This window comes from Salvia miltiorrhiza, chromosome 6 (assembly GCF_028751815.1).
Source record: "Salvia miltiorrhiza cultivar Shanhuang (shh) chromosome 6, IMPLAD_Smil_shh, whole genome shotgun sequence".
Taxonomy (NCBI): Eukaryota; Viridiplantae; Streptophyta; class Magnoliopsida; order Lamiales; family Lamiaceae; genus Salvia; species Salvia miltiorrhiza.
Genome location: NC_080392.1, coordinates 35,458,235 through 35,529,538, shown reverse-complemented (window position 1 = coordinate 35,529,538; position 71,304 = coordinate 35,458,235). Strand labels below are relative to the sequence as shown.

The window sequence follows — 71,304 nt, the reverse complement described above, 5'->3', positions numbered from 1 at the left end:
AATGGCTAAAAGCCTAAAAGTAAATGAGCCAGAAAACATAATAATCAGACAGATGATAAGATCAAACTTACCGATTTTGACAGGAATTCTTCTCTATAAGGCCTTTGATCTCCTGTTACTCGCAAATAGTTCGCATATAGGGGTTCGTCAAGAACTTCTGTGTCATCTTCAATACAGGTTTCCACTTATAATCATCACTAAACAATCAACATTTCGTAAATAACGCCGTCATTGACAATACTCATAGAGATGAACAATCAGGCAAAAAATCCACTTAATTCCTAAACTCACACTATCCTCAAAGAAAATTACGCTTAGCTTCAGTTAATTCAGCAAGATTCTCTCTAAACCATTTCACTGCAAAAACAATAAATAATACATGGCAAAAATAAAAACAATAAATCTAAAACTGCAAGAAATGTCCTGAGCAAAAAATACAAATTGTGCTGACACCGCGAGTACCACAAGTGTATCACTTACTTCATTTTCCACCATTTTCGACTCCACTGTCTCAATCAGACACTGAATTCTCCAAAATCTTGATTGAACTTTTTTGAATTTCAGAAGTCAACAAGGCTATGATCTTCTCAAACTTATCTTAATCCTCGAACGAATAAACCGCTGGCAGTAATAATTGAACACTATCGAGACAATCAACGGCAATGAGCAAATCTAAAGCTCCCTCTTCCTAGTGTGCGCCAACAAATTCGTTGCCGCAAATTCCTTCAATGGAGTTCCAGATAGAAATGTAGAACCATTTTTAAGAGTGATGATCATGCGGTAAACTTGGTCATTCTAATTGAAAATTGAAAAGCATGACTGGCATTATTGGAAAAAATAAAAATCAAACGCTGTCACGTTTTCTCGTATTTCGGATTCCCTTTGTTTTTATGAAGTAAACGATTATAAAGTGTTAATTAAAGTTTCCACATGGATCATTTTACTAAACTTTACCATTTAAATATATTTGAAACTAGTACATTCGCCCGTGCATCGGCGAACATAGTTTTGCATTAAAATTAAATGATGTAGTGTGTGTATCGGTTAAGCTATTAGGGGGTTAATGTCTAAAACCGAAGGTCTTAGATTCGAGCCCCCTATGGCGCGGCCTTTAAATTTCTTTATTTAATCATGTTAATTTATAAAAAATAAATAAATTAAATGATGTATCAAATAAATAAAAAATAAATATTAAATATAGTTAGAATATAAGTAAATGTAAATTATTTTTTCTTAAAAAATAAAATAATCTACATCAATTACTCAGTAAAGATCCTTAATTTTATTTTATAATTTTGAAAAGTATCGTTTTTAATTTTCCATCTATTTGATGGAAAACTTTATTTTCTTCCCTAAAATTATAGAATAAACACATCATTCAAATTAAAAGAAACGAAGAAATAATAAAAAAAAATAGTTTTCACATCACAATATATATTTTTAAAACATGAGCTAATCATGCATAAAATTATTTTTTCTAAGTTAGATCATTACCTATGCCATCTTATTAGAAAAACTTCAATTGATAAGTAGGAAAATAAATTATATTATTAGAATTTATTAGAATACTAATAAAAGAGTTGAATAATTATTTGATACCAAATCAAAGATCTTGCATTTATCTTTAATTTAAGATATATATAGAATATTTTTTATAAATAAAATTTGATTTTTTTTAAAAATCATCAAAATATGAAAAAGAGAATAGGAGATAGAGAGAGTATAGAAAATTGAAGAATGCGTATGATGAAAAATAGGAGAGAGAAAATATATGAGATTTGTTGAGTTTTATAAATACCCTTTAATTGATTCTTTAATTATAATTTTGCCACAAACTGTGTTTTCATATAATAACGCAAATTCTTGGGTCAGGCGGGTCTGAGGGTCAGACCGGGTCTGACCCGCCGCCTGACCCGCACCCAAACCCGGAAGCCCTGACCCGCGCCTCCCTCCCCACCTAAATCCTAAAAAGTAACTATTGTTATACTAAAAAGTAATTATTATTATGAAGAAATGTAATGTTTTTAAATTATTACATTTGTTCACAATAATTGTTACTTTTATTCATTAGAATTTGTACTTTTTGTTATTTGATCAAATAAATGTATATTTAGGGTTTAATATTCAAGGTTTAGGGTTTAGTATTCATTATTTAGGGTTTAATATTCCCATTAGGGTTTAGTATTCATTATTTAGGGTTTAATATTCCCATTAGGGTTTAATATTCAAGGTTTAGGGTTTAGTATTCAGTGTTTAGGGTTTAATATTGATTATTTAGGGTTTAGTATTCATGATTTAGGCTGTAGAAAAATATTGAATGATAGGAAATATTTATATTGACATAAGTATACATTTGTGCATACAAATGTATATCTTAGGATAAATAAAAGTAAATATTTCCATTAAGGTTTAGTATTTATTATTTAATTGGAGAAAAAATAATCATTTATATGAATAAATGTAATATTTAAAAAAACATAAATAAATGAAAAAAATAGAAAAAAAAGTAATTATTCATATGAAGAAATGTAATGTTTTGAAACATTACATTTGTTCAGATTGATTATTACTTTTCTTCATAACAATGATTACTTTATATATGCGCCCAGCCCAGCCCATGCCCAAGCCCGTAAGCCCGCGCCCGACCCGCGCCCCGACCCGATCTGATGATTAGACCCGCCTGACCCAAGACTAACTCTATGATAAATAGATTAGTGAGTAATTTCGATGAATAATCACTTTATTATAGTCCAAATTATGAGTATGAAAAAAATTATGTTAATCTTTTACTATTTCTAAGCAATAACATTTCGACAACTCATAAGTGTTAAAGGATAAATAAAATTAAAATAAAAAAATAGGTCAAAGATGGTGCTTCTTTCATATTTTTTTCACTTTATATATCTGCAATAAGAAGAAGAAGAATCTATAGAAATTAAACTATGCATATTGTTTAGCCCTATTTTGTGATGATTTTGTGAGTTTTCCTGCTGCGCATTCGAGCTCGTTTCGTACCTTTGTGCTCTATTTTTCACGTGCTCGATGACCTTTTGGGTGTGCTACTGTCGTATGCAGGAATCGGGAGTTACCGCGCGTTTTGGCGTCGTTTGGAGCAGTTTCGGAGGCAGAGCTCACGGCCGCCGCCGTCCCACGGCCGCCGCCGTCCACGGCGCCGCTGGCTCACGGCGCGGGCCGTGCAATTTTTGGAGGATTCTGCGAAGGCCCCTCACGGCGGCGCCGTCCTACGGCGGCAGCCGTCCACGGCGCCGCCGCCTCACGGCGGCCGCCGCCCCTGAGCAGATCCGACAGTTACGAAAATTGCTATAAAATCCGCTTTTTAGGGTTTTATTTGGCATCTCCGACCCCAGCAGCCTCCACCTGCGATTTTATGCCTTTTCCCTTAGTTTAGGTAGACAGAAACATTTTAGATACTTGTGGATTCCGCTAGATCGTTGTTTTCATTGAATCGATTGTAAGTTCTTCATTTTGATTAGTTAATCTTTACAAGCTTCCTTGTTATTGCATTGCCTAGACAATTGAGTACTTAGACAATTGAGTCACATATATCTAAAAATATAATAATAAAAAAAATTCTCAATATAGAAAATGAAAATTAGTTTAAATAAAATATTTCTCTAAAATATAGAAAATTTTAAAACTAAATTCGAAGTATAAATTTGAAAGTATACAATCTATAAAATCTAATTAGAATGTATATATATGTATTTGTCCCAAATTTCATTAAAAAGATGTTCTACTATTCATTTTGTACCCATTTTGTTTAATACTACCATATAAATGATCTTAGTTAAGATCATACATTCACATAGAAAAAATATTTTTAGGCACTTGGACGCATCTAGAATATATATGGATGTACCATTCCCAAATTCAATTTAAAAGTGTGTGTCAAATATTAGAAATTGAATTCAAAGTATAAATTTAAAATTATACGATCTATGAATTTCGTTTATAAAAGTGATTTTAGATTTAAAGGGTCATATACACTAATATTTCAATTAAGATCCAAATGAACTCTTAGTTGATTTTCAAGCTAACATGGGGGTGCATATAATGGAATTTTAGAAGATTTATACTTTTAAGTTATATATAGAGAGAAAGGTTCAATAGAGAATGACAAATTGTTAGGTCCGGAAGGTCTCGAATAGGTGTAGGGGGGAATACACCTATAGGCTATTTTTTACTTTAACAGAGTCAAAACGAAACGTCAAACACAAACTCACACAACCTGTTTTACTTAAAAGAGTTTTGATCAAAACAGGGCTGACGACTGATACTGAATACTCTTCAGTAAGAAGTTATCAGTTAAGTCAAAAGACCTTAATTGATACACATAAGGCTTCAGTCGAGTTTGATAAAAAGAGATGTTATGAATCTTACTGACTATCAGAAGATAGATCAGTCAGACTGATAACACACGCAGCGGAAAACTTTTGTTTCATAAAAGCCTGTGAGTTAAGCACGTTGTTAGTCTTTAGGTTTCTCTTTGCAATTAATCAGTTTTCAGTTTACGAAGAGAATAACACAAGTAAGAAAGTAAATACTGAAAGCTGTAAATAACACAGAGATTTTTACGTGGTTCGGAAAACACTTCCTACATCCACGGTCGGTTGATCAGACCAACAACTTCATTGGGCAAGTGCTTACGAGTGCACTGCAAACTTGAACGTGTGCTTGCGGGTGCACACAACCGAAACAACCGAAGATCCAATCTTCAGTACCAACACACCTTATTGGATTTCTCACTCCTAGCACGTACTGGGCACTAGGATCTCTCGGAGACAGAATACTTTTCTAAACTCCTTAGCAACACAAACACTCAATTCAGTAGGTGTTAGGTCCGGAGGGTCTCGAATAGGTGTATGGGGGGAATACACCTATAGGCTATTTTTGTCAAGAGATCTCAATATAGAGATCAAAATGAAACTTTAAACATAAACTCAAACACCTGTTTACTGAAAAGAGATTTGACCAAAACAGGGTTGACGACTGATACTGAAAGACTCTTCAGTAAGGAGTTATCAGTTAAGTCACAAGAACTTAACTGATGCACGTAAGGCTTCCGTCGAGTTTGATAAATAGAGATGTTATAAATCTTACTGACTATCAGAAGATAGATCAGTCAGACTGATAACACACGCAGCGGAAATCTTTTGTTTCGCAATAGCCTTATAAGTTGAGCACGTTGTTAGTCTTAAGTTTCTCTTTGCAATTAATCAGTTTTCAGTTTAAGAAATGAAAAGCACAAGTAAGAATTAAATACTGAAAGCTGTAAATAACACAGAGATTTTTACGTGGTTCGGAAAACACATCCTACATCCACGATCGGTTGATCAGACCAACAACTTCACTCTGCAAGTGCTTATGAGTGCATTGCAAACCGATGCTCGTGCTTACGGGTGCACAGCAAACCGAACCGTGTGCTTGCGGGTGCACACAACCCTCAGTACCAACACACCTTGTTGGATTTCTCACTCCTAGCACGAACTGGCACTAGGATCTCACGGAGACAGAGTACCTTCCTGAACTTCTTTGCAACTCAAACACTCGATTCTATCGGTCGAAGGGAGGTTTGAAATCTTGCCAACTAAACTTCAAAGAACAAGTTATTTGGAGTTAGTTTGACCTAGGCTTTGGATAACCAAGGTTTGCCTAAGGTCTAAGAGAATTTATGTAATCAGTAGTGACTGATTTTTGGCTTTGAGATTCTCTTCTTCGATTCAAACTTTGGAGAGTTTAAGCTTTTGGCTGAGAAACAATTTTGGCAGAGTTTCAGCTTATGTCGTTGAATCGGTGAAGATTGAAGTGATCCTCGAGCGCTATTTATAGGAGAGGTCTTGAATAGATTTGTTGGCGGAGAAGGTCTTCAAGATATCTTCCGTTAGAGAGTAATTTGAACTTGGGTTGAGGCTTCAATCTTCGAGGTTCCTTGTTTGGTGAGAACGACTATGTTGAAGAGTAAGAGATGTGACGTCTCTGATAAAGTAGTCACCAAATAGGAATGACCTCTGCAGAGAAAGGATGATCCTGAGATCTCTGCATTTAATGCGGCTGTACTTTTGGAGTACGTGGCTTCCTTTGAACGTTGGAGGTTCAGTCCGAGGAAGAATAATGTTTAACTGATACTTGACTTTAGTATCAGTCCGTTGATTCCACGTGGCATGCATTAAGTAATCAGTTCAAGACTGATTCTTCGACTGATACTTCAGTCGGCAACTTCAGTCTTCAGTCTTCAGTCTTCAACTTCAGTCTTCAGTCTTCAGTCTTTCGTTCTTCAGTCTTCAGTCTTCAGAATAGCAACTAAACTAGAAAAGAACTCTAACACTTGAGTTCAAACAGTTCTAGTCTATTACAAACAAAGCCTAAGGATTTTGGTATCATCAAAACAAGGATTAGGATATTCCATTAAGTTCCCAACAGTAGGTTGAAGAGAGGTTTGAAAACTTGCCAACTAAACTTCAAAGAACAAGTTCTTTGCAGTTAGTTTGACCTAGGCTTTGGATAAACAAGGTTTGCCTAAGGTCGAAGAGAATGTATGTAATCAGCAGTGACTGATTTTTAGCTTTGGGATTCTCTTCTTCGATTCAAACTTCGGAGAGTCTGGGCTTTAGCTGAGTAAAGATTTTGGCAGCGCTTCAGCTTATGTTGTTGAATCGGTAAAGATTGAAGTGATCATCGAGCACTATTTATAGGAGAAGTCTTGAATAGATCCGTTGGTGGAGAAGGTCTTCAAGATTTTTTCCGTTACAGAGTAATTTGAACTTGGGCTGAGGCTTCCATCTTCGAGGTTCCTTGTTTGGTGAGAACGGCTATGTTGAAGAGCAAGAGATGCGACATTTCTGAAAAGGTAATCACCAAAGAGGAATGACCTCTGCAAAGAAAGGACGATCCTGAGGTCTCTGAATTTAATGCGGCTGTACTTCTGGAATGCGTGGCTTCCTTTGAACGTTGGAGGTTCAGTCCGAGGAAGAATGTTTAACTGATACTTGACTTTAGTATCAGTCCGCTGATTCCACGTGGCTCGCATTAAGTAATCAGTCAAAACTGATTCTTCGACTGATGCTTCAATCGGCAACTTCAGTCTTCAGTTTTCAGTCATACGTTCTTCAGTCTTCAGTCTTCAGAACTGCAACTAAATTGTAAAAAGAACTCTAACACTTGAGTTCAACCAGTCCTAGTCTGTTACGACAGAAACCTATTGATTTTGGTATCATCAAAACAAAAATTAGGATATTTCACTAAGTTCCCAACACAAATATTTAGAGAATAAAGAATTAATACTAATCCTTAATCAAATCTAATCTAACGATTTTAATGAAGGCTGATTTTATGTATTTATCTTATAGGAAAATGTTAGTTTTGTAAACTGCATTTTATTTATAATCGAAAATTAAAATGGAAATATACCCCATATCACTTTAATTACATTAAAAGATTTGTTTCAATCTTAATTCTAATAATTCACGCCATTCTTGCCAATAATAAAAAGATATTTTTCTCTTTATTTATTTTTACTTTGTTTCACCGGTGAGTCAATAATTTATTTTCTTTTTAATTATTTTACAACAATTTCGTGGTTAATGTGCCAATGAAATATATTCTTTTTTTTCTTGGATGACTTTTTGCTGAAGATTTATTATTATGTATGTTATTTTGGATCGAGTTGAATATGAAAAAATTGCTTTCACACTTTCACTGATTTATCATAATATTTTCTATATTTTAAGAGCATTCATAATGGAATCTTGGATGACTTTTTGCTGAAGATTTATTATTATGTATGTTATTTAGGATCGAGTTGAATATGAAAAAATTGCTTTCACACTTCCACTGATTTATCATAATATTTTCTATATTTTAAGAGCATTCATAATGGAATGACTTGATAGTTGACTTGATTTTTTTAATTTTGATTTTTATATTTTTCATTTAAATTTAATTGCACCAATTTAAATAACACAATTACTTAAAATGAAAATTGCATTAATATTAATTACTAAAATTTAAAATTGAAAAAATTGAAAAAAAATTACAATAAAAAAATACAAGCCTAAATATTTTCAGTTTTTCTTTACCACTCATTTAAAATAGAAGCCCAAATATTTTTAGCCCAATTATAATTTTAATTTAAAACTAATAAAAAATAAAAGCCCAAATATTGAAAGCCCAATTCTAATTTTAAAACCCTAAACTACTTCTTCTCTTCATCTGCGCCTGATGTGTGTATTTTAGTTACCTAGTTTAGTGTGCGTTTGCTATGGTTTTATATGCTTTTACATGATTTGTGGTATTTTGGATATAGGGATTGGGCGAAGAATGGAGATGGATCTTATGGATGGAAGAAGTTGAAAGAAATCGAATTTTGCATGAATTTGAGACGAAGTTGGTGGATTTTGAAGAGAAGATTGAGATTGGGCTTGAAGACAATTGTTTTAATTTTAATTATGTCTAAAACTCATGTTTTTAATTATTTTGGACTTAAGTTTTGTAAGGGCCGAAAATTACCCATTTAATGGGCTAGGCTTGGTCACTTAAGGGTTTTAATCCCTTGATTTAGTTTTATGGTTAGCCGCCACTTTAGTAGTATATACTATTAGATAATTAGGTTGACTTTTAAAAAACACTTTTTTCCTTATTTGTGCCCTGCACGTTATTTACAATTAGTCTAGTTAGGTTTAATTAATTGTTTAGCTTTTTGATCAAGGTGGTCAGTGGCGGCTGTAGACGAAACTTGGCAGAAGATCTTTGTTTCAATTGTGGTGATATTTATTTCAATTCAATTTAGTTTACTTAGTTTAATTTTTCGGTTTTGAAGTGTGGTGATTAGTTTCTTTTAATTGCAATTTATTTCGTTATTTTTGTGTTTGATTATTTTATGTTTGCTTCTATTTATTTATTTGTTTCTAGTTTAATCATGAGTAGCTAAATTCTTAATTCGGCGAGAATAATCAAACCCTAATTTATTAATCTGTGAGACCTAATTGGTTTTAAAATTGGTTCCTATTGATTTCGATTTATTCCTAGGGTTTAAAGATAATTCTGATTTTATTTAAGCCTGATCAACTTAGATTTAATTGAATTACAGTCAATTAGATTTAATGGAATATGGCTGATTAGTGATAAAACTACCGTGTTTGTAGTAAGAATAAATTGGTGGATTAATTATTACTGACGTATCTAGGATAATTGGTCTAAACTGGGTTCATTCTTCTTAATGCTATTAGAATATTAAATCTATGACTGGCGTATCCAGCTAGGTTATATTTTAATAAGGAAAATAGGCAGGACTGACGTATGTAATTTGTTATGCTTGTTCGAAAAGTTCTATGTTAAATATTTTATGTCAATAAAAAAATGCAAATATTTTATTTAGATGTTCGTAATTTTTGTACGTTTGTTCGAAATGTTTTATGTTAAATATTTTATGTCAGCAAGTAAAATTCAAAAATTTTATTTAGATGTTCGTAACTTTTTTACGCTTGTTCGAAATGTTTTATGTTAAATATTTTTATATTTCTCAATCAGATATTAATAATATTATTCAAGAATATAATGTGTAACAAACCATCACAATTTTAAATGAACGAAACACAATTTCTAGATGAATCTTGAATGAAATATATTAATTTTATAAAGTTATTTTATTGAAGACGAAGTTGGTTGTTTACATTTTTTTAAGTAGTTCCTAAGAGCATCAGCAGTGGGGGTGACCTAATAGCTGACCTGATAGAGGGGGGACCACATTGGGTCAGTGAGGCTACAGTGGGATGACATGATAGCTGGCCTAAACTTTTTAGTTTTGATTATTGTATTTTTTATTTAATTTTAATTGCAGAAATTTAAATAACACAATTGACTTCAAATTAAACTTCATTAATTTTAAAAAATCCTAAAGATTACATTAAAAATAAAAACCTAAAGACATAATTTAAAATTACTTAATTAAAAACTAAAAACATCAAATTCTAAAGATCTCCAGTTTCTCTCATCCTGGCGATGATCTTCGCGCAACGCTGCTTGTGGAGGGCGAGGGTTTCTGGATTCATGTCGTCGGTCTTCATGAATAAAATCCGGTCATCGTGCATCTTCTTCTTGAGTTCGTTCGACTTGGCGACCTCGGCCATCATTTATTTGATGTTCTCGTCTGACCTGTCCATCCTCTCCACGTATTCGGGAGGAGGCCCGGAGCTTTGCGACGCCTTTCCTTTCCCCTTCGCTGCTCTCGCCACCGCCTTCGCCGCCTTGTTTCCAATCGGTCGGGAAGACGTGATCTCCTCGCCCGACGCTGATTACTATAAACTTCCATGCATAATTTTGAGGGACGGGAGAGTATTATTTTTGTATAAATAATTTTGTATATTTACTACTAGCATATAATAATACTATATATCAATGATTGAAGTTCTCTTTTTAATTTGTGATCCTACATGGCATCCTCGTTTTATTTCACATTTATTTTTCTAAAATCTCCATTTATGCCTTCTTAATTTTATATTTTATTTATAATAATTATTAGGGGTACAAATGCATAAATACACGAACTTTCACATATTTTTTTATTTTACACAAAGACTATAAATCATGTCTCCAAAAACACATGAACTTTCTCACATTTAAGGTTTTGCAAATAAACAGTAAATCATGTGTCCAAATACATGAACTTTCAATTTTATTACTCCCTCTGTCTCATTATTGTTGGCCTATTTTTCTTATTGGGGTTTCCCATTAATATTGACATGTTTCTAATTTTGGTAATAATTTCACACTACAAATAATGTGGCCCTCACACACATTTACACACTTTTACACTGTAATTTTATTCTCCTAAATACCCGTGCCCAAAAGAAATAAGCCAACAATAATGGGACGAATGAAGTATTATTTTATGTTTTTAAACATAACAAACATTTTTCAGTGAATGAATACTGAGGTAGAAGTTTGAGTTGTCTATGTGGCTTAAACGAAAGTCTTATTAAACAATGTAGTTGGACTAGTAATGAAACATTGTCCTTCCATCATAGAATGACGCCCCAATTTTTTAAATTATCATTTAAGGCATTATTTTTCTCAATTTAAGCCTTTGAGGGCTGTAGAAGTTCACGATTCAATATTTAAGGGGTTCGAGATTTAAGTTCGCACGATTATGATTTTGAATTGTGGGTTCAAGATTGAGTCGCGACATTGGAAAAGTTCTTCATTTACAAAATCATAAATAAATAAATAAAAACTTGTATTTGGAGACAAAAATTATATTTCATGTGCAATATAAAAAATGTGTGAAAATTCATATATTTAGACCTTATTCCCCTTAATTATTATGTTCTAATTCTTCTTAAATTCATAAAATCTATAATTTACCTTAATTATGAGTACATGATTAGATTATTTGTATTATACATTCACGTTTAATAATGTATATTATGATAATTCTTAATTTCATAATTTGATTCAATTAAATGATTACATTAAATTTGTAGATGATTATAATAATTATATAATTTGTATGAGAGCGAGTAATTGTACAATATTTATACAATTTATTGTTAATGTTTACTTGTAATGTGCGAGTTTTTTTGGGTGCGAGTATATTATTTTTAAATGGGTTCGAATAACTAATCTTCAATATTATTTTATGAGTTTGAGACGAAAATGAATAGCAAACCCGATAACAACTAATTAGAGGGCATTTATACCATTATCGTTAATGTTTACTCTTTAATGTGCAAGTGTTATTGATACAACTAACCAATTATTATAATAACGTATATTTTTAATTATTAAGATATATTTTGAATGAATTCTTCACATAATTTCAATCAACTATATGCAAACTCTAGAATCATAAAAGAAACTAGCCAAAAATCGCAAAATAAATCAAATACATAATTGAAAAGAAAGCAACTGAAAAGACTAAATTAAATAAAACTAATAAAACCCGAAAATAATTTTAACGAACAACTTGAAATCTTTAATCTTTGTAGAAAATAAATCTAAGCCCTAAATATCCTGAAAGCAATAAATTCTAAAGCTAAAAATTTAAAAATAGGGTAAAGTACCAAATAGCCCCCCCCCCCAACGTTGGCGTCCCTATCGCGTACAGCCCCCATAGTCAGGATAAGCGCTGTTTACTACCCTAACGTGACAAAATCGTAGCAATTAACCCCCCGCCACTTAACGGACGTTAACACCGTTAGATTAAATAATTTTTTTATTTTTAATTAAGGTGAGCCAACTCTTTCTCTCTCTGAGTTGCCAATAATCGACAACTCCCCCGACATTCTGGCGAACGCCAAGCAAAACTTCCCGTCGCTGTCCACCGCTACCATGCTGTTCTGCGGTGGCAGCACCACCCTCTTCCCGCCACCAAACTTGAACGCCACCGTGGGGATCCTCGCCATCGACAGCGAGGACAAGTCGTAGCACGTATCGAACAGAGCATAATCGTCGGCCCACGACAGTGCACTGGTCTTGTTCCTGAACGCATCTCGCACCAAGCCGTACAGATCCCTCCGCAGCCGCGTCACCGTTGTGCCGGAGTCCACGATTACGCCGCCACTCCCATCGCTCCCCATCTCCAACAGAGACGCCGCGAACTTCACCGCCGCCCACGCTGATCCCGATCATCGCCACGTAGCGGTAGGCGTCGTTGGAGGGGTTGTCGACCAGCTGCGCTACCACCGAGTCGGCAAGCTGGATCGAGTTGAAATCCAGAGTGGACGACGAGTTCGAGTTGCGGTCCACCAAGCAGTATGAGAACGACGTCGCTTTGATCTGAGCGGGAAGAGATGAGGCGCCGCCGCCCAGGCCCGTGGCGCCGAAAAACAGGTCGTCGTTGTCATGGCCGCAACCGATGGCCACGTTGTCAACGGAGCCGAAGGAGATGGTTTCGGTGGCGAAGTTTTCAATGGTGTGGCAGGCGTCACCGTACAAAACCTGTCACAAAAATAGTTTAATTCTAAAAATTGGTTGGGGGTGAAAACCTGGTAAAGACAGGTCCCGACGAGGCAGATGGAGGATCGGAGGGCGGCGCACTGCGGGGAGAGGCAGATGAGCGGCTTGTAGGTGGAGGAGTGAACTCAAGCAACTCAGAGAGAGAAAGAGTTGGCTCACCTTAATTAAAAATAAAAAAATTATTTAATCTAACGGTGTTAGCGTCCGTTAAGTGGCGGGGGTTAATTGCTACGATTTTGCCACGTTAGGGTAGTAAACAACGCTTACCTGACTATGGGGGCTGTACGCGATAGGGACGCCAACGTTGGGGGGGGTATTTGGTACTTTACCCTTAAAAATATGAAAATAGGGTGAAGATAGGTGACTAATAGGCCAACAAAATGACCTATAAATAGGCACATGGAAAAATACAGTACAAAACTAAAAAATACAAAGAAAAACTCGAATATAACTCTATCTTGAACGAAAACGGTGACCAACTCCGTCTCCCACTTTTTTGTTAATGAAAAAGTGCAAAAATGGCATCCACCATTTCCGTTGCCGTTTTTGTCGAAATTTTCAGAGCGAAAATGGTCATCTCGGTGCAAAAACAGTGTCCACCGTTTTTGTTGTCGTTTTTGCACCGTTTTTAACATATCTTCCGCTCTGTTGCCACTCCTCCATCCACCACCCACACCCAATTCTTCATCTTCAGTTTACCTTCATCTTCACGTTCCTTCTTCTCCCCTTCAAAATCCCTCCCCCTACTCTTCCCTCCACCTCCACCCCTACCCCGTCGCCTCCATTTCTTCAGTTGTGGCGATCGCTCCCTCAGTCCCAAAAAATTTCGCGGGCACTCGTTCGATTAATGCCCCTAATCTCCTCTTGTCCTTGTACACCTTTTTTTTAATAAACTTTGTCGTGCGCCTGTTGTTGGTGGCGATCGAGGCGTGTAGGGTTCGGCTGTTGAGGATCTTCTCGTCTGTTTCCTTGGCCGCCCTAGCGGCATCCTTCCGGAGGACGAAGAGGAGGGCGGCGTATGAGGAGAGTAGAGAGAGTGATGAATGAGAGTGAAATGTTTAGGGTTTTGATACTTATAGATTAATTAGTTAGATGATTAATTAAGTTTTAATTAGAACTTAATTTTAACGCAAAATGAAAATGTGTTTTGTTACGTGGGACAACCTAAAAAGTAAAGTGTGTCTTCAATAATGGGACGGAGAGAATATATTTCTATTGATAATATTATATTTGTAACAAATAAATTCACACATAAATAAGTGACATTTCAACATCGATTAATATGCAAAACTTAGAGATATAGAAACAAGCACATTCTTGTTAAATGATTACATTTTTCTATTTTTTACATCTAAGGTTTAATGTTAAGTATTGATTTTTTTAAAAAAATTATTACATCCAAAGAAAGGAAAAACACAATCACACTCTAGCCTACTAGGTGACTCGAACCCCCGACCTTTTGGTTGGAGGAGAAACGCTTTATCAACAGACTGCGATTCGTCGTCTATGTTAAGTATTGAATTAAAAACACAAATAAATGAAATGATGAGTATAACTTTCTAATATTGAATCAAACTACATTTAACAAACTTTTGAAAAAAAAAATCTTATTATTCTAATTTTCAGAAGCCAAGTAATAAAGTTGAAAATCAAATAATGTGAAAATTTTCATATAATAAGACGAACACATTATTTTCGAGTCAATCTTATAGGGTTCGGGCTATTTTCTGGCCAACTCTATCGGATGTTGGGCTATTCGATTACGAGCTATTTGAGCTATAATTTTATTGAATTGAAAATTTTCAGTCCTAACCCCTCGGATTCTCGATCTAATCGGGTCAGCCCACGTGTTTCGGGTTGAATTGACATCATTGCCTATGAGGGTACTACTTTATATTTACATATATTATTATTAATGAATTATAAAAATTCATTAACTATCATCATTTTTTTTAAATTTATAAAATTCCTCCTCACCTATTAAATACATTTTTTTTAAAGTTCATATCCATTTCATCGAGAAAGATGTTCCGTGAATAAAAAATATTACATTTGTCCCCAAGGGGACACCAAGCAGTGCGAACTTCTACCTACGAACAATGAGGTCTAGGGATCAAATCTCACCGCTCACCCATCCCCCAAAGTTATATATATATATATAGGGTGTGGATCTACAAAGAATCCCCTTAGTATAAAGAATAAGGAATTAATCCTTACCATAGGATCTGAATAAATTAATGGTCCAGATTAACACTAGTTAATAAATAATCTACATTTTTTATTTACTGAATAACTTTAAAAATCATATATAAAAACGTTGGGGGTATATTAGACATTTTGTCTATTCAGAAAACTGTCAATTCCTAAATTAACTCCAGTAAATTAGGACATTTACTTTCACCCCCACTTTCATCCACCAAACCATCTTCCCCCAACTTTCGTCTGTCAAACCCTAGAAGCGACGGCGATTGTAGTCTACAAGACGACGCTCAATCTATACCAGACGACGCTTCTGTTTTCGCCGGCGAAAATCGAGTAAGTAATTAGGGTTCATTTGTTTTTATTTAGTTCATCTGTTTATTCGATAATTCATACGAATCTCCTGTGAAATCGAAAACTTCTTTCGATATCACAATGGCGATTAATATACAATATATCTGCGATTCATCCGAATAGATAGTTACGACTTTTATTTCTATTTGTTTTTGTTTCTTGTGTTATTCTGAATAGTTTAAGACATATGCAGAGCAAGGTCGCTCGATACTTTAGGAAATGGTTATGAAATCGACCACTCAAGGTTTATATTGAGTACTTTTTGACAGTATTATATGTTACTTTGAAATACTGTATGTTAATATGGTCCCCCCATGAATTTCCTATTCTATTCGTTTGAAATGTGGGCTCTGGTGTCACAATAAATTTATTATATTTTCATGTTTGTAGGGACAATGACTAAAAAGGGGAAGAAGATTGCAGGTTATGATTAAATTCATGTATTTATATTTTTTTTCCACTCTATACAGTTCTTATATCTTAAGTTTCATTTGAAATTTGATTTCAGATGTTGGCGAGGCATCTTCAAGTAAAAGCAGAAGTAAACACAAGAAGAGTAAAAGGGTGAGAGCAACTGAAGAAGGTATGTGAATTGTTTGGATTTATTGGAGTGAAATGTACATTTATAGATTGTGAATTATGTTTTCGTTTGAAAAATTGTTTTGGTGTTTATTTGGTCTGCTAAATCCCAAAAATGATAGAGGTATTGTGATAAATTGTATCTTTATTCAATTGGTATAATTCCTACTTTCAGATGTTATATGGTATGTATTCACATGCTTGGCCACATTATTCAGGTTATTTGTTGTCACGGCCGCACTTGCTAAGGATAGCAAATTCGGGGAAGTCGCGACTAGGGGAGGGAATTTAGGAGCGGGATTAGAAAGGGGCATATCTAGCTTCTTGATGACTCGACTTTGTATAAGAAAAACAATTGAATTTAACTAAATATTAACGAAGGCCACAAGGGGACCGTACATAATAATATCCAAAAGGGGTACTCAACGAGTTTGAGGACATTGTTAATAATACATAAAGGTTTGACAAGACAACATAATATCTTAGCAAAATCAGTGTTCGCAGCGGAATAACAACAATTTGAGTATATGTATGAAGACATATACTCTACTCTGAGGTACTCATCCTAGGTCGACGAAAGCTCCGCTTGCACACTACATCCCCGACCACGGCTCAACCTGCACATTTAGAAATACATGCAGGGCTAAGTACGGGAGTACTTAGTGAACACTTGCCGAAATTTACATACATGCATAATATTTTATTGTCAAGCCTTTCATCGGTAGTAAGATACGAGGGTTTTCTTTTAAAGACTCGTATTTACTACAAAAATATCATTTCTTTCATAAATAACCCGCGCAGACATTTTACATCATTAATCACCATATCAGTAACTCGTGCCGAGAGGGAGGCCTCCCTCTACGGACACTATGATCGGCCAACCCGCTAGATGACTCACGATCACAAGGGTGTACACTAATTCCGAAGGGATTTGCGGTCCCATCCAGAATCCGAATTCGATTAACATCAGATAGGTAATTAATAACAAAACATAAAGCATTTAGGCATTGACAATATCATTCAAAGTTCATAAGCATAAAGTCTTAACAATTCTAATATATGGTTTTAGTTTATACGTAAGAAAGCCCACCTGGTAGTGGAGACTCACGACTAAGCCTTAAGCTCTTGCGTTCAACCTTGATTCGAAAAAAATAACGTAAGGTCTTAGTCCGAAGAAATTCTAAAATAAATGAGGATGCGTAATGTAATTATGCATGGCTCATATTCCTTTTTATTAAACAATTAACCCAACTAGGTTCCGTCCCATGAAGTCAAGTAATTAACTACATTGATTCGTTCTCATTAGGGTGTTCTAAACTGTCAGTAAAACATAATAATCTCTCTTCGCGTAAGCAAGGGAAAGAAAATAATAAAGATTTAAACACCCTGTGTTCTCTTCTCTCTCTCTCTCTCTCTCGCGGTCTGCTCTGCTTCTTCGCTTTCTGCTCTGGAGGTCAGCTCTGGCCTCTAAGTCAGCTCTGGCTGAGTTAGCTCTGTGGCGTAGTGATTCCTCTGGCAAAGCGATTCCTCTGGCGAGGAACGATTCCTCTGGCGAAGTGATTCCTCTGGCGAGGAACGACTTCTCTGGCGAGACCATTCCTCTGGTCTGGCATTTTCTCCGCTCTGCTCTGGTCATTCCTCTGGCCATTCCTCTGCTCTGGCCATTCTTCTGGCCATTCCTCTGCTCTAGCCATTCCTCTGGCCATTCCTCCGCTCTGGCCATTCCTCTGGTCTGGGAAGAGCGACGGGGACTCCAGTTTCCAAAACTAGAATTCTCCGTCCTTATCTCGCCTCGATTCTCACTCGTATACAGACCTTAATCTCTACCTATGTGAGCATGCTGTGATTATTCACGTTCGTCTACGTTTAAAGCTAAAGTTCTCGTCGTTCATCAAGGTTTCAAGTTGTAGGTTCCACAAAAACGTGACTTAACATGCTTTTTGTTCATTCGTTTACAGCCCATAAAACATGATTTCTGCGAGTGTGAATCATGCCGAAAGGAGTAGCAATAGAGGTCGAAGGTTACCTTGATATATCGCGTGCTTTGGTCGGGTAAAGAACGATGGTTTCTCTCTCGCTTTTTCGAGCGTCGAGGTGCAAACTGAAAATGAAATGGCTGTTGTTCTTAGGCCAAAAACAGGTGGAAAGAAACATGGTGAGGGGAGGAAAATTAAGCCGAGTTTTTACCTGGTTCAAGTCGGCAGCAAGAATCTCGCTCTACTCCCCTTCGTGCAAGGCGTCGAGAGAGATGAAACTTCTTGTTGTTGCTGCTGAAAATTCTAAGTGTTGAAAGGAGAAAGGGGTGGCTCAAGGATTGAAGAGTGAATTTATACTAGGAGCTCGGTTGGTGTGCACTTGAGTGTCGAAGGGAGGGCATTGGTTGTGGCACTGCATGGCGTGAGATGGGGTGCGGCCTTTCGGCTGCCCAGCCAATGGGAAGAGCTGTTGTTGCAGCTTGATGGGAGGCATTTCGGCTGCCCAGCCAATGGGAAGAGCTGCTGCTGCAGCTTGATGGGAGGCCTTTCGGCTGCCTAACCAATGGGAAGAGCTGCTGCTGCAGCTTGATGGGAGGCCTTTCGGCTGCCCAGCCAATGGGAAGAGCTGCTGCTGCAGCACACCTTGCTCACCCTTTTTCCTTCTTTTTCCTTAAATCCTGGATGTGGCAGACGTAGAGAGGTGTAGGGTGGGCGTATGATGTGATCTAAATAAAAGATCTAAATAAAACCCTTCAGTGTTGGTTTCTCTGTATTAGAAATACTAGTTTCGTGTTTGCTAAAATCGATAAATGCTAAATTAAATCCGTAGATTTAATTCGTTCGTCATTCTAATTCTTAAATTAAATCCGTAGATTTAATTAGCTTCAAAGTCGGAAGTAATTCACGACTTAAGCAACAATGTGAAATAAACTCCATCTTGATAAATAACACAACTTAGCTAAGTTGGTTATAAATTTGAATAATAATAATTCATCGACTCAAAGATTCTCGTCGCGGTCTTAAACACGCGAAGATAAATAAATGCATACTGCTAGTGTAGTGACTCTGTCTCCAAAATACGTAATTCAGAAACATAGTTGAAAACATAAAGTGCTTCAATTACTGGCGGATAGATAAATAAACACGCAATACTGGAATTAAATACTGATAAAAGGGCGGGTTGTCACATTTGTGCTTTTGTGAATTACTAATATCATTCAAAGCAATAAATCTAATGAGTTGCCATTGAATTATGATTAATATTTTATCATTGAGATGTTATCAGTGTTAGAATGTGTGAGTAGTCTGTGTGAATCGAGCATTTACATGCTCTACCATCTTGTTGCAGTCAGGTGCAGTTCAGTCAGGTGAGGCAACTATGCATGGGTTACCTCGTTGTAATTATATCTCTGTGCGTCAAGACCACTGCAAAAGTTAGTATACAGTAACACAAGATCAGAATTCTTGTTGAGAAAGCGTTTGAAATAGCTATTCTCGCTCTCGGACATTGAAGTAGTTCGAAATAGACCACTCATGTGTACATCTTTGAAATACGCGGGTATCCACATTGAACGATCTTGATACATGTCAGAGAACCATTTGGTTGATGTAAGATCGTATTCTTCCATCGGGTTATTCCAGTTTTCCTCAAAAACTTGTGGTTCATCATTATCATTCCACACAACCCTATCATAAGCTAACTTAAAATCAGTATCATCCCTCAACCTCTGTGGCACCTTTTCAGCAACTTTAATGTTTATGTGCCACATACAAAACCTGTGACGTGTTTCTTTCCAAGTTGATGCGACAACTTTCTTAAGACCAGGGTCTTGATCAGTGATAAGAATACGAGGTGCATTTCCCATTATTAACTCAAACTTTTCCAATACCCATGCATAAGACTCTGAATCTTCATGATTAATTAATGCCACAGCGAAAGAAATGCACCTACCGTGGTTATCTTTACCAGTGAAATGAGTGAATATAAAATTGTATACAGTTGCCTATGAACAATGTTGGCAGTTGCTTATGAAAAAACATCGAATTCATATTACTATAGACTCACAATCTTGACTAATACCTGTTGGTGTTATAAGTAGCATCGAATGAAACAGCCTCGCCAAACAACTTGTAGTTTTTAACAGATACGTCATCCGCCCAAATAATGCGACACAATTTTTTTTCATCATCTACCTCATGAAAAAACTTAAATCCATCCCCTAACTGTTGTTTGTTATTAAGTGTTTGCAACAGCATATGTGCATCTGATCCGAACGAATATACCTTCAGGTCCCTTACAAAGTTCTTGAAGTCGTTGCCGGTACATCCAACTGATTTATAATCGCCTACAATCTCTCTGAAAAATCGGAACGCACGCATTGAGCCAATATTAGCTTTTGCAGCCGAAATGATAAACATTTGTTGGAATTCATCAACATTCCTGTTGTTGTTCATCAAATGTCGTGTAGCTTCTGGAACCATAGAATGGGTATGGCCCTAAAAAAAATCACTAAGCTTGTACCGGCCTCCTGTAGTAATTTTGAAGATTACACGAGCCCTACAATCAATCTTGCATGATGTAGTCTTCCGTCTCTTTGTCCCTGCATTCTTTGAGCGTATGAGGGGTTCATTAGCCTTTTCCCACACTCCTTCCCTCTTACAAACAATTAATCTGTATGTAATAGTATCATCATCGGATCTATGGATAGTGCTGAACCGAGTCTCGAAACCACAATAGGCGGCATAATCCTTGTAAAATTCAACTGCTTCCGGTAAAGTATCGAACGTCTGTCCATGGTATGGTTTGATTGGTTCTGGACATTGAGGAAAACAAAGTTCCCTCTCTGGTGTGCTTGCACAAAAAGGTTCCTGATCCTTATTATGGCTATCCAAGATAGTAAATGAGATTGTATTATTGAACAAGAATTATATATTAACAAGTTCGACATAAAATGAGATATGTGTTACAGAAAATGAACTGTTCGACATTTAGTTCATAACAGTTATTAAAAAGTTTACAATGCCATTGTTGCATAATTACAATCAATGAAACGTGATGCGAATGAAAATGGATAGTTATGGATACTTATGCGAAGGGAAATGGAATACAACAAAAAAAGAATTATATATTAACAAGTTCGACATAAAATGAGATATGTGTTACAGAAAATGAACTGTTCGACATTTAGTTCATAAAAGTTCATAACAGTTATTAACAAGTTTACAATGCCATTTGTTGCACAAATAGAATCAATGAAACGTGATGCGAAGGGAAAGGCATACTTTCAAAAGAAAATAAAGTGAATGAACGCATTAACTTATGAATTTTTCACAGATCAAAGGGTAAGGGATACTTATGGAGAAGATTTAAACTGATGAATAAAATGTTTTGTCGAACTGTGTATATAACATATAAATATTGTTGATTACAATTTGTTGTTTTTAGTGGTTCTGCATATAAGATTGCATTACTGAAAAAAATATATATATATTTCCCATACAATCATATGAAAAGCTCGAAAGGTAATATGGACATACCTTCGTCATTCATATTAAGAATCTCTATTCTGTGATTCTTCTTCAATGGAATACCTAAGGTTTTTTTGGGGAGACACTAGATTTACAGAGAATGTCTGCGTTAATGGTCATACATTGCAAAAAAACGTATCTGTCGAACAAATCTACCATAAAAAAAAAGATTTGATATGCTAATCTGATGGTAAGTTACGGTTACAAATCTATGAAAATACCAAGTTAACCTTATGCAAATATATATACGCATAAAATCACTTTAATTCACCACCGTCAGATCCAACGAGATTATGACTCTAAACTTTGAAAATATTTATGTTCTTGTTGAACTCTCCCCTATATATATATATATATATATATATATATAATCCCATTTGCTTCAAATTTAACTGTCTTTTTTATCTCATTCCTATTTAAGATTAAAATTTAAACGAAAAGAAATAAGTGAAAGAAAGTGAATTCATATGTGTGAGCTCATCCACCGCTGCGATAACAATAATGCGGTCTCTCTGAATGATTTCTCAGCTTCATCACAAGATGGTGATTGCATCGTTCTCATTCTTCACATTCATGTGCTAATTGTTTTAGTGTTTGTTTATTTTGCAAATTAATATATCGAACGGTTTATTTGGCCGCCAGGATTTATTCAGGAAAGCAATTCTGAATCCAGGGCCGCCTGAAGATTTCGCGCTCCAGACTGTGCAGCAAGTTATAAAACCCCAGGTTCGATATATTTGTGCTTATAAACACTCACACACATTTGCAGAAATGGAGGAATTCGAATGTTGTGAGCTGATGCTATTTTCGTTCGAAGACAAGAAATCCAAGGGAAACCCCAAAAGCACAAGTCTTTGATTTTTATTTTTATTTATTTTTAATGGCATTACGCATAAAAACCTTCTCTTTGACTTTTTGGTATATGTTTTAGCGATTTCTGTTGGTAGCAACTCCTCGTTTATAGACGAGTATATTCTTTCTTCTTTGCAGAAGCAGGTGAAACTCGTTCAAGATGAAAATATGTTGTTGGAAAATATTCTGCGGACTTTGCTTCAAGAATTGGTGGTAAAGCCGCATTACGTTCTTTATTATATTTCCCTAGGTCTACACATTCTCAAGAGGAATTATTAAGAATTTCTAGTGGTAGAGATCAAATTTTGATGCTTTGAGTTGCTATTTTGGTGTAAGTTATGTGAAGTTTAGTTACTCAATAGAACTTAATCTAGACAAAAGCTATTGGCTGGTGTTAACAATTTATAAATTGGAACTTATCTAAAGCTAAAACATGTGTGACTGATTCAAAAATATACAGTGTTTTGTAATCAATTTACTTTTGTGGTCTAAGCCAATTCTAATTATTGTTAGAATGTGTGAGTAGTCTGTGTGAATCGAGCATTTACATGCTCTACCATCTTGTTGCAGTCAGCTGCAGTTCAGTCAGGTGAGGCAACTATGCATGGGTTACCTCGTTGTAATTATATCTCTGTGCGTCAAGACCACTGCAAAAGTTAGTATACAGTAACACAAGATCAGAATTCTTGTTGAGAAAGCGTTTGAAATAGCTATTCTCGCTCTCGGACATTGAAGTAGTTCGAAATAGACCACTCATGTGTACATCTCTGAAATACGCGGGTATCCACATTGAACGATCTTGATACATGTCAGAGAACCATTTGGTTGATGTAAGATCGTATTCTTCCATCGGGTTATTCCAGTTTTCCTCAAAAACTTGTGGTTCATCATTATCATTCCACACAACCCTATCATAAGCTAACTTAAAATCAGTATCATCCCTCAACCTCTGTGGCACCTTTTCAGCAACTTTAATGTTTATGTGCCACATACAAAACCTGTGACGTGTTTCTTTCCAAGTTGATGCGACAACTTTCTTAAGACCAGGGTCTTGATCAGTGATAAGAATACGAGGTGCATTTCCCATTATTAACTCAAACTTTTCCAATACCCATGCATAAGACTCTGAATCTTCATGATTAATTAATGCCACAGCGAAAGAAATGCACCTACCGTGGTTATCTTTACCAGTGAAATGAGTGAATATAAAATTGTATACAGTTGCCTATGAACAATGTTGGCAGTTGATTATGAAAAAACATCGAATTCATATTACTATAGACTCACAATCTTGACTAATACCTGTTGGTGTTATAAGTAGCATCGAATGAAACAGCCTCGCCAAACAACTTGTAGTTTTTAACAGATACGTCATCCGCCCAAATAATGCGACACAATTTTTTTTCATCATCTACCTCATGAAAAAACTTAAATCCATCCCCTAACTGTTGTTAGTTATTAAGTGTTTGCAACAGCATATGTGCATCTGATCCGAACGAATATACCTTCAGGTCCCTTACAAAGTTCTTGAAGTCGTTGCCGGTACATCCAACTGATTTATAATCGCCTACAATCTCTCTGAAAAATCGGAACGCACGCATTGAGCCAATATTAGCTTTTGCAGCTGAAATGATAAACATTTGTTGGAATTCATCAACATTCCTGTTGTTGTTCATCAAATGTCGTGTAGCTTCTGGAACCATAGAATGGGTATGGCCCTAAAAAAAATCACTAAGCTTGTACCGGCCTCCTGTAGTAATTTTGAAGATTACACGAGCCCTACAATCAATCTTGCATGATGTAGTCTTCCGTCTCTTTGTCCCTGCATTCTTTGAGCGTATGAGGGGTTCATTAGCCTTTTCCCACACTCCTTCCCTCTTACAAACAATTAATCTGTATGTAATAGTATCATCATCGGATCTATGGATAGTGCTGAACCGAGTCTCGAAACCACAATAGGCGGCATAATCCTTGTAAAATTCAACTGCTTCCTGTAAAGTATCGAACGTCTGTCCATGGTATGGTTTGATTGGTTCTGGACATTGAGGAAAACAAAGTTCCCTCTCTGGTGTGCTTGCACAAAAAGGTTCCTGATCCTTATTATGGCTACCAAGATAGTAAATGAGATTGTATTATTGAACAAGAATTATATATTAACAAGTTCAACATAAAATGAGATATGTGTTACAGAAAATGAACTGTTCGACATTTAGTTCATAACAGTTATTAAAAAGTTTACAATGCCATTGTTGCATAATTACAATCAATGAAACGTGATGAGAATGAAAATGGATAGTTATGGATACTTATGCGAAGGGAAATGGAATACAACAAAAAAAGAATTATATATTAACAAGTTCGACATAAAATGAGATATGTGTTACAGAAAATGAACTGTTCGACATTTAGTTCATAAAAGTTCATAACAGTTATTAACAAGTTTACAATGCCATTTGTTGCACAAATAGAATCAATGAAACGTGATGCGAAGGGAAAGGCATACTTTCAAAAGAAAATAAAGTGAATGAACGCATTAACTTATGAATTTTTCACAGATCAAAGGGTAAGGGATACTTATGGAGAAGATTTAAACTGATGAATAAAATGTTTTGTCGAACTGTGTATATAACATATAAATATTGTTGATTACAATTTGTTGTTTTTAGTGGTTCTGCATATAAGATTGCATTACTGAAAAAAATATATATATTTCCCATACAATCATATGAAAAGCTCGAAAGGTAATATGGACATACCTTCGTCATTCATATTAAGAATCTCTATTCTGTGATTCTTCTTCAATGGAATACCTAAGGTTTTTTTGGGGAGACACTAGATTTACAGAGAATGTCTGCGTTAATGGTCATACATTGCAAAAAAACGTATCTGTCGAACAAATCTACCATAAATAAAAAGATTTGATATGCTAATCTGATGGTAAGTTACGGTTACAAATCTATGAAAATACCAAGTTAACCTTATGCAAATATATATACGCATTAAATCACTTTAATTCACCACCGTCAGATCCAACGAGATTATGACTCTAAACTTTGAAAATATTTATGTTCTTGTTGAACTCTCCCCTATATATATATATATATATATATATATATATATATATATATATATATATATATATATAATCCAATTTGCTTCAATTTAACTGTCTTTTTTATCTCATTCCTATTTAAGATTAAAATTTAAACGAAAAGAAATAAGTGAAAGAAAGTGAATTCATATGTGTGAGCTCATCCACCGCTGCGATAACAATAATGCGGTCTCTCTGAATGATTTCTCAGCTTCATCACAAGATGGTGATTGCATCGTTCTCATTCTTCACATTCATGTGCTAATTGTTTTAGTGTTTGTTTATTTTGCAAATTAATATATCGAACGGTTTATTTGGCCGCCAGGATTTATTCAGGAAAGCAATTCTGAATCCAGGGCCGCCTGAAGATTTCGCGCTCCAGACTGTGCAGCAAGTTATAAAACCCCAGGTTCGATATATTTGTGCTTATAAACACTCACACACATTTGCAGAAATGGAGGAATTCGAATGTTGTGAGCTGATGCTATTTTCGTTCGAAGACAAGAAATCCAAGGGAAACCCCAAAAGCACAAGTCTTTGATTTTTATTTTTTATTTATTTTTAATGGCATTACGCATAAAAACCTTCTCTTTGACTTTTTGGTATATGTTTTAGCGATTTCTGTTGGTAGCAACTCCTCGTTTATAGACGAGTATATTCTTTCTTCTTTGCAGAAGCAGGTGAAACTCGTTCAAGATGAAAATATGTTGTTGGAAAATATTCTGCGGACTTTGCTTCAAGAATTGGTGGTAAAGCCGCATTACGTTCTTTATTATATTTCCCTAGGTCTACACATTCTCAAGAGGAATTATTAAGAATTTCTAGTGGTAGAGATCAAATTTTGATGCTTTGAGTTGCTATTTTGGTGTAAGTTATGTGAAGTTTAGTTACTCAATAGAACTTAATCTAGACAAAAGCTATTGGCTGGTGTTAACAATTTATAAATTGGAACTTATCTAAAGCTAAAACATGTGTGACTGATTCAAAAATATCCAGTGTTTTGTAATCAATTTACTTTTGTGGTCTAAGCCAATTCTAATTATTGTTAGAATGTGTGAGTAGTCTGTGTGAATCGAGCATTTACATGCTCTACCATCTTGTTGCAGTCAGCTGCAGTTCAGTCAGGTGAGGCAACTATGCATGGGTTACCTCGTTGTAATTATATCTCTGTGCGTCAAGACCACTGCAAAAGTTAGTATACAGTAACACAAGATCAGAATTCTTGTTGAGAAAGCGTTTGAAATAGCTATTCTCGCTCTCGGACATTGAAGTAGTTCGAAATAGACCACTCATGTGTACATCTCTGAAATACGCGGGTATCCACATTGAACGATCTTGATACATGTCAGAGAACCATTTGGTTGATGTAAGATCGTATTCTTCCATCGGGTTATTCCAGTTTTCCTCAAAAACTTGTGGTTCATCATTATCATTCCACACAACCCTATCATAAGCTAACTTAAAATCAGTATCATCCCTCAACCTCTGTGGCACCTTTTCAGCAACTTTAATGTTTATGTGCCACATACAAAACCTGTGACGTGTTTCTTTCCAAGTTGATGCGACAACTTTCTTAAGACCAGGGTCTTGATCAGTGATAACAATACGAGGTGCATTTCCCATTACTAACTCAAACTTTTCCAATACCCATGTATAAGACTCTGAATCTTCATGATTAAATAATGCCACAGCGAAAGAAATGCACCTACCGTGGTTATCTTTACCAGTGAAATGAGTGAATATAAAATTGTATCTGCATATGAGAAAAGTGAAACATATTAGTGCATAATGTAACTGTATAACAGTTGCCTATGAACAATGTTGGCAGTTGCTTATGAAAAAACATCGAATTCATATTACTATAGACTCATAATCTTGACTAATACCTGTTGGTGTTATAAGTAGCATCGAATGAAACAGCCTCGCCAAACAACTTGTAGTTTTTAACAGATACGTCATCCGCCCAAATAATGCGACACAATTTTTTTTCATCATCTACCTCATGAAAAAACTTAAATCCATCCCCTAACTGTTGTTAGTTATTAAGTGTTTGCAACAGCATATGTGCATCTGATCCGAACGAATATACCTTCAGGTCCCTTACAAAGTTCTTGAAGTTGTTGCCGGTACATCCAACTGATTTATAATCGCCTACAATCTCTCTGAAAAATCGGAACGCACGCATTGAGCCAATATTAGCTTTTGCAGCTGAAATGATAAACATTTGTTGGAATTCATCAACATTCCTGTTGTTGTTCATCAAATGTCGTGTAGCTTCTGGAACCATAGAATGGGTATGGCCCTAAAAAAAATCACTATGCTTGTACCGGCCTCCTGTAGTAATTTTGAAGATTACACGAGCCCTACAATCAATCTTGCATGATGTAGTCTTCCGTCTCTTTGTCCCTGCATTCTTTGAGCGTATGAGGGGTTCATTAGCCTTTTCCCACACTCCTTCCCTCTTACAAACAATTAATCTGTATGTAATAGTATCATCATCGGATCTATGGATAGTGCTGAACCGAGTCTCGAAACCACAATAGGCGGCATAATCCTTGTAAAATTCAACTGCTTCCGGTAAAGTATCGAACGTCTGTCCATGGTATGGTTTGATTGGTTCTGGACATTGAGGAAAACAAAGTTCCCTCTCTGGTGTGCTTGCACAAAAAGGTTCCTGATCCTTATTATGGCTACCAAGATAGTAAATGAGATTGTATTATTGAACAAGAATTATATATTAACAAGTTCGACATAAAATGAGATATGTGTTACAGAAAATGAACTGTTCGACATTTAGTTCATAACAGTTATTAAAAAGTTTACAATGCCATTGTTGCATAATTACAATCAATGAAACGTGATGCGAATGAAAATGGATAGTTATGGATACTTATGCGAAGGGAAATGGAATACAACAAAAAAAGAATTATATATTAACAAGTTCGACATAAAATGAGATATGTGTTACAGAAAATGAATTGTTCGACATTTAGTTCATAAAAGTTCATAACAGTTATTAACAAGTTTACAATGCCATTTGTTGCACAAATAGGATCAATGAAACGTGATGCGAAGGGAAAGGCATACTTTCAAAAGAAAATAAAGTGAATGAACGCATTAACTTATGAATTTTTCACAGATCAAAGGGTAAGGGATACTTATGGAGAAGATTTAAACTGATGAATAAAATGTTTTGTCGAACTGTGTATATAACATATAAATATTGTTGATTACAATTTGTTGTTTTTAGTGGTTCTGCATATAAGATTGCATTACTGAAAAAAATATATATATATTTCCCATACAATCATATGAAAAGCTCGAAAGGTAATATGGACATACCTTCGTCATTCATATTAAGAATCTCTATTCTGTGATTCTTCTTCAATGGAATACCTAAGGTTTTTTTGGGGAGACACTAGATTTACAGAGAATGTCTGCGTTAATGGTCATACATTGCAAAAAAACGTATCTGTCGAACAAATCTACCATAAATAAAAAGATTTGATATGCTATTCTGATGGTAAGTTACGGTTACAAATCTATGAAAATACCAAGTTAACCTTATGCAAATATATATACGCATAAAATCACTTTAATTCACCACCGTCAGATCCAACGAGATTATGACTCTAAACTTTGAAAATATTTATGTTCTTGTTGAACTCTCCCCTATATATATATATATATATATATATATATATAATCCAATTTGCTTCAATTTTAACTCTCTTTTTTATCTCATTCCTATTTAAGATTAAAATTTAAACGAAAAGAAATAAGTGAAAGAAAGTGAATTCATATTTGTGAGCTCCTCCACCGCTGCGATAACAATAATGCGGTCTCTCTGAATGATTTCTCAGCTTCATCACAAGATGGTGATTGCATCGTTCTCATTCTTCACATTCATGTGCTAATTGTTTTAGTGTTTGTTTATTTTGCAAATTAATATATCGAACGGTTTATTTGGCCGCCAGGATTTATTCAGGAAAGCAATTCTGAATCCAGGGCCGCCTGAAGATTTCGCGCTCCAGACTGTGCAGCAAGTTATAAAACCCCAGGTTCGATATATTTGTGCTTATAAACACTCACACACATTTGCAGAAATGGAGGAATTCGAATGTTGTGAGCTGATGCTATTTCGTTCGAAGTCAAGAAATCCAAGGGAAACCCCAAAAGCACAAGTCTTTGATTTTTATTTTTTATTTATTTTTAATGGCATTACGCATAAAAACCTTCTCTTTGACTTTTTGGTATATGTTTTAGCGATTTCTGTTGGTAGCAACTCCTCGTTTATAGACGAGTATATTCTTTCTTCTTTGCAGAAGCAGGTGAAACTCGTTCAAGATGAAAATATGTTGTTGGAAAATATTCTGCGGACTTTGCTTCAAGAATTGGTGGTAAAGCCGCATTACGTTCTTTATTATATTTCCCTAGGTCTACACATTCTCAAGAGGAATTATTAAGAATTTCTAGTGGTAGAGATCAAATTTTGATGCTTTGAGTTGCTATTTTGGTGTAAGTTATGTGAAGTTTAGTTACTCAATAGAACTTAATCTAGACAAAAGCTATTGGCTGGTGTTAACAATTTATAAATTGGAACTTATCTAAAGCTAAAACATGTGTGACTGATTCAAAAATATCCAGTGTTTTGTAATCAATTTACTTTTGTGGTCGAGGCCCATTCTAATTATAATTATTGTTAGAATGTGTGAGTAGTCTGTGTGAATCGAGCATTTACATGCTCTACCATCTTGTTGCAGTCAGCTGCAGTTCAGTCAGGTGAGGCAACTATGCATGGGTTACTTCGTTGTAATTATATCTCTGTGCGTCAAGACCACTGCAAAAGTTAGTATACAGTAACACAAGATCAGAATTCTTGTTGAGAAAGCGTTTGAAATAGCTATTCTCGCTCTCGGACATTGAAGTAGTTCGAAATAGACCACTCATGTGTACATCTCTGAAATACGCGGGTATCCACATTGAACGATCTTGATACATGTCAGAGAACCATTTGGTTGATGTAAGATCGTATTCTTCCATCGGGTTATTCCAGTTTTCCTCAAAAACTTGTGGTTCATCATTATCATTCCACACAACCCTATCATAAGCTAACTTAAAATCAGTATCATCCCTCAACCTCTGTGGCACCTTTTCAGCAACTTTAATGTTTATGTGCCACATACAAAACCTGTGACGTGTTTCTTTCCAAGTTGATGCGACAACTTTCTTAAGACCAGGGTCTTGATCAGTGATAAGAATACGAGGTGCATTTCCCATTATTAACTCAAACTTTTCCAATACCCATGCATAAGACTCTGAATCTTCATGATTAATTAATGCCACAGCGAAAGAAATGCACCTACCGTGGTTATCTTTACCAGTGAAATGAGTGAATATAAAATTGTATACAGTTGCCTATGAACAATGTTGGCAGTTGATTATGAAAAAACATCGAATTCATATTACTATAGACTCACAATCTTGACTAATACCTGTTGGTGTTATAAGTAGCATCGAATTAAACAGCCTCGCCAAACAACTTGTAGTTTTTAACAGATACGTCATCCGCCCAAATAATGCGACACAATTTTTTTTCATCATCTACCTCATGAAAAAACTTAAATCCATCCCCTAACTGTTGTTAGTTATTAAGTGTTTGCAACAGCATATGTGCATCTGATCCGAACGAATATACCTTCAGGTCCCTTACAAAGTTCTTGAAGTCGTTGCCGGTACATCCAACTGATTTATAATCGCCTACAATCTCTCTGAAAAATCGGAACGCACGCATTGAGCCAATATTAGCTTTTGCAGCTGAAATGATAAACATTTGTTGGAATTCATCAACATTCCTGTTGTTGTTCATCAAATGTCGTGTAGCTTCTGGAACCATAGAATGGGTATGGCCCTAAAAAAAATCACTATGCTTGTACCGGCCTCCTGTAGTAATTTTGAAGATTACACGAGCCCTACAATCAATCTTGCATGATGTAGTCTTCCGTCTCTTTGTCCCTGCATTCTTTGAGCGTATGAGGGGTTCATTAGCCTTTTCCCACACTCCTTCCCTCTTACAAACAATTAATCTGTATGTAATAGTATCATCATCGGATCTATGGATAGTGCTGAACCGAGTCTCGAAACCACAATAGGCGGCATAATCCTTGTAAAATTCAACTGCTTCCGGTAAAGTATCGAACGTCTGTCCATGGTATGGTTTGATTGGTTCTGGACATTGAGGAAAACAAAGTTCCCTCTCTGGTGTGCTTGCACAAAAAGGTTCCTGATCCTTATTATGGCTACCAAGATAGTAAATGAGATTGTATTATTGAACAAGAATTATATATTAACAAGTTCGACATAAAATGAGATATGTGTTACAGAAAATGAACTGTTCGACATTTAGTTCATAACAGTTATTAAAAAGTTTACAATGCCATTGTTGCATAATTACAATCAATGAAACGTGATGCGAATGAAAATGGATAGTTATGGATACTTATGCGAAGGGAAATGGAATACAACAAAAAAAGAATTATATATTAACAAGTTCGACATAAAATGAGATATGTGTTACAGAAAATGAACTGTTCGACATTTAGTTCATAAAAGTTCATAACAGTTATTAACAAGTTTACAATGCCATTTGTTGCACAAATAGGATCAATGAAACGTGATGCGAAGGGAAAGGCATACTTTCAAAAGAAAATAAAGTGAATGAACGCATTAACTTATGAATTTTTCAGAGATCAAAGGGTAAGGGATACTTATGGAGAAGATTTAAACTGATGAATAAAATATTTTGTCGAACTGTGTATATAACATATAAATATTGTTGATTTCAATTTGTTGTTTTTAGTTGTTCTGCATATAAGATTGCATTACTGAAAAAAATATATATATATTTCCCATACAATCATATGAAAAGCTCGAAAGGTAATATGGACATACCTTCGTCATTCATATTAAGAATCTTTATTCTGTGATTCTTCTGCAATGGAATACCTAAGGTACCTAAGGTTTTTTTGGGGAGACACTAGATTTACAGAGAATGTCTGCGTTAATGGTCATACATTGCAAAAAAACGTATCTGTCGAACAAATCTACCATAAATAAAAAGATTTGATATGCTATTCTGATGGTAAGTTACGGTTACAAATCTATGAAAATACCAAGTTAACCTTATGCAAATATATATACGCATAAAATCACTTTAATTCACCACCGTCAGATCCAACGAGATTATGACTCTAAACTTTGAAAATATTTATGTTCTTGTTGAACTCTGCCCTATATATATATATAATCCAATTTGCTTCAATTTTAACTCTCTTTTTTATCTCATTCCTATTTAAGATTAAAATTTAAACGAAAAGAAATAAGTGAAAGAAAGTGAATTCATATTTGTGAGCTCCTCCACCGCTGCGATAACAATAATGCGGTCTCTCTGAATGATTTCTCAGCTTCATCACAAGATGGTGATTGCATCGTTCTCATTCTTCACATTCATGTGCTAATTGTTTTAGTGTTTGTTTATTTTGCAAATTAATATATCTAACGGTTTATTTGGCCGCCAGGATTTATTCAGGAAAGCAATTCTGAATCCAGGGCCGCCTGAAGATTTCGCGCTCCAGACTGTGCAGCAAGTTATAAAACCCCAGGTTCGATATATTTGTGCTTATAAACACTCACACACATTTGCAGAAATGGAGGAATTCGAATGTTGTGAGCTGATGCTATTTTCGAAGTCAAGAAATCCAAGGGAAACCCCAAAAGCACAAGTCTTTGATTTTTATTTTTTATTTATTTTTAATGGCATTACGCATAAAAACCTTCTCTTTGACTTTTTGGTATATGTTTTAGCGATTTCTGTTGGTAGCAACTCCTCGTTTATAGACGAGTATATTCTTTCTTCTTTGCAGAAGCAGGTGAAACTCGTTCAAGATGAAAATATGTTGTTGGAAAACATTCTGCGGACTTTGCTTCAAGAATTGGTGGTAAAGCCGCATTACGTTCTTTATTATATTTCCCTAGGTCTACACATTCTCAAGAGGAATTATTAAGAATTTCTAGTGGTAGAGATCAAATTTTGATGCTTTGAGTTGCTATTTTGGTGTAAGTTATGTGAAGTTTAGTTACTCAATAGAACTTAATCTAGACAAAAGCTATTGGCTGGTGTTAACAATTTATAAATTGGAACTTATCTAAAGCTAAAACATGTGTGACTGATTCAAAAATATCCAGTGTTTTGTAATCAATTTACTTTTGTGGTCTAAGCCAATTCTAATTATTGTTAGAATGTGTGAGTAGTCTGTGTGAATCGAGCATTTACATGCTCTACCATCTTGTTGCAGTCAGCTGCAGTTCAGTCAGGTGAGGCAACTATGCATGGGTTACCTCGTTGTAATTATATCTCTGTGCGTCAAGACCACTGCAAAAGTTAGTATACAGTAACACAAGATCAGAATTCTTGTTGAGAAAGCGTTTGAAATAGCTATTCTCGCTCTCGGACATTGAAGTAGTTCGAAATAGACCACTCATGTGTACATCTCTGAAATACGCGGGTATCCACATTGAACGATCTTGATACATGTCAGAGAACCATTTGGTTGATGTAAGATCGTATTCTTCCATCGGGTTATTCCAGTTTTCCTCAAAAACTTGTGGTTCATCATTATCATTCCACACAACCCTATCATAAGCTAACTTAAAATCAGTATCATCCCTCAACCTCTGTGGCACCTTTTCAGCAACTTTAATGTTTATGTGCCACATACAAAACCTGTGACGTGTTTCTTTCCAAGTTGATGCGACAACTTTCTTAAGACCAGGGTCTTGATCAGTGATAACAATACGAGGTGCATTTCCCATTACTAACTCAAACTTTTCCAATACCCATGTATAAGACTCTGAATCTTCATGATTAAATAATGCCACAGCGAAAGAAATGCACCTACCGTCGTTATCTTTACCAGTGAAATGAGTGAATATAAAATTGTATCTGCATATGAGAAAAGTGAAACATATTAGTGCATAATGTAACTGTATAACAGTTGCCTATGAACAATGTTGGCAGTTGCTTATGAAAAAACATCGAATTCATATTACTATAGACTCATAATCTTGACTAATACCTGTTGGTGTTATAAGTAGCATCGAATGAAACAGCCTCGCCAAACAACTTGTAGTTTTTAACAGATACGTCATCCGCCCAAATAATGCGACACAATTTTTTTTCATCATCTACCTCATGAAAAAACTTAAATCCATCCCTAACTGTTGTTAGTTATTAAGTGTTTGCAACAACATATGTGTATCTGATCCGAACGAATGTACCTTCAGGTCCCTTACAAAGTTCTTGAAGTCGTTGCCGGTACATCCAACTGATTTATAATCGCCTACAATCTCTCTGAAAAATCGGAACGCACGCATTGAGCCAATATTAGCTTTTGCAGCTGAAATGATAAACATTTGTTGGAATTCATCAACATTCCTGTTGTTGTTCATCAAATGTCGTGTAGCTTCTGGAACCATAGAATGGGTATGGCCCTAAAAAAAATCACTAAGCTTGTACCGGCCTCCTGTAGTAATTTTGAAGATTACACGAGCCCTACAATCAATCTTGCATGATGTAGTCTTCCGTCTCTTTGTCCCTGCATTCTTTGAGCGTATGAGGGGTTCATTAGCCTTTTCCCACACTCCTTCCCTCTTACAAACAATTAATCTGTATGTAATAGTATCATCATCGGATCTATGGATAGTGCTGAACCGAGTCTCGAAACCACAATAGGCGGCATAATCCTTGTAAAATTCAACTGCTTCCGGTAAAGTATCGAACGTCTGTCCATGGTATGGTTTGATTGGTTCTGGACATTGAGGAAAACAAAGTTCCCTCTCTGGTGTGCTTGCACAAAAAGGTTCCTGATCCTTATTATGGCTACCAAGATAGTAAATGAGATTGTATTATTGAACAAGAATTATATATTAACAAGTTCGACATAAAATGAGATATGTGTTACAGAAAATGAACTGTTCGACATTTAGTTCATAACAGTTATTAAAAAGTTTACAATGCCATTGTTGCATAATTACAATCAATGAAACGTGATGCGAATGAAAATGGATAGTTATGGATACTTATGCGAAGGGAAATGGAATACAACAAAAAAAGAATTATATATTAACAAGTTCGACATAAAATGAGATATGTGTTACAGAAAATGAACTGTTCGACATTTAGTTCATAAAAGTTCATAACAGTTATTAACAAGTTTACAATGCCATTTGTTGCACAAATAGGATCAATGAAACGTGATGCGAAGGGAAAGACATACTTTCAAAAGAAAATAAAGTGAATGAACGCATTAACTTATGAATTTTTCACAGATCAAAGGGTAAGGGATACTTATGGAGAAGATTTAAACTGATGAATAAAATGTTTTGTCGAACTGTGTATATAACATATAAATATTGTTGATTACAATTTGTTGTTTTTAGTGGTTCTGCATATAAGATTGCATTACTGAAAAATATATATATATATTTCCCATACAATCATATGAAAAGCTCGAAAGGTAATATGGACATACCTTCGTCATTCATATTAAGAATCTCTATTATGTGATTCTTCTTCAATGGAATACCTAAGGTTTTTTTGGGGAGACACTAGATTTACAGAGAATGTCTGCGTTAATGGTCATACATTGCAAAAAAACGTATCTGTCGAACAAATCTACCATAAAAAAAAAGATTTGATATGCTATTCTGATGGTAAGTTACGGTTACAAATCTATGAAAATACCAAGTTAACCTTATGCAAATATATATACGCATAAAATCACTTTAATTCACCACCGTCAGATCCAACGAGATTATGACTCTAAACTTTGAAAATATTTATGTTTTCTTGTTGAACTCTCCCCTATACATATATATATATATATATATATATATAATCCAATTTGATTCAATTTTAACTCTTTTTTTTTTATCTCATTTCTATTTAAGATTAAAATTTAAACGAAAAGAAATAAGTGAAAGAAAGTGAATTCATATTTGTGAGCTCCTCCACCGCTGCGATAACAACTAGTATTATACCCGTGTTTCGCACGGTCCGATTATTCATACGTATTATAAAAATTTATAAATGTATTTAAGTGATACAAAAAAAAATATAGAGTAATCAAATCAAATTGAAAATTTAATAAAATATATAATATAAACGAATAAATCTAATATATTATATTATGACAAAAAATTAAACACAAATATTAAGTGAAAATACTTAATTTCGTGTATGTACTGTACGTGGACATATATATATATATATATATATATATATATATATATATAGGGTGTGGTTCTAGAGAGAACTACATTATTTGTGAGAACGTGAGAACCATCAAATCTAATGCATTCACTGTAAAAATTAATTCATTCGCTGTTAAAATTAATGCACTCAAAAAAATAAAAAAAATTGCTCCCTTCAGGATTCGAACCCAGGATCTGCATTCATCCAACAAGATGATACATCCACCGTAGATCTTGATGATCGAATGGCTGAAAATGGTTCTCTGGTCTTTTTTTATTTATGGTTCTTTCTTGAACCTCTCCCTATATATATATATATATATATATATATATATATATATATAGAGAGAGAGAGAGAGAGAGAGAGAGAGAAAAGATTAAATGAGATTGGACAAATGTGGTGAGAATGATTGCATAATCCAATATATGTGTTGCATAAAATGTTTGTGACGACTGCATAACAAAATTCAATTAATTATATAAAATTTTCGCAACCTCCAGGATTAGAATTCAGATAAAAATTTTATGTAGTATTATTTTGCAGCTTATGTAACACTATTACTGGCTTATAGTGTTGCCATGAGCTAATCAGAACTGGCGGTTCCGGCCTGAAACCGACTCGAGATCAATGGTTTCGGCCCGGACTGTTGACCACGGGTCGGTTACAGTTTCAAAAGTCTCGATTGTTTTACTATAATTTTCGGAATAATATGTAACCCGATAGGGCTAGCTCGAAACCTTTATATGTAACCCAATTGTACCCGCGCTACGCACGGTCCAATAATTCTTACGTATTTACAATTTACAATAACCCTTCATCACTGTAAAAAAGTTATATACTAATAACACAATTAACAAAATTTTCTAAAATACAACAATTTACAATTACTTTGTTCTATAATTCAATAAAAAAATTTATAAATAATATCTTCAATATTTTTATACTAATTCTTATCAAAACAATAGGCTAAATATCATGAAAACCCTTGAAGTATACCCATTTTATCAAAAATACCTTGAAACTTTCGAAATGTTGTCTAAACCTTCAAACTATCAGGTTTTTATCAAATATATCCCAAATTTATTTTTCGATCACCAAAAACATGATGTAACTCACCGAATGCCACAATGTAATTTATATTCTATTTTTTTTAAATGACATGGAAAAAACAACTTCATTTCGTACCATATTACACCATGTTTATCCCTCATTCTAAGTAATTAGCATGAATTTCAAACACAATAGAAGTCAATTTTAAATTTCAGAGTGAATTTTTTTAAATGATATTGTACGAATGACGTCGTTTTTGCCATTGCATTTTTTAAAATGATATTGTATGATAAAGCGGGTATACTTCAAGGGTTTTTATGATATTTACCCAAAACAATAATATTGCATATAGAACTATACTATCACAATTTAATGGATATCTAACTACTACTATTACCTCTTTGTAAAATATTTATTATACCATTAAAAATATTTTTCCCATATTTTGTAAAAATAATTAAAAAGTAACTATCATGTTTGAAAAGTATATCATTAACAATAAAAAATGTGCTATCTCATACCAATACTTTTATAACTATTATTATTTAAATACATATTGTAATAATATAATTAATTTAATCAATATCAGAACTTTTTTTTTTAATTCAATCAATATCATTATTAATTACCAACTACTTCAAAACTCATTTGACCACCTATTATTACACTTCCACCACTTTTAACAAAATAAACTCTTTACCTCAACGATAAAAGAGAGGGAATATTAGTAGACATTAATTAAAAGCACCTACTAAGTGGAAGATTAAAAAATTTCTTCATCAGAAAAGGAAGTATATGCGAAAACTTTCTCAGCTCCTCCTTCTTGAAAGTTCGAAAATATCAACAAATCCTCTTTAAGTTGCAAAGATCAGCACAACTTCAAAAATTTAAGAACAATCGGTAAGCTTATTTATCTCTACAATCATTTCTATTTACTATGACAATCAACGTTTATCTTGTGTTCTGGTTAATACATTTGATGATATATTTCTTCTAATAACAGTTTCAGAAAAAAATGTTTACAACTTAAACCTCCGCATTCATATCATTTGCCCCACTGTGAAGTAAGTGAAATTGCATGTGCAAAAAATGGATTTTTTTTATTAGTTTTTGTGATCATCACATGAACTCTATTCTCTTTATCATAGAAAAATTAGATTTTCTCGATTATACCCTGCAGTTACTTACATTCTTTGCCTAGTTTCTTTAAAATGTATAATTTTGAACAGTATAGGTTATAAGGTTAAATTCTTTACTTACTTGATAATATTTTGCTTAAGGGTTTTTACTCGTAATATAAGCTATTGCACATGTTAAAACTCACCTTTTAAGTAGTTTTTCCTCATAATGTAAGCTCTGTTTGATTCATCATACATAAAATGGATTTTGTCAACCATAAATGATTTTTCCTCAATTTAGTTAAAATGTTTGCGGGATTTTATTTATAATGTATAATTTTCAACACTGAGAGGTCCTTGAATAGCTTAAGTTTTTTACAAAATTTCGTTCCTCATTTACTGAGCATTTCACATTATTACTGAGCTTAATTGTCGATTCCTTATTTTGGTATATGTTGCTACATCTGCTATCCATTTCATTTTTGCGATCCATTTCAGTTTATCAGAATATACATGATGGATATCATATAAACTGTGAGTTAATTATGTTGCTCTCCTTTCCTTATGTCTTACAAAACATATGCATTCTTGTTTGATATGTGAGCATTCATAATGTTCTCACTTATTATACATTATTTGTAGTACAATATACAATGGATGGACCACAATTTACAGTACCTTTGAGAACTGGCTATCGTTCACAGTACATACAAGAGTACTTGGTAAATCTTAACCACTATTAATTGGGTTCCAACTTTATGTTATTGGAGTTGCAATGCAAAGAATTAAATACTTTAAATTTTGTGCAGTTGATTCCACAACCATTCCATCAAGACTGGGAAGTATTCTTCAAGCATTCAATGGAATTTAGATTGGATGGACGAGATAATCCTACGAATGAATGTTGAACAAATTCACTTTGCAAACACCAGCATGCCCATTTGGGCATCAATAAATGGGGTTGCAGACTTGATAAGAGAATTCAGGCTGGATAACAGAGATGAACTCACTTTCACTCTTGACTTGGAGCATGAAATATTTCACGTGACATTGCGTGACTACAAACAGAACCCAAGAAGATTCAACCGTGGTACACCAATTCCTCCACCAGTTGCTCCACCATTTGATGCACCAGTTGCTCCACCAATTGCTGAACCAGTTGCACCACCACCACTTGCTCTGGCCATACTTGATCCACTTGTTGCTCCGGCACCACATGCTCCACCTATTGCTCCAGCGCTACTACCTCCACCATCAGAACCACTACTTCCACCACAACCACCACTTCCAGTGGAACAAAACATCCCAAGATTTGAGTTCATCTACAATCGGAACACATATTACAAAGTGGTTTGTTGACACAATTCTACAATTCCCTATTTGCTCTACTATATATTTGATATTATTTTGCTATAACTACTGCAGACAGTGTCAAGGCCATTCTACAATAATTACTTGATTGGTTTAAACGAAGTGAACGTTCAGTTCGTAGGTGCAATGGCAATGTTGCCTGTACAAATACACATAAGGTGCCCAATCTTTCCAATAGTTGAACTCATGAAAAGCTGGAAAGAAATCACACAGTGCAGCAATTTAGTTCATGGGAGAAGGTACAAAGCTTTCTTTGATGCACAAAGAACAACCATTCTGTTTAGAGAGATATGATCAAAACAGGTACAATTCGAAATTGTACATATGAATATTTGATAGGACAGTGTCAAGGCCATTCTACAATAATTACTTGATTGGTTTAAACGAAGTGAACGTTCAGTTCATAGGTGCAATGGCAATGTTGCCTGTACAAATACACATATGGCGCCCAATCTCTCCAATAGTTGAACTCATGAAAGGCTGGAAAGAAATCACACAGTGCAGCAATTTAGTTCATGGGAGAAGGTACAAAGCTTTCTTTGATGCACAAAGAACAACCATTCTGTTTAGAGAGATATGATCAAAACAGGTACAATTCGAAATTGTACATATGAATATTTGATAGGACATGCTTTAATATAAAGACATTGTCAACTAATACAAAACTATTTCACAGGCTATGACATCAAAGAAAGGCATCTGCACAACTCTCGCTGCAATGAAGATAAAACTTCCATCTTCATTTATCTTAAACAATCATGATTATAATATTTTTGTAACATTTTGTTGTCTATTTTGAACAAAACTTGTTAGTTTATAAACTTATCTAACAACTTTGGTTACTCTTTTGCAAATATGATCTTATTTGTCGATGCAATATTATATAGTTCGCCTAAACTATTGTATTTTACTATAGGGTTCCTTAAATATGTTAATTATTTATTTACTTCAAAATCTTGGATTAACATTCTGCATATGAATAGCTTAAATTTATATGTATGTTATCTTGCAAAATATTTGATATATTGATGTTATATATTGATCAATAGTTTTAATCATATATTATATTCAAATATCATTGTCAATGCACTTATATATTCTGTATAAATAGATTATATCATGATAGTAAATTTGTTCATTATTTTATAATAGTTTGTTTTACAATACTTGTATTCTCTTGTTGTTGCTGGCTGCTGTCATAGTTATGCATATAGCTAAATATTACTATGTATATTTGTCTGTAACGTTATTCATATTTATGTTTTCGGATGTCGATCCAAAAAGAAACCCGTGGGTTGGCCCGATTAGGAATGGCAATGATTATTCATTGGAATCGGCCCAAATATGTGGATCCAGACTTATTTATGGATGTCAATGGATTATTCATATTTTTATTTTTAATTATTTATTTTTATCGAAAATTCATTTTTCCCTATGACCACCGTCAAAATTATGCATATAATTGACATAAATATGCATAAACATAAACACAAATATGCATAACATTGGATATAAATATCCTTGGAAAAGTATCATTATATGACACCTCTAGTGCCTCTCGATGTTGCTCGTCACCGCCATAGTTATGCATATAGTCGAATATTACTATGCATATTTGTGTGTAACGCTATGCATATTTATGTTTAGGGATGTCAATCCAACTAAAAACAAATGGGCTAGCCCGATTAATCCGACAATCCGAGTTAGGACTGAAAATTTTCAACCCGATAAAAATTATAATCTGAATACCCCGACACCCGATAGGGTGGACCCAAAATTAACTCAAAATCCTATAGGGCTGACCCGAAAATAATGTCTTCGCTTGATTATATGAAAATTTTCTTCGTATTTAATTTTTAATTTCATTACTTTGCTTATGAAAATTAGTGTACTAAAATATTTATTTTCGAAAATTTGTAAAATGTATTTTGATTCAATATTAGAAATTCAATGTTACTCATCATTTTACTTGTCTGTATTTTTAATTCAATATTTAGCATAAAATATTTAGATGTAAAAATTAAAAAATAATACACAGCATTTAATAAAAATTTGCATCTTTATATCTCTAAGACTTGCATAATAGATATTATATAAGTCGATTTTGAAATATTACTTATTTATGCGTGTATTTATTTATTACAAATATATTATCAAGAGAAATATATTAATTATTATTTTAACTAAATTTTTGAGCCCGATTAGCTCGATGGGTGATGGCTAGCCCGAAACTAGAACATTTAGAGTTAGAGTTAGAAATTTCAAACCCGAAAATAACTTCAACCCAATTATCTCGCACTCAAATAACCCGTAACCCGATAGAGCTTGCCCGAAATCTCGTGGATTGACATCCCTATTTATGTTTACCTTTATGCATTTTCTTTTTCAACTATATGCGTAGTACTATGCGACGCCGTCAAGTGACTCTCGTCGCTGGTCATTTGACGGATCATACTTTCATAAGTGGGCACATAGTGATATTTATTTAAAAATAAATATTTGTACATTTTTAAATAATCTATTATGATAGGAGTACTATAGATAGGAGTAAGATAAATATTCTAATTCATGCCTTATCTTACTTTGTAAGTGTCATAAACTACATTATTAAAAATGTAAATTACTAATTCACTATATATTAATGGTTGGATATAACTTATAAGTTATACTCCATATTTGTATGCATTTTCAACGATTATCCAAGACATATATTTGATTTTGTGCTTTAATGCAAGCTTTGTCTTTTATAGATTTGAGAAAATATTTAAAAACGACGACTCTTGAAATATCTCATTTTTCTTTTGCTTCATGCATTAATATTATTGGGATAATTATAACATAATTTTTTTCCTTTAATTATATATCTATTGCTATACTCAATGATACATGAAATTATATATATATATATATATATATATAGGGTTAAATTCAATGAAAATATTACTATATTTTGTGAAATTGCGAAACATTGAATAAAATAATAATTTTGATGAAAAAATTAATAAGTAAAAATATTTAATTAAATATTTTACTTAAAAAAATATTAAGTAAATACTTAATAGTTAGTAAACAAATATATAATATTTTACTTAAACAAATATTAAGTAAAAATATTTAATTCATATATATGTATATATATTTGTTCTTAACCTATTTATTTTTTGGAATGATTTTGAGATGTTAGTATTTTCTTTGAATTCCATCAGCAGCTTATCGTATATATGTATATATATTATATATAATGATTTATTTTCTAAACGGCGATTAATAATAGAACAATTAAATATTGATTAAAAAAAAGAGCAATTCAATAAATACAGTCCAATAAAATAATACAACCTAAGTAAATACAATACATTAAATTCAGCCCAATTAAATTAAATACAGCCCATCTATATTTTCAACCCAAAAATTCAGCCCAATTAAATTAAATACAACCCATCTATATTTTCAACCCTAAATTACAGCTCAAATATTCATCCCCTCACTTTAAGGTTCAGCGCCGCGCCTTCTCTCTCGTTTCTTCTCCCAGTCGAAACATTCCTCCTTTCCACATGCGCCGCTGCCCGCGAGAAGCTCTCCATCATCTTCTCCTTCCCTTCGCTTCATCCTCTGCCGGCGAAAAACCTGCAACTGTATCACGGCAAGCCGCCGTCCAAAAGCCCTAGATCCCTAAGCCACCAACTCCGCCCTCACATCTAGGCACTGGCGCAACTCAGTGGCGTCGCCACTCTCCTCGACGACGATAAATGCGCCACTGCACAGCCCGTATCCAGTCGCCGCCGTACGGGTTTCAAACTACGGCGTCGCCCAAGCCCTAGCCGCCGCCGTACGGGTTTCAAACTACGGCGTCGCCCAAGCCCTAGCCTCCAGATCTCGGCCTGCTCCCTCGTCTGCATCTTTAATTCTATTGTTCTCCATGTTTAATTTTCCTTGCTGAATTATTATTTTTTTGTTCATTTAAACGATATCCACAAATTTTGAGGGGATAAAAGTAGCCTTTCACTTTGTATTTTACAATTTCTCTTCTCATACCTTTATCATACGTGTGATGTGATAGAGTTTATGTGGATTCCACAATTTCTCTTATCATAATTTTTGAAGGAATAGAGTTTATGCTATTTAGAATATTCGTTTTTCATTTTTTTAGTAACTAAATATTTATATATATATTTAGAACATAATTTTTATCACCAAGCTGTTTACCTTCGCATATCAATTTTGCAGATCTATGAAAATTTCTATGAACACCTTTTTTTTAACATGAACATCGATCTCTATGAACATCTTTATTTTTTTCCGCATAATTTTATGTTCTTTCCTATTTTCACTTTTTTTTTTACTTTATTTGCATCTTTGATGAATTTCAACTGCACTTTTTTTTTTCCCTTTATTTGCATCTTTGATTTAAAAGAATTTAAACTGATCATCGTTTTTTTCTTTGAAAATTTGATGATTCTAGAAAATTTGAGCTGATTCTCGGATTAGTCTATTGATGATGCTTGAAAATAAGTAAAAAATTGTTTTAGCAGAAAAATAACAGAAAAAAACCAATTCCTTTGTGGGTATGAAGAAAAAGTTTACATATACAATAGTCTATTTCCTGATCATTAAAATATACTAAATTCATTTTTTTGGTTGCTTTTGCAGATCCAAGAGATAACCACTTTCATGCTCTATTGATAGATACAGATCTTCATCTTCATCTGGAAAGAAAAATTCAGAAAAATATCAGCCTCTTCATGTATAAATTAGAAATAATTGTTGTAATAATCTCTTAGTATCTCTATTGTAACTGTGACTAATAGTTAGCCAAAAGCAAAAAAAAATAAAAGTACTACATATAAACATAAAAACAAAAAAAAAAGAAATAGAAGAACTAAACTGCAAAAAATGAGAGTACGACATAGAAACATAAAAACCATAAAATAGAGAGGGAGAGAGAATAAAAACCATAAAATAGAGAGAGAGAGAGAGAGAGAGTTTGCAGAGTGAATTTGGTCTGAAATTATATCATATGTATAGGCAAATTGGCTCCAAGATTAGCTGTTCTTAAATTTCAAATTGTGGTTTGGGCGCCATTTTTGGAGCCAAAATTTAAGGAATTAATTGTGCCAGCTGTTGAGAAAAAAAATATATTAAATTTTGGCATTTTTAATGCAGTCTCAAATTTGGGCCAGAAGTCATAAACTTTACCCAGCAGATAAAAAGCTCGATATCCACTGGATGAAAGGCAGCTGCTCTTGGATTCTATGCTTTAATATATGTATAGATAATGCGGTCTCTCTGAATGATTTCTCAGCTTCATCACAAGATGGTGATTGCATCGTTCTCATTCTTCACATTCATGTGCTAATTGTTTTAGTGTTTGTTTATTTTGCAAATTAATATATCGAACGGTTTATTTGGCCGCTAGGATTTATTCAGGAAAGCAATTCTGAATCCAGGGCCGCCTGAAGATTTCGCGCTCCAGACTGTGCAGCAAGTTATAAAACCCCAGGTTCGATATATTTGTGCTTATAAACACTCACAAACATTTGCAGAAATGGAGGAATTCGAATGTTGTGAGCTGATGCTATTTTCGTTCGAAGTCAAGAAATCCAAGGGAAACCCCAAAAGCACAAGTCTTTGATTTTTATTTTTTATTTATTTTTAATGTCATTACGCATAAAAACCTTCTCTTTGACTTTTTGGTATATGTTTTAGCAATTTCTGTTGGTAGCAACTCCTCGTTTATAGGCGAGTATATTCTTTCTTCTTTGCAGAAGCAGGTGAAACTCGTTCAAGATGAAAATATGTTGTTGGAAAATATTCTGCGGACTTTGCTTCAAGAATTGGTGGTAAAGCCGCATTACGTTCTTTATTATATTTCCCTAGGTCTACACATTCTCAAGAGGAATTATTAAGAATTTCTAGTGGTAGAGATCAAATTTTGATGCTTTGAGTTGCTATTTTGGTGTAAGTTATGTGAAGTTTAGTTACTCAATAGAACTTAATCTATACAAAAGCTATTGGCTGGTGTTAACAATTTATAAATTGGAACTTATCTAAAGCTAAAACATGTGTGACTGATTCAAAAATATCCAGTGTTTTGTAATCAATTTACTTTTGTGGTCGAGGCCCATTCTAATTATTGTTAGAATGTGTGAGTAGTCTGTGTGAATCGAGCATTTACATGCTCTACCATCTTGTTGCAGTCAGCTGCAGTTCAGTCAGGTGAGGCAACTATGCATTATGGTCAGTCGATAGCTGATGAGGATGCACGTCCTGGTCAAATTCCTCGTCTTCTTGGTGAGTGTGCTTTCATGTGACTAACCTATTATTTGGCATTTTTATTTTTCACCCCTCTGCTTCGTGTTTTTTTTTTTTTTTTTTCCTGCTTGATGGCCCAGTAGGTTTATAGGATTATGTATATCATGTTAGACAATAGAATTAGTGATGGTGGTGGTAGGTGAAATTCCACATAATTATATTAAGGATGGAGTTATTAATTCTAAGATCTGTATTATACCTCAAAGACTGCTCAAGATACTTTGTTTTTTTTACCGCTTTCTCATTTTTCGTGCTATTGTTTTCTTCCTGACAGACATCGTATTATACCTCTGTGAGAAAGAACATATTGAAGGTGGCATGATTTTCCAGCTTTTGGAAGATTTGACCGAGATGTCTACAATGAGGAACTGCAAAGATATTTTTGGGTACATTGAAAGTAAACAAGACATTCTTGGCAAGGTAGGTATTGTTATTCTTGCAGTAATGCTTTTGTATTTTCTATCTAATGTGTCGGCATCTTACAAACGTTCCTCTTTTTCTTGATTTGTAACCTGTTTACCCCACAAATTTATCTTCTTCTTCTTCTTCTTCTTTTTTTTTTATTTACATGTTACATAGCCAGAGCTCTTTACCAGAGGGAAGCTTGTTATGCTGAGAACATGCAATCAGCTACTTCGTCGTCTATCAAAGGTTTGAGAACACTCATGCTTTCTCATTATGTTTATTCGTAGATCATCTTATAGAACTCTATGTGGTGTTTCAGTTGGATAATTTGTGTTCCTTTCTTGGCCATGCCTCACTTCTTGTAAATAATTTAGATGATCATTCTTAATTCAAAATTTGTTTAGCTCTCTCATCTGTAGTATGGTACTGTTTCTCCCTCATCAAGAATTACATAATGCTCTAAGAAACTTAGCTATCTCATTTTTCATACATGACACCAATGTTGAATCTTCTCCATTTATGTAGAATAAAAGATGAATAGGAGATAAATGCATAATACTGCTTGCTTGTTCCTATGTAGTTCCTTTTTCCTCATGCTGGCTTACTATTTGGCAATTAAGGTATCAGGTGTAGCTTCTCATTGTGTTCTGTTGAATAATCTACTCTCGGAATCGGAAAATAGAGTTGAATTTGGATTTTACAGGTGGCAGAAGTGCATTTATATTTAGAACTTCCATTATTCTGAAAGCTTATCAAACAAAATTCTAGTATTATTTTTTGGCAGAATGTTCCAACTAGGAGTATTCCTAGAAAATCCAATAGTTCTTACCCCTTCGTATACTCTATTTTACAAAATAATTACAAAAGTTTTTTCAAATTCAAGTCACTGCACATTCACTCTAATCCTTGCTTCGCTTGCCACGCTGCCTTGTTACGTACTTTTGAAGATAATGACTTTCTACATCATAATATGTGGAATGTTCGAAATGCTTATTTTTTCATTTAAATGGATTTGCAGGCAAATGATGTTGTGTTTTGCGGACGAATTATTATGTTTCTTGCTCATTTTTTCCCATTATCAGAACGTTCAGGTAGTTTTTGCTGTCAATAGGGTGTCACTCCATTGGCTTTATTTTATTTTTATCTGCAGTTACTTTATCATCTCTACCTTTCTGGCAGCTGTCAATATCAAAGGAGTTTTTAATACTTCAAACGAGACCAAATATGAGAAAGAAGCTCCAGAAAGTAATTCTTTCGTATTCAATTTCCAATGCCTTCCATTCTGTTACTTAGTTCATCTTGTTTTAACTATCAAGTCTATAATATTGATTTTTTCACTTTCAGGTAGTTCTATTGATTTCAACTTTTACAAAACCTTTTGGAGTTTACAGGTCAGTTTGCAAGAGTGAAATCTACTTGTTTGAATACTTGTTTTATTATTTTAAACACTCTGGCAATATACATTAGTTTTTTAACATTATAGTTGTTGTTCTTTATCTAGCCTGGAAAGGTGTATAAGTTTATCATTATCTGTCTTTCCTATCAAGAATAGATGTTCTCTTAACTTTCAAACTTGGTTATGAAACACGGAAGACTGGTTGTCATACTTTGCAATATCTGCTGAATTCCATAGTTTTTTATTCACTTAATTGACATGGAATTTCCTCTATTGGTTAAAATCTTGTATTTATCTAAGGAAGCATGAAAACCAATGTTGGAATAATGAAAAGTACAACAGTATGAGAACTAGAAGCTGGATGCTTAATTATCATTGAAGTAGTTCTTTTCATTTTTATTTGTTGATTTTGTGTGAAAACAATTTGTGATGGTGGGAAGGACTAGATTTGGTTTTGACTTACACCTTCAACAATCACATATGTAAAGCTTATTTAGATGTTTTGTGTGGTGATGGAGAGACTCAATTCATTAGTATAGCCCTCTGTGAACATGAAATTCTGTGATCAAGTGGCAGGTGGTCTGACTCTATTTATAGAATCCCCTATAATAGGGGCAGCCATGTTGGCAGCTTTTCCTTTTTGTCATATTCTGTCATTTATAAGAATGAGGACGACACGACTTGATTTTGTATCTTGTGAGATTTGTATACTGTTGCATTTAATTTGGTTATCATGATCATTGATCACCATGATATTATTTTCTGGTGACTTGACATGGCTTATTATGCCAGTTGCACATAAGGAGACTACACACTTTTATGATATAAACAGTTATACGCTTAATAACATAAATAAAATAAATACAGATTTTTTTTAATGCTCAAGTGAAATTCAACTGTTCCAAATATTAACTCAGAGCTATTTGTTTTGATTCATTTTCAAGATATTTTATTGTGATATTGATTTGTGCACTATTGATATCTCCCTTTGCTATTCAGGAATCCTTTTCCAATCCTTCTTCTCTAGCTTCCACTGTTACAAAGTGGCAAAAATTTACTTCCAGTTTGATGGTAAAACTCTACTAGAATTTTCTTAAGGACATCCTGCACCATACATGAATTTGTCATCATGCTTTCTCCAAAATCTGGATATTTAGGTCGTGTTGAATACATTTGAGGCTCAGCCTCTGAGGGATGAAGAGGGCAGTGCTATTAACCTTGAGGATGAAGCGTCAAACTTCAGTATAAAATATCTCACCAGCAGTAATCTAATGGGTCTGGAGGTGGGAGTTTTGCATGATAGGATTTTTTTTTTTCAATATAATAACCTGCTTTAAACAGATAATCTTTATTGTGAGTATTCTCTCATTCTTGGCTTATCACAGTTAAAAGATCCAAGTTTTCGACGACACATTCTGGTTCAGTGCCTTATTTTGTTTGATTACTTAAAGGTACTTCTGCCTTTTCATTTTAAATTAGGTCATATGCAAATAATTGATAATTTATAATTTATAATTTTTTGAACTACTTGAAATCCCTATGCTGTGGGATGAATGTCATTTATTCTGTAGATAATTACGGATTGCTGTATATGTCATTGTTGGAAAGTGTCAAATCATTTTCAAGTGGTTACCTTCTGCATGTTTCTTTCTGTTATGTGCTATTAAGAGAAACTTATGTGTAATAAATTCCATTTATTTCTGAGAGCAAATAAATTGGTGATAATTAAACATGACATCATTGTTCTCTATCAAGTGCTCCCAATTCTAGGTAAGTTTGTTCAGTCAAATGTTGCTACATTCCCAAATTTAGTAATCTTGCAAGGTCAGATGATGCTTCTTTTCTTCTTTGCTTTTGTTTGCTTTGTTTTTGTTTTGAGTTGATTTCTAATTCCTTTTTAACAGTATATATGATCTTTAAAAAGTATTTGACTAATATTTACTTCCTTCAGGCCCCTGGGAAAAATGACAAAGATTTGCCATCGGATACAACGGTTGGTTTGTAATTTGAATCTTGTTATCCTTCTTCATTACCTGGGGATTTCTATTTTCCCTTCCAATTTGATTTGTATATTTTAGATTCGTTTCTTCTATGAACTTTCAAGGCCATCATACGTGTCTTTGTCAAATAATCTATAAGAAAGATGTAGGCAAGAAGTTGTTCCTAATTTGGATGTGTACACTGTACACATATATATGCCAAGTAAGTGATGCTTACAAGATATAGAATGACTTGTTCTTTTGGCATGTGATTTGGCACTGACAGATCTAATTGTCGTACTTTGTGTTGTGAAAAAACGAAAAGATAAGGACTAGTTTAAGTTCTAAATATTGAATCATAATTGTAGAAATTAAAAGGTGTAGATGTCCAAAAATTAGACTGAACATCTTTACCAGTAGCTCTTACTTCTCTGTTAATTTTCAATGAGGAAAATGAGAGAGGGATCAAGTGGCTGCAAGTAGGGTCAAAGAGGCAATGGAGTGGGGCTATAAAGGGAAGGAGATGAAGGTAGAAATTCTACAACATCCGAGGAGAGAGAAAAGACAATAAGAAGAGAGCACTGACAAAGAAGGAATGAAGATGGGAAATAGGAGCCAAAACTCGTTTTGAATTTTGATCTTTTAACATCACTAATCCATAATTGTTTTCAATTACCCTGAAAGACCAATGTGGGAACATGCCTAACGTCCAAAATTTAAGATATTGAATCATTATAAACGAATGTGCCCGATTTTTCACTGTTGAAGATGTCATAACATGAAAGAGCTATGCGCTTGTAGCCTTGCAATAATGCAATATAATGTTTGTTCTTTCTTGCTCATCCACATGAATGCATTTTCATTTGTGCCCTGAATTTCATAGTAATTTCTTTACCATTTGTGATTCTAGAAAGAGGAGATAAAAACTTGTGAAGAACGGGTGAAGAAGCTTCTAGAGATGACACCTCCTAGAGGGAAAGAATTCCTTCATAGCATTGAGCATATTTTGGAGCGTGAGAGGAACTGGGCAAGTATCACAAGTTGCATCTGTTTTCTATGGGACTTTTGGATTTTTTTTTTATTGATGCCCTCTTGTGTTTTCAAATTGATCTTATTCCCCTTCTCTAGGTATGGTGGAAGCGTGATGGTTGCCCTCCATTTGAAAAACCACCCGTAGAGAAAAAGCTAGCTCAAGATGGTGGTCGGAAGCGGTAATAAACTACTATTATAATTTTCTGTCAGAATTAGCTTCATTAGGTTACCTGAGGCAATAGCTATCTTTAGACATCCATGCATTAGGTATCCCACTCCACAAGAGCTGGTTCATGATACTTTATTTGTGTTATACCGATACGTTAGTCATGCATAGAAAACTTGATACTCCCTCCGTCTCACAAAAACATGAACAAAGAGAAATGCACGGGTTTTAAGAAATGTTAGTTGAGAGTTAAAGTGGAAAATGGGTCCCACTTTAAAAGGTGTTGTGAGAGTAATGAATTAATTAAGGAAAAGTAGTGGTGGGCCATGATGTACTAAAATGGAAATGTTCATGTTTTTGTGAGACACCCCAAAATGGAAAAACGTTCATGTTTTTGTGAGACGGAGGGAGTATATAGTAAATTTGATGGGGAAGTATATGCACTTGGGCCTATTACAGAAACAGAGATTAGTAGAACTAAGTTATTCCTGTGAGTCTTCTGATTCAAAACATGGTAATGATAATGTTTGTGCACTTGAGAAGCATAATGGAGAACTAGCATAACTTAAAGCTGAGATGCTAAAGTGATGCTTTTCAGGATCAGACTTGTAGAATATATCCAAGACGTACATTTACATTTATATGTTACTGAAAATATTATCCCACCTGACCCCTCCTTTCTCTGTTTGGGCATATCTATTAGTCGTCCTCGGTGGAGACTGGGGAATAAGGAACTGTCTCATTTGTGGAAATGGGCTGATCAGAACCCGGTAAATTTCTCATATCTTTTACGTTTTTATACTTTATTTAGATTCATTGATTTTAATGAGTTCATTATTTACATAGTAAAGAGTGATAGATACTGAGGTACTGATTTTATTATTTTCTAGTTATCTTATAATTCAGTTTTCAATGCTGTTGCTCTTGCTAATTTATAAATCCTGCCACATTTCACGTAAATCCTAGGATTGAATGCAGCATTCTAGAAAGGAACCATTTCTTAATATTTTCACGATTAAAACTCATGTCAGTTTGCTGATCACCAATCAAAATATTAATTTTTTGATTCTAAGCTATTGTAGTTCATAATTCTACTTCTCATGACTGAGATGAAAGTAAGTGATCTCATCAAACTTATGAATTGCTGGAGGGAGGGATTTCTTATCTTCATTTCTCTGCAGGATCTGTTAATGGAAGTTGAGCTACGAGCCAATTGATTATTGTTCCCAGTAGCGAAGAATACAACTTAGGATACTCGTATTGTACAAAAAGGAAAATGCATGTACCTTCTATCATTTTGTACCTACAAACCTCATGACAATTTAAATTTCTTTGAACTGTATCAATATTCAATACTTGATTTCAGGGACAAGAATTTGTGTACAACTTTCTATTCTGAACATATGCATAATCATGTGATAGCTGCTGCACTGTATTTGTGGTCAAATAATCCTCAGTAATGAAATATGTTTCTCTTGTGTTTTTTGACCATGTTAAATGATTACTCCCACTATTAGTGATAAAGGTTTATTTCTTCAGAATGCTCTAGCAGATCCTCAACGTGTCCGTACTCCTGCCATCATGGATTACTGGAAACCGTTGGCTGAAGATGTGAGTCCATCTTACCTCTTTTTCTAAATGAGCTCTTGGGCATAACTGTATTTAGTTTCTCTAATTTTGTAAACAACAGATGGACGAATCTGCTGGAATAGAAGAAGAATATCATCACAAAAAGAGCCGAGTCAGTTTTACTTCTTCCTTTCCTTTGAAATTTTTCTGGGTTTTACTCGTATTCATCTTTGTCACATTGGCTTGTTTAGTCTTCTTTTATGAGTGCTTGTGCTCTATGTTGCACGATATGTTCAAATTTCTTTGCTCCGTGGTCCTTTTTTAAGTATTCCAACTCCTTCTGGTTACACCAATGCTATTGCAGGTTTATTGCTGGAAAGGTTTGAGGTTTTCTGCGCGACAAGATCTGGAAGGATTTTCGCGAGTATGTCCTTTTGTAGTTAAGATATAGTAATCAAACATCTGCAAAGAATAGCATTTAAGATGAACTCAATTATTTTATTTTGTAGTTTACTGAACATGGCATTGAAGGTGTTGTTCCCTTGGAACTTTTGCCACTTGATGTGCGGTCAAAATATCAAGCTAAACCAGGGGATAGATCCAAGCGTGCCAAGAAGGAAGAGACAAAAGGTTCCGTGCAGCAAGTCGAAGACACTCAGGTATTTAACATATCTCCATAATTTAGTGTTCAGTCTGACATTCTGCTGCGTTGGGTAGCTGTCAGCAAAGGGTGGTTGGTCAAAGTAAATAGCATAATCATTTACTACAAAACCCAAGAATTTTTGTGCAAAACACTATTTTGAAAAAGTACTGTGATTGCCTGTTTGCAAATCTTAACCGGTGATACAACAAGATATTGGAGAGCAACTACTTGCTCAAAAATCTTATCAGCACTGATTTTCACACACCAAATTTTGTCAAAGTAGCATTATGGTATATCTTTAGGGGGTGTTGAGATGTGTGTATTTATATAATATGATGTCTACCTATTACTCCAATATATTACTCGTCAGTTGTCATTTGTAATTACTCCCTCCGTCTACGAAATGAAAACCCATATTTCCTTTTTAGTCCTGTCCACGAAATGAAAACCCATATTTCCTTTTTAGTCCGTCCACGAAATGAGTATCCATTTCCCTTTCTGGCAAGTGTACCCCACATAACCCTTTAATTAATACCCTCAAAAAGTGGGATCCTTATTCCACTTGCACCACACTCAATACATTTCTTAAAACCCGTGCCGTCCACGAAATGAGTAACCCGTGCTGTCCCGAAATGGGTACTCATTTTGTGGACGGAGGGAGTATAAGTTATAATAAATTTTTATGCCTCAGAGTCCTATAAGTGATGTTTTTTTATTTTCTGCTGTAATCTTCAGTCCCAACCAAAAAAAATTACTATATTACAAGTAACGATAACTTTGAACATAGATGAAATATGAAAAGTGGGGAAGTTGATGTTTGAGGTTCAATTTTGCATTTTTCATGAACAAGTGGCAGATAATTCTGCATGGATCTGGCTCAACCTTGGTCTGTTATCTAACCTTTGGTGTTTGGGGCAGATTGCGACACCTGCGAGTGAGACTGACATGGACGGGGGCAGAAACGACGGTGAAGGCACAACGGGTGCGGATGGTGATGGTAGTGGAAGTGGTGAGGGTGATGAGCATCAGAAACACAACTCTGATACAGATGGCGGTTTGGAAGCAGGCCAAATTGAAGGAGATACTGGAATGGTTGATGGAGAGACGGATGCCGATGCTGACTTAGATGTTGTATCTTGATCAATACATATGCACATACTATATATATTTTTTAGATTTAGCTGTTATTGGTGACTTCGTACAAGCCAGGTTTTAGATTTGTCCAACAAATGTTGTATCTACTAGATATTATGTATTGGATTGCTATGCCAATAATTACATTTTTTTTGGTCTGAATTTGAAATTTTCACACAATTTGCAATCATGACACCATTTGTTAAATTTTTTGCAATTGAAATACGTCATTGAACTGTTCTATTTCATGGAATACGTTGTTTTAGCAATCACATCACATAATTGCAAGAAAATTAAAAGGTGGAAAGAGCCTTAATCTAACCCAACTTAGGCTTGTTCAAAGTCGTTTTAGATTTTCCCTTGGGTAGTTCAGTGCGTACTTTATTTATTTTTTCTTTTTTTTTAAGTTTATAGTTTTCGACCAAAAATAAGAAAATTGAAAGGTGGTATTGCAAATAGAGATAAATATCTATGTTTTTTCCATCAATTAAACCTCTTATACAAAGTACTACAGGAAAAAGTAATAAGGCCTAGAATAGGAAACTCCAGCAACATGTTTAATGGAGCTGTCTTCTCACATACACAGCAAATCAACGAAGTAACAAAGAAGCAGACTACATATACATGAATTAGCATCCCAGCAAACCAACTAAAAACAAGCTTTGAAATCGGATTGTAAAGAGTGACCACGTCAACCGGCAATTGCATTTCTTACTTGTCATGTATGTATTACAACAAATAAACCTCTCTAGACATGAGTGATGAACTTATTCTACGCCAGCCATCTCCGATGCCAGGGATGAGGCAGGCAGAGCTTTCTCCAACGCTCTCAGACTTTCTGCAGATGATTTTTTTTCAAGAAAAAGCTCAATGCTCAACCATAAAATCCTATTCATTGAAGTGTTTGACAATATAATAAAGCATACCTGCTGCATTGGGAGATATAGTTTGAATTCTGGTGGGAGTTCCTCCTCTGAGTAAAGGCGATCAGAGAAATAGATCCTTCTCAGGCGGCAATTGGCATGAACCTGAACTCTCAGAGTCTCAACATAGTTAGTTCCATATGCACGTCGAGTAAGGTCAGTGAGGTTCAGCTGGATTTGATTCCAGCCCTCATCCAACTTCAAGGGCATGGTGCAAATAAAGGGTTTAACTCTTGTGACAGCCTGAAACAGAGGGGTCATAGAACAAAAATTAATACAAGGCATTAAGAATCATACAGAAAGATATAGTTTCATCAAAGAAAAGCCAAGCATCAATTAATTCAAAACGGGTATATTTTCTACAATTGGACTACTTTAGGCTGGGTATAAATTATTGAAGTTCCTAGCGAACAATTGTAGGAACTGTTTGAGGAGTTACACTTGGAGTGGCTTATCTATTTCAACGTCCTTCTACCACCCCTAGGGCAACACAACACTTAAATAAATATTATCATTGGACAATGGTGACTACAGTACAGATTCAAGAGTTTAAATCCAGTCAAGCAGTCATTATCAACATATCTTGATTTCATTCCCACCAGAGTCCAACTATTCAATCTCAAGGCATCTGAATTATGACTATACGACTCAAATAATAAAACAGAAGTTCAAGAGAAAATTTACAGTGAACAAGACATAAAACTATAAAAAAGAACCTCACAACTGCACAATTATAAAAAGGTGAAAAGTAAGAGAATCATAAATTGACAGATAAGGAACCATCACTTTTGGCTCTAATGAAGTCATTGACTTTTAGTAGATAAAGCAAATAACAGAGAAGAGAAAGAATGTTTTGCTTTATGCTCTCATTGAGAAACCACTTGTCTTTCTGTCATGATCCTAAATTTCCATTTAAGGGAACGACTCACAAAAACATCCTTAGAAATAATGCCCAAGTTGTATTAAATTAGATAGCACATTCACATAAAGGAAGAGGATAAGAGTAGTAATAATCACATATATCATATATGAAGAAATATTTTTGATACAAAATTACTTCATGGGAAAACTTACAGACTTGAAAATTAGAAGCTCGAAATCTTCGGCGGACATTTTTATCATCAAGCACATGAATCTCAAACGTGAAGTACTTCTTCGTATTTTTAACAATCATAACCAAGAACGGAAGCTTGATACCAAGCGTTGCAGTTGGATCTGCAGGGCAGGTAATATATGTGGATTGGACATTCGACCCCACTAATTCGAGGACATTAGATTGTATGTCATCATCTTGCAGCCGCTTGACCTGGCCATTGACAACTGTAACAATTTTTCAATATAACCGTAAGCCTAAAAGGAAAATGCCGGCTAATAAAGTGTAAGAATCACAAACACATGTTTAACCACAGAATATGTGTACACAGAATTAGAACATATAACCCTTTGTTACCTCCATCCAGATATACTAGGACTGGTAACAGTATGTCATATAAAATAGGATTCAAGAAAAATATCAAAAAATATTCACTCCATGTTGCATTTAACAACAAGGCCATTCCTCCATATATCCAGGCCCTCAATTTATTTTCTTACTTGTAAGAAGTTCAAAAGGAGCCAGAGTGCGAAGAACCAATGCAAAGAAAAAGATACCCTTATTCTAAACATAAATAAACAGTTGTAATTCCAGAAAACATCCACAAACTACCAGCATTAGCATAACATGTGATATGGAAAAATAGCATTCACAAATGTAAAAGAAAATAAGACCTACCTTCTTTATCCCATATTTGCAAAGGCTTACTCCTGAGGAATAAGAAAATAACCCAAAAAATAAACAAAATCAAAACCGCAGATGAAAAAACGAAACGCAATATGCTGCGAATAAATAACAACTGAAGCGAGAATATGGCTTTGTGAATGAAAAATGCCTCCAGACAAACTAAAAAAAAAAGAAAGCATACCCCAGGCTGTAAAGGATGGAAAGAAAACCGGACTGGAATGTGTTCTTAAACATCTCCTCTGCTACTTCGGAGCATAAAACGAAAAAAGGGAACTGTAATAAAATATAAAGATGAGTCAGAGTCAGCGAACCTGAGAAACAACGGAGTATCTACAGAAAGATTAGACTTCAGCTCACAGTTCAATGCAACTTGTATATAGTCAATCACAAAAAAACAGTGGGTTAATCAGTCCATCCCAATTTCTATGTTTTCGCAAATAAAATTGAATATTTTCGCATTAATTTCGGGAAAGAAGAAAAAACCCTAGCATCTTCCAGTAATCAAACCGCGCACAAAGCATTATATTATACACACACGATACAATACGACCATATCTACACGTACCTCGGGAAGCGAGAGAGCTGAGGGAGAGAGGAATAGTTTAGAGAGAGAGAGAGAGAGAGCAACGAGATAAATTACCCCTTTATTTTTCACGCAAGGAAATAAGTAGTTTGTTATGATTCGATTATGATTATGCTTCATTCACGTTTTTGGTTTAAGCCCTATCCTGTCCTCGTATTGTGCGAAATCCCTTTTTCCGTTTTCTTTTCCTTTTTCTTTTCCTTTTTCCTTTTAATAAAAGAGAGACTGTAAATTTGTTTTTAGGGGGGAAAAAGGCACCTCGGAAAAAAAGTAGACATATTTTTCATTACTAGAAGCCGTTTTGGCCTAATTTTTTCAATTATTTAGAAGGATAAGATTATAAAATAAAATTATATAATCTTATTAATATAAAATAATTATTTAAAAATTAATAAGTCAAAGTTTTTTTTTGAGGCGATTAATAAGCCAAAGTTAAACGGGACAGTTTAAAAAGAAGTACATGCTAGTCAAATATGATGGAGTGAGAACTAGGGATGGCAATGGACCGGATCTGGACCGGGTCTGGCCAATACCAGATCCAAATCCGTTTTCATATACTGGATTCAGATCCACGGATCTGAAAATTTTGGATCCAGATCCAGATCCGTCAGATCCGTGGATCCACGGGTCCAGATCCCTGGATTTACTATTTTCAAATTAAATTCAAAAATAAATTCACAAAATCAACAATATTTAATATCCATCATTAACAAATGTAAAGCAGCAGTAGACTTAAAACTCAAAGCACACATAAATCATTTCCCCATCACATGTTCACAGAGATTCGAAAACAGTATGGAACAGAGAGAAACTTGCAGGATAGAAGTAGAAGAAAAATAAAATAAAAAGGATTCTGCCGAAGATGGATTGCCAAATCAAAATGAACATTTTTTTTTAATTTCTAACATTTTATTCAGAGAATCCTGTGGTAGACATTGACATGGTTGAACGACGGCGGCGGTGGAGTCTGGCGGCGACCGAACGCAGGCGGCGGCCGGAGATGGAGATGGGCAACACGCAGAGTCGCACCGACGAACTGGAGAAGGTCTGAAGGTGGCGGGTGAACCGAAGAAGGTCCCCGCCTTCGCCGGCTGCGGGCGGGCGAACTGGTGAGGCGGTGAGCGGCAAATTGGTAAGGCGGAGGGCGTCGACCGGGCGAGGGAGTGAGGGAGAGTGACTGAAGCGGCGGGTGAGGGAGATTGGGAGAGGAACCGAGAGAGGTTAGAGGGAGAATTAGAATTGGAAACTAGGGTTTCAATTTTCAAAGTTATTCTAATTTCTCTATTATTTTTAATTTTTAATATATATAATACTATTAATAAAATAAATATAAAAAATAGGGTAAATATCATATTAAACCTTGAACTATATCCGCTTTATCAAAAATACCCCGGAACTTTCAAAATGTTCTCTAAACCCTCAAAGTACTAGGGTTTTATCAAATATATCCCGCATCTCTTTTCCGGCGACCAGAAAAGTGACGTGGCTCGCCGGATGCCACAGTGTAATTTAAATTCTATTTCTTTTAATCCATGCCATTTTTTTATTCTCTTTTTTAATCCATGTCATCCATTTACTCTCTTTTATTCTGGAAATTAAAATACACGGTTCTCTTCTTTTTTATCACATAAAAACAAAAAAAAAATAGAGTGAGAATGAGTCGGAAACATGCTGCCATGATTTTGGGAAGAATTATCTCCAATTCTTCTTTCAATTCATCCACTCTCCCCATTGCTTCTCTACACTCGTTTCTTGTCAAACCCAGATTCAATTTTTATAATCTCAGCCACCAAATTAGATACTTCTCTGCCTATCCCAAATTCGAATTTGAATCTATACGTGAGCCCAATGATGTCGTCGCTCTATTTCGGAATATATATGATGAGAACGGAGCCGCCTATCCCAGATTCGAATCTCGAAATTGCTGAGTGTTGTAGTCAAGATGAAACAATACTCTCTTGCCCTTCATCTGATCGACGAAATGCTTCAAAGGGATGCTCCTATAGATCACTACACGTTGAGTATTGCGATTGATTGTTATTGCCGACTCAAAAGGCCTGATTTTGGGTTTGCGATCTTAGGCATTTTTTTCAAGCGTGGGTTCGAGCCTGATGTTGTAACCTTTAACACTATTTGTGTATATCGTTGCCTCTCCGCTTCCTCTTCCCCCGCCGGAGCTACCGGCCTTCGACTGCCACGCAAAGATCGGGGCAAATCTTGAGAGATTTTTCTTCTCTGGTAGAGATCGCAAGTTTTAGTTGGTAGAGAGAGATCAGTGTGCTTTTTTTTTTCTTTAATTAGGGTTAAAATATTTTAAAAAGGAAGAGAACCGTGTATTTTAATTTCCAGAATAAAAGAGAATAAAAGAATGACATGGATTAAAAAAGAGAATAAAAAAATGACATGGATTAAAAGAAATAGAATTTAAATTACACTGTGGCATCCGGCGAGCCACGTCACTTTTCTGGTCGTCGGAAAAGAGATGCGGGATATATTTGATAAAACCATGGTACTTTGAAGGTTTAGAGAGCATTTCGAAAGTTCTAGGGTATTTTTGATAAAGCAGATATAGTTCAAGGTTTAATATGATATTTACCCTAAAAAATAAATAATACTCCCTCCGTCCACCAAAAATATGCCACAATTTCCTTTTTCGTCCGTCCACAAAAAATATGCCACATCCATTTTTAGTAGTAGGGTCCACACCATTCCACTCACATTTAAAGTGGGACCCTTACTCCACTACCAACTTCACTCACATTTTATTAAAACCCGTGCCGAATGTAAAGTGGCATGTTTTTGGTGGACGGAGGGAGTATATTTTAAATAAAATCGGATCCACGGGTCGGATCCGGATCTCAAATTTCAAGATCCAGATCCAGATCCATTTTATAAAATGAGATCCAGATCCAGATCCAGATCCACGGATCCAAAAAATTGAGATCCAGATCTGTTCGCTATTATTTTCACCACGCCGCAAGTATACGGTGTAGTTGCAACATAGGGAAGCAAGGTCGTATTCCACAAGGATTAGTAGTCAAATTCTAGTGATTACCTTAAGTCATTATGCTATAGCTATTTAGACTAAACGATGGAGTGATTGGTTTGATTATCTACTAATTACTTAACAAGTGCAAAGACAAATAAAACCAAATAAGCAAGTGGATTAATAAGATGATTAAGGCGATTTAGGGACTAGGCATCGATGATTAAGCAAAAGACTTCAATTATAGCTCAATATTAATCTTGACAATCCTAATTATCTAGAGTGATCTCCCAACTAGTTCTAGCCCCCTCCCGGACGACTAGAGCGGTAGATTACGGGTCATAGTTGCCGTCCCCGGTCAACTTCTAACCTATAACTCCCAAAAGCACACAAAGATCGACATACTCTCACCCAACTCTCAACCTCCCGGTTATCGAATTGATATGTTTCAAACACCTTATCTATTGCAATTATCCTCTCCCGATTCAAAGTGCAAATTAGAAATGCATAGAATGTGGCCAACAATCCATACAAGAAATAAATCAAGGGTTTGAAAAGATAATGTGCAAATGAACAAACAAGATTTATATTGAGCATAAATAATCAATCCATTACAATAATCATCTAGCCTAATCCCCAAATCAAAGAGAAATTTAGCCTAACATGTTCAAACACAACAAACCAAAATCAAAGAAATACATAAATGAAAGAGAGAGTAAGAAGTGACAAATCCTATTAATGAGCTTTCTTCAATCTTCTCTCCTCTTCAATGCCTTCAATCTTGGTAAAAGATGTGGTAATGGAGGCTAGGGTTTGGTGTGAATGAATTGGGGAAGATGGAAATGGGTGAGTATGAGGTTGGGGATGATGAATAATGTGAGGAAAAGGGGGAGAAATGGGTTTAAGGGCTGAAAAACGCGACTCCGCTCTTTTCCCGCGGTCATGGCCCGCGCCCGTGGTGCTCAAACGTGGGCAAAACTCAGGGAACCCGCGGTCCCGCCCCGCGGCCGCGGGTGGTGACCGCGGTACACCCCTGGAATTGGGAACAGCTGACCCGCGGTCCCACCCCGCGGCCGCGGGTGGTGACCGCGGGGTACTGGGCGTATTGCGCAGTCCGCTCGTTTTGCTCCGTTCTCCCTCGTCCGGACTCGGATTTGGTCGCCGTTTGCGCTCACGGATTCCTCTCGAGACGTAATTCAATCTCATATCTTCAAAATCCTCCAATGAATCATTGAGGTTTCCTGAAATTGCTCCGAAACTACACCAAGATATCAAATCTTTATAAAACTAAATATTCGGGCACAAACAAGCATTCACAAGCAAAACATGAAGGGAAATGACAACAAAACATGTGGAATTGAGGTACGAAAACCATGTTTGTCAACCCCCCAAACTTAAAGTGTTGTTTGTCCCCAAACGACGAAGAGAAGAGAAATAAAAGTAAACAAACATGTGAGCATGAATTGGTGTCATTTCAAGGGCTTCAAATTTTACAAAAAATCTTTCAAAAGTGCATCACAAGTAGAAATGCATTCCAAGAAGTCACAAGTGATAATGAGTTCAATATTATAACCTCCAAGCTTGAATCCTAACAAAGTGGATGTTTCAATGACGCACTCAACTCTCAAGTGTTTAGAATGGACGTGTTTGCACTCAAATTGAAACAAGTATGCAATCTACCATAAGCTTGCCATTTATCCTAACTCTCTATACTTCAATGTGTTATAAATAAAGATCAACAAGGGCTTTTCTTTAGGTTGCAATGAGAGCTCTTTGGTGAGGTGAGGTGTTTATAGGCAAAGTGACTCATATCCCATACAATTTCCAAATTGAATAAGTCATATTCACCATTGTTCTTTTCTAATCAATCAACCAATATCCCCACATTTCTTCTTTTTCACCCTATGAATACTTATCAAGACCATGATTCAAAAGGCAAATCAATCCCCTTTATACTTCTTTTATTCAACATTTCTTTTTGCTTTTCTTTTTCTTTTCTTTTCTTTTGGAGCTCATAGGGGACTAGTGATTTTCACTCAATCAAAGTTAGACAAGTAATTTCAATCATTTCTCATACATTTTCATCAAAGTAACCACTAACAATCTAAGTTCTACCCATCATTGGTTAATTCAAAGAAAGGCTATAAGGCACAAAGATGGTAAACTAGGATCGCATGAGAATTTGGACACAATTTAAGTCAAGTGGCTAACAAGGATGGCCTTAAATCACTTCAATATTAACAACACATCTACTTTTATTTTCAAGAGAGGACTCATGGCAAGTTCTAGAGATCAACACACATGCTCAAATGATTTACACTCAAGAACAAAATGAGATTGTAAATGTATGACAATCAAAGGCTCAATTCTCACAAGCTCATTTTCTTTTTCAAGTTCTTGGAGGTACAACATTTAGCTCACTTGTCACAAGTTCAAACTTTTCATGCATAATCCACAAGTGATACACACAATTTTTCCAAAAAACGATTCATATCATAAGCCCAATGACATTCAATCAGCATCACAAAGTTTGATACAATTATCCCAAGCAAAACAAAAACAAAAATATCAACCCAACTAACTCTCAAGCTTTCATTTATTCAACAATAACAAAAACAAGACAACAATACTAAAACAAACAAAAACAAGTAAAGCTTAAGATAGATGAGACAACTAATCCATCTCTCCCCTCCCCCCAAACTTATTTCACACAAAGTGAAAATGAGTTTGGAAGAAAAGAGAAGGAGAAGTTGTCTCGGACTCACAAAAAAAACTAACATATAAAAAAAAAAAAAAATAAACCATACAAAAATTAAAGGGTACCTTGTTGGGGTGCCTCCCAACTAGCGCTTAGTTTAACGTCATGAGCTAGACGTCTCCATGATGGTGTTATGGCTCGGGGGTGGTTCCAACGAACACTTCAACTTTTGGTTTCAAGGGCAAAAATGCCTTGATTCTTTCCTTCTCAACCACAAAGGTTCTTTCATCCTTCTTTCTCAATTCAATTGCTCCATTGTTGAAAACCTTGTTGATTTTGAAAGGACCCGTCCATTTTGATCTTGGCTTTTCCGGAGGTAGTGATTGACGGAAGGTGAGGAGAAGGACTTCATCATCGGGTGCAAACTCCCGTTTTTGCATCATCTCGTCATTAGCACTTGTTATCCTCTCCTTGTAGAGGCTTGACTTCTCAAATGCGTGATACTCATCTAACTCTTTGAGTTGGAGTACACGGTCTTGCCCCATTGGATGTATCTCATTCTCACCAAAGAATGCATACTTCAAGTGTGTGGGGAGAAGCTTCAACTCCAAGCCTTGGGCTTCCTCCTCTTTCCTTTCTCCCTTCAATTTTTCTTTCATGTTGATGCAAGGTTCAATCACTTGCATCAATTTGCATTCCTCCACTCTCATTCTTTCTTCCCCATCTTTGTGCTTGGGAGCTTTGTGGATTGAGAAGGTAACACTCTCATCATTCACTCTCAATGTGAGCTTGCCCTTTGCAACATCAATTAGGGCCCTCCCCGTCGCCAAGAATGGACGTCCAAGGATCAAAGGTACATCCTTGTCCTCAACCATATCCAACACCACAAAATCCACCGGAAAAATGAATTTGTCAACCCTCACCAAGACATCCTCCACTATCCCTTTTGGATATGAAACGGAACGGTCCGCCATTTGCAAAGCAATCGTGGTTGGCTTAATGGTTCCTATTTCAAGCTTGTTGAAGATGGAGAGAGGCATCAAATTTATGCTTGCTCCCAAATCACACAAGGCCTTTCCAAAACGACCATTTCCAACATCACATGGGATAGTAAAGCTCCCGGGATCCTTGATCTTGATGGGTAGCTTCTTTTGAAGAATGGCACAACATTCTTCGGTGAGGTTGACCGTCTCAAATTCTTCTAATTTCTTCTTCTTGGATAGAACTTCCTTGAGAAATTTTGCATACTTGGGCATTTGTTGCAAAGCTTCAACAAGGGGGATGTTGATGTGTACTTTCCGAAAGATCTCAAGGAATTTAGAGAACTCACTCTCCACATTTTTCTTTTGAAGTCTTTGAGGGAATGGAATTGGTGGGCAATATGGTGGTGGTGCCTTGTACACATCTTTCTCCTTCTCCTTATCGCCTTGCATTTTTGAGGAAATGTTCTCATCATTGTTCTTGACTTCCGGAGGTATCTTGGACTCTTCAAGTATCTTCCCACTTCTTATAGTGATAGCCTTGCAATGTTCTTTTGGATTCACAACGGTGTTACTCGGAAATTGCCCCTTTTGATGTTGGTTGCTTAAGGATTCAGCAATTTGTCCCACTTTCATCTCAAGCATTTTCAATTGGGTTGCTTGAGCCTCTAACCTTTCGTCGGTTCTTGTCATGTGGGCTTGAGTGGCCGTCATGAATTTCATTAAGATCTCTTCAAGGTTGAGCTTCTTCTCTTCCTTGATCATGCCATCACTCACCGCAAATCCGGGCGGTGGTTGCAAGAAGTTATTGGGATTACCATAGGCAAGATTTGGGTGGCGATTTGTTTGAAATCCTTGATTGTATTGCCCTTGCCCTTGGCCTTGATAACCACCTTGATGTGAAGGCCGGAAATTCCCTTGGCCTCGGTTGTTGTTGTTGTTGATGTAGTTCACATCCTCGAAGCTAGTTTGTTCTTCAACCACGGGCTCTACCCTTGATATTGACATAGCATCAATCTTGTTATTCATGGCGGTCAATTGAGCTGTCAAAAGAGCTATCGGATCCGAGCTTGTTGTAGCCGCCACCTTCTTCAAAATAGTCCTCTCCCCCGGAAATTGGTAGCTATTGGCGGCCAAGTTTTCTATGATGTGGGTGGCCTCCTCGTGGCTCTTCTCCAACAATGCTCCATTGGCCGATGCATTCATGTCTCTTTGCATCTCACCACTACACCCGGTATAGAATGAGCAAATAATGGTGTTTTGATCCAAACCATGGTTGGGACACTTCCTTATCATCTCTTTGAATCTCTCCCAAGCTTCATAGAAGGTCTCTCCATCGAATTGATGAAATTGGACAATGTCCTTCTTCATCTTCATTGTCTTACTTGGAGGGAAGAACTTGATAAGGAACCTTTGAGCCATTTTCTCCCATGTAGTGATGGAACCAATCTCTAAAGATTGATACCATGTCTTGGCCATGCCCCTTAGTGAGAAGGGAAAGAGTCGGAGTCGAATGGCATCCTCCGGAACTCCATTTATCTTGATAGTATCGCATATCTCCAAGAAATTGCCGAGATGTCCATTCGGGTCATCTTGAGAAAGACCGGCGAATTGATTTTGTTGCACCATGTTGATGAGGGCCGGCTTGAGCTCAAAATTATTGGCATTGATTCTCGGGGCATGCACTCCCACTTGTTGGACCACGGGTTGGAACATATTGCTAATAGGTGGTGGTGGTGGTGCATTCCTTTGAGCCTCTTGCTCATTGATTTGCCCTTGCATGTCCTCCAATTGCCTTTGGAGTTGACGGATTAAATCGAAATTTTCCGCCATAGCTTCCTCCAACTCTCTATCTCTTCTTGTTCTTGCTTTGTTGTGTCGGCAAAAAGCTTCAACCTCAAGGTCTATAGGTATAAGAGGTGCACCTTTAGACCTTGTATTCATACACTACCTATCAACCAACAAGAACAAAGAGTCAAATCACAATCTTAAAATAGAAAACAAAAATTAAAGCAAGTAAAATGTCTAAAGTAGTTAAGCACAATGAAGCAAAATATCACAAGCAAAGAAACTAAACTAATCCCCGGCAACGGCGCCAAAAACTTGTTCGCTATTATTTTCACCACGCCGCAAGTATACGGTGTAGTTGCAACATAGGGAAGCAAGGTCGTATTCCACAAGGATTAGTAGTCAAATTCTAGTGATTACCTTAAGTCATTATGCTATAGCTATTTAGACTAAACGATGGAGTGATTGGTTTGATTATCTACTAATTACTTAACAAGTGCAAAGACAAATAAAACCAAATAAGCAAGTGGATTAATAAGATGATTAAGGCGATTTAGGGACTAGGCATCGATGATTAAGCAAAAGACTTCAATTATAGCTCAATATTAATCTTGACAATCCTAATTATCTAGAGTGATCTCCCAACTAGTTCTAGCCCCCTCCCGGACGACTAGAGCGGTAGATTACGGGTCATAGTTGCCGTCCCCGGTCAACTTCTAACCTATAACTCCCAAAAGCACACAAAGATCGACATACTCTCACCCAACTCTCAACCTCCCGGTTATCGAATTGATATGTTTCAAACACCTTATCTATTGCAATTATCCTCTCCCGATTCAAAGTGCAAATTAGAAATGCATAGAATGTGGCCAACAATCCATACAAGAAATAAATCAAGGGTTTGAAAAGATAATGTGCAAATGAACAAACAAGATTTATATTGAGCATAAATAATCAATCCATTACAATAATCATCTAGCCTAATCCCCAAATCAAAGAGAAATTTAGCCTAACATGTTCAAACACAACAAACCAAAATCAAAGAAATACATAAATGAAAGAGAGAGTAAGAAGTGACAAATCCTATTAATGAGCTTTCTTCAATCTTCTCTCCTCTTCAATGCCTTCAATCTTGGTAAAAGATGTGGTAATGGAGGCTAGGGTTTGGTGTGAATGAATTGGGGAAGATGGAAATGGGTGAGTATGAGGTTGGGGATGATGAATAATGTGAGGAAAAGGGGGAGAAATGGGTTTAAGGGCTGAAAAACGCGACTCCGCTCTTTTCCCGCGGTCATGGCCCGCGCCCGTGGTGCTCAAACGTGGGCAAAACTCAGGGAACCCGCGGTCCCGCCCCGCGGCCGCGGGTGGTGACCGCGGTACACCCCTGGAATTGGGAACAGCTGACCCGCGGTCCCACCCCGCGGCCGCGGGTGGTGACCGCGGGGTACTGGGCGTATTGCGCAGTCCGCTCGTTTTGCTCCGTTCTCCCTCGTCCGGACTCGGATTTGGTCGCCGTTTGCGCTCACGGATTCCTCTCGAGACGTACTTCAATCTCATATCTTCAAAATCCTCCAATGAATCATTGAGGTTTCCTGAAATTGCTCCGAAACTACACCAAGATATCAAATCTTTATAAAACTAAATATTCGGGCACAAACAAGCATTCACAAGCAAAACATGAAGGGAAATGACAACAAAACATGTGGAATTGAGGTAAGAAAACCATGTTTGTCAAGATCCGAATCGGATCTGGATCCACGGATCTGGACCGGGTCCAGGATCCACTGCCATCCCTAGTGAGTACATGCTAGTCAAACATGATGGAGTTCGTGAGCTGGTTTCAGTTAACTGAGGCTGCTGTTGCTATTGATAGTCATAGCTTTTTAGTTGGGGTGTAGGGTTATAAGTTTAGTTCTCAGCTGGATAGTTATTGGAGCACTGACATTATTGTTATCTTATGGGCTATCTGGATTCAAAAGAATTCCTGCATTTATGACAATAAAAGTTTTGATCATAGGCGGATCATCCATATCGTCAAGGTTTTTTTTAAGGAGATGGAGAATAACTTTAAGCTTGGTCATATAGATAATTCTTGGAAAGATTATACTATTCTTAGAGCCATTGGTGTTGCTACTCGTGCGGCTCCTCCGCCGAATTTTATCATTGTTCATTGGTGGCCTTCGACGGCGAAGTCCGAATAAGGTCTCGGGTGTTCGTACCGAGTGGTTTCACTCTGCCAAAACTATTAGGCGGATCAAATACTAACTCCACGAACCAAGGATAAAAAGCATTCGCAAATAGCCATTTTCCTTGAACTCGCATTAACAACGCTTTCTGGCACCATATCCGTATTCCATAATGTGTTAATAGGCAAAAGTGCCCCATCTGTTATTCATATTTAGAAAAATGCCCACCCTTATCATACAAAGCTATCCATGCCCTAAAAGACTAAATTACCCTTAATTGGGTCAACATCAAATGTAATCATTTCGGTCTTCTTACACACTCTTACACACTTACTAGTTTCAATGCATTTTTTTACAATGATTTGTGATGTTGACCGAATTCATGGTTTTGAGTGCATACAATATTTTTTTTTACACTATATATATATGCGTTCATATCTTTAAATTGAAAATAGTATCGAATGTGCTCTACATCAAAAAAGAGAGAACAGATAACAGCAGATAGAACAGATAGCAAGCACAAAAAGAAAGAGTGAACTTTTTCGAGACCTTTGAGAAAAAGGATCTAGTTCAATTAGAACCTAGTCAGATGCAGATAGTTCTTGCGAACAACTTGCTCTGATACCAATTGTTAGGTCCTGAGGGTCTCGAATAGGTGTATGGGGGGGGGGGAATACACCTATAGGCTATTTTTACTTAATCTACTGACCTCAATCAGAGGGATCTCAGTCAGAGATCAAAACGAAACTTTGCATGCAAACAAGGACTCCTGTTTTACTGAAATCAGATTTGACCAACAGGGTTGACGACTGATACTGAAAGCTCTTCAGTAAAGAGTTATCAGTTAAGTTGCTGGAACTTAACTGTTGCAAGTAAGGGCATCAGTCGTGTTTGCTAAAACAGAGATGATATCACTCTTCCTGACTATCAGATGATAGTTCAGTCAGACTAATATCATACGCAGCGGAAATTAAACTTAGTTTCGCAATAGCCTTGGTGGAGCAAGTTGTTGGTTAAGGTTTCTCTTTGCTGTTAGTCAGTGTTCAATTTTATCAATAGAAAAGACACAAGTAAGAATGTAAAACTGAAAGCTGTAAACAACACAGAGACTTTTACGTGGTTCGGAAAAACCCTTTCCTACATCCACGGTTGGTTGATCAGACCAACAATCCACTCCGCAAGTGCTTCACTGGTGCACTGCAAACCGTACCCGTGCGCTTGCCTGGTGCACACAACCGTAAACTGAAAAACACCCTTCTTCAGCACCCACGCTTCACTCGCGTCGGATTTCCCTGCTAAGCACACCTCGTGCTCAGACTTCTCACTCAGAGTTCAGAGTACCTTCCTGAACTCCGAACCACTCAAACACTCTTATGGGGGGGGGAGGTTTGAACGAGTGCCAACTATACTTACAAAGAACAAGTTCTTTGAAGCAAGTTTGACCTTTGGCTTCTGGGTAAACAGATATATGCCTAGGGTCTAAGAGAATGTATGTAATCAGCAGTGACTGATTTTGGCTTTGGAATTCTCTTCTTCGATTCAAGCTTTGGGGAGGTTAAGCTTTAGGCTGAGTAGCAATTTTGGCAGAGCTTCAGCTTATGTCGTTGAATCGGTGAAGGTTGAAGTGATCCTCGAGCGCTATTTGTAGGAGAACTCTTGAATAGATCCGTTGGCGTAGATCGTCTGCAAGATTTCTTCCGTTGGAGAGCAATTCGAATTTGGGCTGAGGCTTCAATCTTCGAGGTTCCTTGTCTGGGTGGAAACGACTCTCTTTGATGGACAGGAGATGTGACGTCTCTGAAAAGTAACCACCAGATAGGAATGACCTCTGCAGAGATAAAAGATATCCTGAGATCTCTGCATTTAATGCGGCTGTACTTGTGCGTACGTGGCTTCCTCTGAACGTTGGAAGATCAGTCCTAGGAGGAATGTTCAACTGATACTTGACTTTAGTATCAGTCCTTTTGCGCGCATTAATTAATCAGTCTTCAACTGATTCTTCAACTGATACTTCAGTTGGTATCTTCAGTCTTCAGTCTTCAGTCCTTCGTTCTTCAGTCTTCAGTCTTCAGTCTTCGACACCGCAAGCTAAACTAGAAATGAACTCTAACACTTGAGTTCAAAGCAATTCTAGTCTATTACATTTACGTCCTATGAATTTTGGTATCATCAAAACAAGGGTTAAGATATTCCAGAAGATTCCCAACACTACTGGTTTATAAAGATATGAATAAGATGATCAAAGTTATATCTTTCTTACCTTTCAATCTATCAAAAATTTCATTGTATACCACGTTAGTTGTTGTGTTGCTTGTCTGACCATTCTCATCACATATCAAAACT

General features: G+C 35.6%; 5 protein-coding genes, 4 long non-coding RNA genes and 1 other non-coding gene across 12 annotated transcripts in view; 6 read left to right on the top strand and 4 right to left on the bottom strand.

Moving 5' to 3' along the window:
* LOC130989271 (branched-chain-amino-acid aminotransferase-like protein 1) overlaps window positions 1-222 on the bottom strand; it is a 10,237-nt gene extending 10,015 nt beyond the window's left edge. The window contains exon 1 of the mRNA XM_057913224.1: window positions 72-222. The gene's annotated coding sequence lies outside the window, so the exon portion shown is untranslated. The remainder of the gene's footprint in view (window positions 1-71) is intronic.
* A 21,843-nt stretch (window positions 223-22,065) lies between these two features.
* LOC130989270 (uncharacterized) lies at window positions 22,066-23,066 on the top strand. The gene is made up of 4 exons (XR_009090553.1): window positions 22,066-22,151; window positions 22,251-22,334; window positions 22,599-22,673; window positions 23,031-23,066. It is a non-coding gene; the product is annotated as an uncharacterized LOC130989270 (long non-coding RNA).
* A 2,643-nt stretch (window positions 23,067-25,709) lies between these two features.
* LOC130989269 (uncharacterized) lies at window positions 25,710-26,693 on the top strand. Its single transcript, XR_009090552.1, has 4 exons — window positions 25,710-25,777; window positions 25,877-25,960; window positions 26,226-26,300; window positions 26,658-26,693. It is a non-coding gene; the product is annotated as an uncharacterized LOC130989269 (long non-coding RNA).
* A 32-nt stretch (window positions 26,694-26,725) lies between these two features.
* On the bottom strand, window positions 26,726-27,838 carry LOC130990829 (protein FAR1-RELATED SEQUENCE 5-like). The gene is made up of 4 exons (XM_057915063.1): window positions 27,641-27,838; window positions 27,438-27,580; window positions 26,851-27,304; window positions 26,726-26,734 (listed from the first exon to the last, which is right to left on the bottom strand). Exons 1-4 carry the CDS (start codon window positions 27,836-27,838, stop codon window positions 26,726-26,728), a joined length of 804 nt encoding a protein of 267 aa, XP_057771046.1.
* Window positions 27,839-29,272: 1,434 nt separating this feature from the next.
* Window positions 29,273-30,350, top strand: LOC130989268 (uncharacterized). The gene is made up of 4 exons (XR_009090551.1): window positions 29,273-29,429; window positions 29,529-29,612; window positions 29,877-29,951; window positions 30,315-30,350. It is a non-coding gene; the product is annotated as an uncharacterized LOC130989268 (long non-coding RNA).
* Window positions 30,351-32,857: 2,507 nt separating this feature from the next.
* On the top strand, window positions 32,858-33,781 carry LOC130989267 (uncharacterized). Its single transcript, XR_009090550.1, has 3 exons — window positions 32,858-33,029; window positions 33,129-33,212; window positions 33,474-33,781. It is a non-coding gene; the product is annotated as an uncharacterized LOC130989267 (long non-coding RNA).
* Window positions 33,782-33,933: 152 nt separating this feature from the next.
* LOC130990828 (protein FAR1-RELATED SEQUENCE 5-like) lies at window positions 33,934-35,085 on the bottom strand. Its single transcript, XM_057915062.1, has 3 exons — window positions 34,888-35,085; window positions 34,686-34,810; window positions 33,934-34,552 (listed from the first exon to the last, which is right to left on the bottom strand). The coding sequence occupies exons 1-3, from the start codon at window positions 35,083-35,085 to the stop codon at window positions 33,934-33,936; spliced, it is 942 nt and encodes a 313-aa protein (XP_057771045.1).
* An 8,779-nt stretch (window positions 35,086-43,864) lies between these two features.
* On the top strand, window positions 43,865-55,199 carry LOC130989266 (THO complex subunit 1-like). Of its 3 annotated transcripts, none has more exons than XM_057913220.1 (23): window positions 43,865-44,230; window positions 45,052-45,145; window positions 45,565-45,718; window positions 45,818-45,901; window positions 46,167-46,241; window positions 46,599-46,692; window positions 46,988-47,133; window positions 47,293-47,364; window positions 48,137-48,209; window positions 48,298-48,363; window positions 48,463-48,509; window positions 49,514-49,585; window positions 49,672-49,797; window positions 49,900-49,965; window positions 50,466-50,507; window positions 51,404-51,520; window positions 51,622-51,704; window positions 52,395-52,461; window positions 53,231-53,302; window positions 53,382-53,432; window positions 53,625-53,684; window positions 53,770-53,919; window positions 54,822-55,199. In XM_057913220.1, exons 3-23 carry the CDS (start codon window positions 45,692-45,694, stop codon window positions 55,041-55,043), a joined length of 1,812 nt encoding a protein of 603 aa, XP_057769203.1. In that variant the 5' UTR covers window positions 43,865-44,230; window positions 45,052-45,145; window positions 45,565-45,691; the 3' UTR covers window positions 55,044-55,199. The 3 variants fall into 3 exon arrangements, with proteins under 3 accessions (XP_057769203.1, XP_057769204.1, XP_057769205.1); XM_057913221.1 differs by having other exon boundaries at window positions 43,865-44,292; XM_057913222.1 differs by lacking the exon at window positions 50,466-50,507 and having other exon boundaries at window positions 43,865-44,292.
* A 294-nt stretch (window positions 55,200-55,493) lies between these two features.
* Window positions 55,494-58,458, bottom strand: LOC130989265 (uncharacterized). Its single transcript, XM_057913219.1, has 6 exons — window positions 58,306-58,458; window positions 57,922-58,013; window positions 57,732-57,763; window positions 57,039-57,280; window positions 55,964-56,203; window positions 55,494-55,875 (listed from the first exon to the last, which is right to left on the bottom strand). Exons 1-6 carry the CDS (start codon window positions 58,441-58,443, stop codon window positions 55,867-55,869), a joined length of 753 nt encoding a protein of 250 aa, XP_057769202.1. The 5' UTR covers window positions 58,444-58,458; the 3' UTR covers window positions 55,494-55,866.
* A 7,796-nt stretch (window positions 58,459-66,254) lies between these two features.
* LOC130991127 (small nucleolar RNA R71) lies at window positions 66,255-66,361 on the top strand. Its single transcript, XR_009091089.1, has one exon. It is a non-coding gene; the product is annotated as a small nucleolar RNA R71 (small nucleolar RNA).
* Window positions 66,362-71,304: the final 4,943 nt, after the last annotated feature.

What these genes read in the sequence shown, in the direction of transcription:
- LOC130990829 (XM_057915063.1), bottom strand. Translation starts at nt 27,838, where the DNA reads ATGGTTCCAGAAGCTACACGACATTTGATGAACAACAACAGGAATGTT. An exon ending in ACTTTGTAAGGGACCTGAAG is followed by an intron (nt 27,581 to 27,640) that starts GTATATTCGTTC and finishes AACTAACAACAG; the next exon opens with TTAGGGGATGGATTTAAGTT. An exon ending in GCTACTTATAACACCAACAG is followed by an intron (nt 27,305 to 27,437) that starts GTATTAGTCAAG and finishes TCTCATATGCAG; the next exon opens with ATACAATTTTATATTCACTC.
- LOC130990828 (XM_057915062.1), bottom strand. Translation starts at nt 35,085, where the DNA reads ATGGTTCCAGAAGCTACACGACATTTGATGAACAACAACAGGAATGTT. An exon ending in ACTTTGTAAGGGACCTGAAG is followed by an intron (nt 34,811 to 34,887) that starts GTACATTCGTTC and finishes GATGGATTTAAG; the next exon opens with TTTTTTCATGAGGTAGATGA. An exon ending in GCTACTTATAACACCAACAG is followed by an intron (nt 34,553 to 34,685) that starts GTATTAGTCAAG and finishes TCTCATATGCAG; the next exon opens with ATACAATTTTATATTCACTC.
- LOC130989266 (XM_057913220.1), top strand. Translation starts at nt 45,692, where the DNA reads ATGATTTCTCAGCTTCATCACAAGATG. An exon ending in GTAATCTAATGGGTCTGGAG is followed by an intron (nt 49,798 to 49,899) that starts GTGGGAGTTTTG and finishes GGCTTATCACAG; the next exon opens with TTAAAAGATCCAAGTTTTCG. An exon ending in ATTTGCCATCGGATACAACG is followed by an intron (nt 50,508 to 51,403) that starts GTTGGTTTGTAA and finishes TTGTGATTCTAG; the next exon opens with AAAGAGGAGATAAAAACTTG.
- LOC130989265 (XM_057913219.1), bottom strand. Translation starts at nt 58,443, where the DNA reads ATGAAGCATAATCATAATCGAATCATAACAAACTACTTATTTCCTTGC. An exon ending in TCCATCCTTTACAGCCTGGG is followed by an intron (nt 57,764 to 57,921) that starts GTATGCTTTCTT and finishes CTTATTCCTCAG; the next exon opens with GAGTAAGCCTTTGCAAATAT. An exon ending in TTCGAGCTTCTAATTTTCAA is followed by an intron (nt 56,204 to 57,038) that starts GTCTGTAAGTTT and finishes CCTCTGTTTCAG; the next exon opens with GCTGTCACAAGAGTTAAACC.